Source organism: Mercurialis annua, linkage group LG2, assembly GCF_937616625.2.
Source record: "Mercurialis annua linkage group LG2, ddMerAnnu1.2, whole genome shotgun sequence".
NCBI classification, from domain to species: domain Eukaryota; kingdom Viridiplantae; phylum Streptophyta; class Magnoliopsida; order Malpighiales; family Euphorbiaceae; genus Mercurialis; species Mercurialis annua.
Window position 1 is genome coordinate 15,712,193 of NC_065571.1, and position 72,089 is coordinate 15,784,281.

General features: G+C 31.7%; 2 protein-coding genes, 1 long non-coding RNA gene and 1 other non-coding gene across 7 annotated transcripts; 2 read left to right on the plus strand and 2 right to left on the minus strand.

Annotated features, from left to right (window-relative positions):
* Positions 1–475: 475 nt before the first annotated feature.
* LOC126667259 (protein IQ-DOMAIN 10-like) lies at positions 476–14,202 on the minus strand. Of its 4 annotated transcripts, none has more exons than XM_050360230.2 (6): positions 14,065–14,202; positions 13,150–13,245; positions 12,733–12,852; positions 6,802–7,032; positions 3,311–3,424; positions 476–854 (listed from the first exon to the last, which is right to left on the minus strand). In XM_050360230.2, exons 2-6 carry the CDS (start codon positions 13,222–13,224, stop codon positions 624–626), a joined length of 771 nt encoding a protein of 256 aa, XP_050216187.1. In that variant the 5' UTR covers positions 13,225–13,245; positions 14,065–14,202; the 3' UTR covers positions 476–623. The 4 variants fall into 4 exon arrangements, with proteins under 4 accessions (XP_050216187.1, XP_050216185.1, XP_050216188.1 ...); XM_050360228.2 differs by having other exon boundaries at positions 13,150–13,295; positions 14,065–14,201; XM_050360231.2 differs by having other exon boundaries at positions 12,733–12,840; positions 13,150–13,295; positions 14,065–14,194.
* Positions 14,203–14,373: 171 nt separating this feature from the next.
* On the minus strand, positions 14,374–14,447 carry TRNAI-UAU (transfer RNA isoleucine (anticodon UAU)). The gene has a single exon. It is a non-coding gene; the product is annotated as a tRNA-Ile (tRNA).
* Positions 14,448–30,338: 15,891 nt separating this feature from the next.
* Positions 30,339–34,778, plus strand: LOC126667264 (uncharacterized). The gene is made up of 6 exons (XM_050360237.2): positions 30,339–30,426; positions 31,088–31,593; positions 31,779–31,892; positions 32,859–33,007; positions 33,748–33,946; positions 34,419–34,778. Exons 2-6 carry the CDS (start codon positions 31,141–31,143, stop codon positions 34,587–34,589), a joined length of 1,086 nt encoding a protein of 361 aa, XP_050216194.1. The 5' UTR covers positions 30,339–30,426; positions 31,088–31,140; the 3' UTR covers positions 34,590–34,778.
* A 28,630-nt stretch (positions 34,779–63,408) lies between these two features.
* LOC126667014 (uncharacterized) lies at positions 63,409–65,517 on the plus strand. Its single transcript, XR_007638041.2, has 3 exons — positions 63,409–63,595; positions 64,945–65,019; positions 65,415–65,517. It is a non-coding gene; the product is annotated as an uncharacterized LOC126667014 (long non-coding RNA).
* The last annotated feature ends 6,572 nt before the right edge of the window (positions 65,518–72,089 follow it).

The following is a 72,089-nucleotide window of genomic DNA, read 5'->3' on the forward strand; positions in this document are numbered from 1 at the left end:
CCCCACTATGCCACTACCCGGGATAGTCGGAGAACGTGGCCAAAAATCCATCAGAAATCGTGGCCAATACCCACGATTTCCCAGTAAATAACTAGTCATGGATTCCCAATAAATAGAAGCTCGCTGATGCTTGAGAAGGTAAGCACATCTCATACCCAAATACTTATACACTCATTTACTTACTAGAAAACCCTTTCAGGCAACACATCGCTTTCAGGCAACACCAGTTTGATGTCCTTTGAGCTTACATTGTTATTTGTGCAAGAATTATAGACAAGGCGACCTTGGAAGTTTGCCCGTATCAATGATATTTAGTGCTTAAGTGTATGATTGATTTCTAACAATATCAGAATTTAATCTTTTTTTTATTTAGCTCGGGTGGTCTACTTACTAATAAAATTAGGATTTGGTATTCATAAGACCTTGCATTAAAGAACAACACTCAAACCTATAACACAGCTACCAACAAAATTACTACGATGAATTGAATGTAATTTAGAATAACTAATGGTAACGAAATCAACTCTTATATCAAGTCTGTGTTGCCTTATTTTTACACAATGCATACCAAACCAAAACCATTGTCAAGTGAAGAAAATCACATCACAAAACAATCATATTTGTTAAAGATCGATCGTTGGATCAGATAATTTTTTAGTTTTAGCACTGTTTTTTCCATTTGATGAAGCATGCTTGATTAAGAGTGTCGTTGCTTTCATGTTAGGTTGCTTGGTGTGAACCCGAATTTCCCACGGGCGAGCAGCAACCCAACGCTCCTTCCAGCTCCAACCCCAATTTTCCTTCCCAATACTATAGTAAGCTTGCCCTAGATACTGGGTAGGATTCGCTTTCCACTGCAAGTTATAAATATTTATTGTTATCAAAATATTATTATTGTTACGAAAAAATTTAAAAATTAATGCATTACTAAAAATTATGTTTTTTTTAGTAAATACAAGAATTAATTTGTGATCAGAAGAAGCTAATATTATAGAGAAATTTGCACAAAATACTCTGTTTTTAGATTTATATGTTTTAAATACCTCAATTTTGAAAATTTATATTTTTACTCTCTTTTTGTAATGTTTCTATCTCTACCCCAATTAGAATTTTAACTTATTAGCATTTTTATTTCACTCATGTAAAACACATGTGCACTCTTATTTTATTTTTTTTATCTTTTTCTCTTTCTTCCTTTTCTCTCTCTTCTTTTCTCTTTCTTCTCTTCTCTTCTCCCTCTTTCTTCTTTTTCTTCTTTCCTTTCTCTGCAACTATTTTTTTTACGTTTTTTTTCATTCTAATGAAATTTCTTAACATATTTTATCCAAAAATTCAAGATAAAGAAGAATCTATTATGAAAAATTCGACCTACTTCGTCTCAAGAAATAACGAAGTTTTCCGTCATCGCCGCCATCATTGATCCTTTTTTTCAGAATCTTCTTCTTATTCTTCTTCTTCTTCTTCTTCTTTCTATGGTGTTTTAGTTGTAGTATCGGTTTTTGGTATTTTTTTTGAAAAAAATCATTTTTTTTATTAATGATGTTTTGACATAGTTTTCAAATATTTTTAAATTATTTTTAAAAATTGTTGAAAACTGTTTCTTCAAAACTATTTTATACTGTTTGAAACTGTTTTGTTAAAACTATTTGAAACTGCTATTTTTAGACTGTTTGAAAGTGTTTTTTTAGAAATTGTTTTAGATTGTTTGAAACCTTTGTAAACGGTTGGAAACTGTTATTTTTGAGACTTATTAAAGTGTTTTTAAAAACCGTTCTAAACTGTTTGAAACTTTTATAAATTGTTTGAAACTGTTTTTAGATAAAGGTTGCAAATTGTGTTTTATGAAACTGTTTGAAACCTTTATAAACTGTTTGAAACTATTGTAAACTGTTTGAAGCTGTTTTTTGGAAACTATTTGATATACTTGTAAACTGTTTGAAACCATTGTATAAATTTATTTAAATGATAATAAGTATATCTTTTAAAAATTGTATGAAACTCTTTGAAACTACATTTGAAACTGTATTTGAAATCGTGTTTGAAACAGTTAGAACCCGTTTTTAATAGAACAAATAAATAAAAAATTATCAGTTTTCTTTATTTTTGGAGAAAGTTATAATCGTTGGATTTGAATTCCAAGTGAAATTTGAAGCGATTTGATTACAAATTAAAAATTCGAGCGGATCGGAAAATAAATTTGAAACTAGCAATAAAACTTTAAAAAATAGTAATAAAATTTCATAAATTAATTTCCTAAAATGTTACGAGTTGGAGATTAGATTTGATTTGCTGATTTGTTATTTTTTTTTTAAAATAAACTGAAAAAGATGAAAGAAGAAGAAGAAGGAGAAGAAAAAGAAGAAGAAGACATTGTAAATAAGTGGAGTAATTTTTAGGTATAAAAACAAATAGAACATGGTATAAAACTAATTAGCTGAGACAGATAGGTAGTTAAATCAAGTCGAAATATTGTGGTAGGTAATTGCTACTTTTTTTCTTATTTAGGTATTTCCCTAATTCTCTCAATATTATAGTACATTAATGTCTTATTTTTATCCACTAATTTTTTTGTTTTTAAATTTTTTATTTGAATATAATTAAATTAAAATAGAAAATTACTTAATCAAACTTTCATAATTATTTTCAATTTATACTTAAGATTTGATTATTTGAATATTAAATTTTAACTTTTGTATTTGTTAGAGATTTTGAACATATTGTTTAAAACGTTGCATCACATATCTCAATTTGTAAAATTTGATATCTTAATAAAGTCATAAAATGTGTACTAATACGGCGTTTTTTATGAAGGACAAACTTTTTCTGAAATTTTACAAAAGTACAAATCTTTCAATTTTATCCAATTTGTCCTAAAACGCATGATTTCGTTTCACTTATGTCCAACTACACAATTTTACTTATGTGGCGTTGATGTGTGGTATTGCCACATCAGTGCCACGAAGACGCCACAAAAAAAATCATATAATTGGACATTATTGAAACGAAATTATGTGTTTCAGGACCAATTGGATAAAATTGAAAGATTTGAATTTATGTAAAAAAAGAAAGTTAAAGGTTTGGTTGTTTTTAGTTATTTGGCCTTTTATGAAACAACCCTGCAAAACAGAATTATGTCATGATATGCCAAATCAAAAAAAAAAATGTGTGATGCAACGTTTTACATGATGCGTTTAAGTTGTTAAAAAACAAAAATTTAAGAACTAATATGCAAATAACCCCTAAATAATTTTATCAAAATTTTCTCAACTTTTCATAAGAAATTAAAGCAGATGAATGTGAGTATGCAGACCTGATGAGAGAAGGCATAAGCCATTGCTCGCTCACGCTTAACTGCTGCTTCTTCTCTTTGCTGCATCCGACACATAATTTCTTCCATTGTATCAGAACTCCCATTCCAATCTCCCTGTGTAACAAATCACACTACATAATGCTTTTTTGTTCAATTAATCAACTCATTATGATTTAATTTTGTTTGAGTAATTATAATGTTATTTTAAAAATCGTGCCCAATCGAACTTACAAGGATGCTAAAAATTTCATACGGAATCAAATTCGTCGGTTTCATTTGGTTTTTGCACACCCGTAAATATATGCAAGTTACTCCCTCCAGTACATAATATTTGTCGCATTTGAGAAGTTATTTTGATACATAATATTTGTGACTTTATAATTATACCAAAAGAGCATTAATTGTTATTTTTTCAAATTTATCCCTGATAACAAATATCTTATCAAGACTTAAAAATAGTATAATTAATATAGATAATTTAGTAAAAATACATATAAATTAAGACATATATATTGTTTTTTTAATTCATGTGAAATGGTCAAATATGACTAATATTATGAACCGGGGGGATGGAGTAAGAATTTATTATTTGAATTTGGAAAAAGGGTCATTTATGCCCTTAAAGTTTGATTCGAGGATCAAATAAACATTCAATGATAAAAAAAGGTTCAAATATGCCCAAACGTCTTAAAAAGTGAACAGCTCGGCCCCGATTTTGACTCACAATCGGGGGCTAGTTGTTCACTTTTTAAGATGTTATGGGTATATTTGAACCTTTTTGAATGTTAGGGGCTCACTTGATCTTGTAGACAAATATTAAAAGTATAAATGATCCTTTTCCGTTTAAGTATTATTGAGTTGAATATGTGGAAGATGGAGAAGTCAGTTTATGAAAATAGCATTGAATCTGCAAAATTTTCTGGGGAAAAGAATTAAAAGCATTGCCAGTTAACAATGAGTCATTCCCACATTTCTGATTACGATATGGGCCACTGCTTTTCATTACTGATATTCATTAGTCATTTCCTACTATATCAAAATCGGCCGGAAAATGTGGGGAGGTGCGGGCCGGTTCCAACCTTCTCTGAAACCGGAATTGCCAGTTCCGGTTTAAAATCTGCGGTTCTGATTTCAATCCGTGTTTTTAATAGTTAATGTTTAAATACCTAAATAATGTACATATATGATTAATTACTAATATATATTACTTATTTATTTTAAATATATTCAACCATATAATATATTATTATTTATTTATTGTCTATTATTTAATTAGAGTTAATTTATTAACATAGTCAGCCATAGCTATGATTAGTTGAACAATACTTAATTTATTACTTAATTTTATATATTAATCAAATTTTTTTCTTTCATATTGTATTGCTTGATTAGCTCTAGATTATTACTAACGTCAAGCACTATCTATTTAGACTATATTTAGTTGAATGACATTAATTTATTATTTAATTTTTATATTAGTTTAATATGTTCTATTGTTGGATTAGCTCTAAATTTTTATAAAAGCATATATAATTTAATTTTTCTAGCCGGCCAGTTACGAACTAGTCCAAAACAGTTCAAAGAGTGGTTTAGAGCAGGTTTTAAAATTATTTGAACTGTGAATCGGTGTTTCCCAACTACCAGTTCGTGAACCGTAACAACTTTTTTTTACCATCAAGAGTGACGTCACATTAGGATGTAAATGAACTCAAAATTGACGAGACGTGAATCTTTTGAACAAAGGATCACTTTACCCCCTGAACTTGGCACAAAGTATCAAAAACGTCCAAATTGCGAAAACCGGATCACTTTTACCCTGAACTTGGCAAAACCGGCTCAAAATCCCCCTCGATGCTGACGTGGCACTTAATTGGAGAGTGAGTTTAATAAAAGTCATAATTAACTCTAATTAATTACACTTAAATACTAATTAATTCTAATTAAATTTTAATTAAAATAAATAACATCAGGGATCTTTTTGAATCTTTTCCCCAACAAAAAAAATTTCATTTTTTTTTAATTTCTTCAAACAGATTGGCCGGAAAATTTTCCGGCCAATCTGTTTGAAGGAGAACAGACCCACCGGCGGGTCTGTTCTTCAAAAACAGACCCACCGGCGGGTCTGTTCATGACCCGCCGCCGGTGGGTCTGTTGTTACAGACCCACCAACAGACCCTCCGGTGGGTCTGTTAACAACAGACCCACCGTCGGGTCTGTTAACACAGACTCAACAGTGGGTCTGTTGTTAATAGACCCACCGAAGGGTCTGTAAACAACAGACCCGACGTCGGGTCTGTTGCCGACGTCGGATCTGTTACAAACAGACCCTCCGGTGGGTCTGTTAACAACAGACCCACCAGTGGGTCTGCTTTGAACGACCCACCGCGCGGTGGGTCGTTAACGAGGAGCAGATCTGCTCCTCGTTTTTTCGAGGAGCAGATCTCCTCCTTGCTCCTCAGCCTGAGCAGCAATCCTCAGGCGAGGAGCAGGCGAGGAGGAGCAGCTCCTCCTCGCCGGAGGAAATTTTTAAAAAAAAATTGATTTTTTTTTATTAAAAATATAAATTTTAGGGATTAATTTGGTATATATGTAAAAGTTGGAGGATTAATTTGTAATTTGAAAATAAAAGGATGAAATTGTCCCTTTTTAAAATTGTTAGGTATTAATTTAAAACGTTTAAAAAAAATTAGGACCATTTTAAACTTTTTTCAAGCAAAAACCACCTTAGAAAACCAAAACCACTATTAAAACCGGAGAGTGAGTTACACTCTCTAAGGTGAGAGTGGGGAGGGGGGTTTTTGTACTAAATTTGACAAGTTCAGGGTAAAAGTGATCCCGTTTTGCTAATTTGGACGTTTTTGATACTTTGTGCCAAGTTCGGGGGGTAAAGTGATCCTTTGTTCTGAATCTTTTTGTTGAAAACTACAAATTCGCATTTTTTAATTTTTGTGTTGAGTTGGAAAAGTAAAAAGAATATTCCCTCCGTCTCAAAACAATAGTCCACTTTCTTTTTTTGTCCCAAAACAATAGTCCACTTTCCTTGTAAATTACAATTTAGAGTGTTTATTTTCCATATTACCCTTATTTAAAGTGCATCATTTATTGTTATTAGCCTATAGTCATAACATTTAATAAGTATGATAGAAATATAGAAGATAGATTTGTGAAAAGTTAGAGCATTAATTGTATTTCTTAAACTGTTTAAAAAGAGGAAAGTGGACTATTGTTTTGGGACGGAGTGAGTATTTATTATTCCTTTCGAGCTTATATAAAAGTTAACACTACTTTCTGAAAAATTTAAAATGTCTATTTTTCATGAAATTTTAGTTTTATGTAAATCAAACCCATTTTCTAAGAAATTTTAATTACTTAAACTACGAAAGAGTTATTAAAATTCAGAAGAAAAAAAATAATAATTTTATGAGTGATGATGGTAATATTTTTAAAAAATATATAATGGCAATTAAGTAGGTGGTAGTACTCATGAATACCTCTATCTCTTGAAGCTTGGCCTCAAGTTTTAACTGATTTTGTAATTTCTTTTGCATAATTCGACCTTCTGTGACCATATGATGTCGACGAGCCATAATTTGAGATTGTATGTAACTCCATGAATGTATATGACTCAATGTGCTTGAAGCTTGCTTTTGAGTGTCACTGCTTTGGATCAACACATTAAATCTTACAGCTCCTTTGAAACGACGTCGCACTGACTTTTTTGCCTGAAAAAGTTTATTAAAGTAGAGTACAATGTTGTATCATGAGTCAAAATTCCATGTGTGAACTTTTAAGGCCACTCATAATGATAACAATTTGCAATTATGATTATTTCTCTATTTCAAGAGTGTTATGATGGTGTCCCAACAGCAGGGAAACTAATATCGGTGTCAATAGAATTATAATAATAAGTGTAGATGAACGGAACCGAGCCGAGTTTTGAAGTGTTCATGTTCAGCTCGTTTAGCGAATAAGGTGTTCATGTTCGTTTCATTTAAATTCTATAGTATTCATATTTGGCTCGTATTCAGCTCGTGTTCGTTCGTTTAACTGCTAAACGAACAAGTTCGCGAACGAGCTTGTTAAGTACCAAACGAGCTTGTTCGTGAGCTTGTTCGCTTAATATCTAAAATGCATAAAATTCGCGAGCACAAAACTATGTTAGTTTCTTATATCAGAACTACATACTTTTGACTTACTATATAAAAACTGTAGTTTTGTTAAACATAGGTAAATTTTATAATTATATAAAATATGTATATAAATTAATTTAACTATGAGTCAACTCGTGAACACCTGATTGAGTATAAACGAGGTTTTTTACGAACTCTTATTCAAACTCATTCAGAACTCTTATTCGAGCTCGTTCACGAACCAGTAATCGAGATGTTCGTGAACCTAAACGAGTTGAATTCCACTATATTCATGTTCGGCTCATTTAAAATAACGAACATAAAATCAAACTCGAGCTTGGTTCATTTTGAACACGAACCGAGCTCTTATCGAGCCGAACACTGGGCTGTTCACGAGCATCTCAGTTCGTTTACGCTCCTACTTTTACACAAAACATATATTAAAAAAATAATTAAAATTATATTTAGATGATAGTGTAATAGACTTTGAGAACTAGGTTTAACCTTGTGGCAGGAGTGTTTTGGCTGCAAACTTCCACATACACACCTTATGAGATTCTCTTAATGGGCAATGCGTGGTGGTGTGAAACAGTTAACTACTAACACTTGAGGTTCTAGCAGTAGGTTACCATCTTTGTAAAACAAAATTGATTATAAGGAATTTCGTACTATGCTCAAGTTGCAATTTTGTGATTGAGCTTCGTTTTATTACAAAATGAACAAAATATCATTACACCCCCCTTAACCTGGCACAAAATATCAAAAAAAAACTCAAATTTTCGAAAGTGGATCACTTTGATTCTAAATTTGGCCAAATTATATCAAATCTCTCCTCCCACCCTCGAGAGTGAGACACATTCTACGTTATTAAATAGTAAAAACTTTAAAATGGTCCTTAATATTTTTCTCATTTCTTGAAATAACTCTTAATAATTTTATAATATTAATTTAATCCTCATAATGTTAAAACTTCATATATTATATACATTTTTATTAAAAAAGCCCAGGGGCTCTTTAGTAATTTTCCTTTCTAATTTATCTTCTTCAAACAAGCAACCCTAAATCCTAAACACATTTTATGTCGCCACCATTTCCAATGTTTTTTCCTTTCCAATTTTTTTTCATTACCACTATTCCTCTTCTTCCTCATAAGCAACTCGCTGCGGCTACCCTCATCATTGACGAACCATATGAACGAACCGAAGAATCAATAAAACCAGACGAACGGCTGCTGATCCGAGGTTGGTAAATGAAGAACTGTCGTTGCTAGTCTGTTGATCGAAAAACCATTGTTGCTGCTTCGCTCAATGAAGAACCACCGCTGCTGTTTCACTGAACGGAGAACAAACGACAAGTGTGGTTGTTGCTAGAGAAGGCGACGAATGGTAACAATTAGGGGTGAGCAAGAACCGAACCAAACTGAAAAATCAAACTGAACCGAACTTCGTTGTTTGGTTCAGTTTTTCGGTGAAAACGGTTTGGTTCGGTTTCTACTTTAGGTAAAGTTTGGTGTTCGGTTTAGTTTGAGTGTTTTAAAAACCGAACTGACCGTAAAACCGAACTAACCAAACTTTAATATAATATACATATATACTTATATTTATATTTTTTTTGTCTTTATATCTTAATTATTGTTAATATATGAGTTTTAATTGTTATTAAAACATATATGAAAGTTTATTAGACTCTAATTATTTAATATTTCAATTACTTTTAATATAAAAAAAATATAAAAAATAAAAAATAGTGAAATTCGGTTTTAACCGAACCGTACCAAACCAAAATTTTTGGTTTGGTTCAGTTCGGTTTGTTCACCTCCAAACTAAAAGTTCGGTTCGGTTCGGTTTGGAAATTTTTCAAACCGAAAACCGAAAAAACCGAAAAATTCCAACCGAACCTACTAATGCTCACCCCTAGTGACAACTCACATTTAGAGATGGAGACTATTACTGTTATGTAGGGATGGCGTTGAAGACCGGTATCGTCGTTGCTGCTTGAAGACCGATATTGTGGGTCGAATGGTAGTGGAAGGAGAGAGTTCTTTAACATGTGAGGTTTGTGAGGAAGAGGATGTGAAAGAAGGGTTGTGACGAGGGGATACAATGAAACAAAACCAGAGAGGGAATCTAATGAAACAAAACCACAAAAAATAAATTTAGCGACGAATCTCATTTCTGTAAATCTGTAATTAGCGACAGATTTATCTGACAGACTTATTCTTCGCTAAATTCCACGGATTAGCGAGGAATCTGTCGACAAATAAGGCCCGAAGTTGGCACCAACAATTAGCGACTGATTTGTCACTAATTTGGCGTAAAGAGCGGCGCCAAACTTTTTTACTGAAAAATAGTGATGGATTGTAGTGTATGTCGCTAATTAGCGATAGATTCTAGTGTATGTCGCTAATCAGCGGATTCTAATGCCCGTCACTAACTAGCCACGGATTATTAAATCAATCGCTAATTAGCGACATATTTTAGTATCCGTCGCTAATTAACGACGAATTATAGTTTCTGTCGCTAATTAAAAATGATTCTTTAAAGTAAAAATTATTAAAAAATAAAAGATTATTTTAATATGCGAATTATTTGTTGTTTTTGGTTACAAGTTAAATATAATAGATATAAATACATAATAAGAATTTGGTTTTGTTAAGATGGAGTAAAGTGTGAGAGAACACAAAATTAAACGAGTCATGTGTGGAGCAATTTCAGAATGGGTGACCTGCTAGGAAGGTTACGAAAATCTCGAAAATGACATTTACATAAATATCGAAAATGATATTAAATAACAATTAATATGAATATTATGCTTTAATAGAAAAATATTTTTTAAAATTTAAATGTAAAAATATATTTTTTTAATTCCGTCGCTAATCTATCGCTAATTTTTCATTGCTTATCTGTTTTCTTTATAATCGGCAAATCAATGAAAAATTCAATGACTTAGAGATGATATTTTTCGCCGCTAATTAGACGTTAATTTTTTAGCGACATGGATTTTTGAGAGGACTGTTTCCGTCGCTAAACTTTTTTAGGGACGGGTTTTTGCCATTTTCTATCGCTAAACATTTTCTAGTAATTAGGAAAAATGATAGAAAAAGTCCTTAACTTGTTAATAATTAGAGTTTTGATTAATTAGAATTATTAGGATTTTAATTAAGGTTAATCAGAATTAATTAGGGTTAATTTTTTATATTAGGTAAAAAAGTGATTCAGTTTTGTGGATTTGGACTTATTTGGTATTTCGTGCCAAATCTTACTAGTTCCTAAATACATTCCGACCAGTATCTCTCAAGTTATTTAATTTTGGCAAAAGGTATAAAATATTCTCGTAATTTTTCATAAAAGTACATGTCAGCATTTTTATTTTTTTGGGTATAATTAAGCCCTTTTTATTTTCAAATAGAACAAATAACCCCTTTTGTTCAATTAGAAACACTCGTTAATGGCTGACATGTCTCTCATAATCATATAGGAAAAAAATTCAAAAATAATTTTAATGTTTAAAATATTTACTGAAAATTTGAGGGGGTATCCCAAAAGTAAAGTAAAAGAGTTTATTTGTTCGATTTTAAAACAACAAGAGTTTAATCGTTCAATTGTAAAAACATAAGGGCTTAAATGTGTCCAAAAAAAAATAAAAGGGCCAATTTGTACTTTTTGAAAAAGTCGAGGCTCTTTTATACCTTATGCCTTTAATTTTCGATTTCTAATTTTGAGTGTCCAGTTGGATTTTAAATTTTAAGTTTTGTGATCCAGCCCAATCCAAAACTATCATAATTTTATTATTTTTCAAACGACCACCCTAGAATTTAATTAATTATCTGAATTTATCCAACTTAAAACTATCCAAACCCATATAACCAAATACAAACTAGCTAGTCTAGAATCACTCACTTCTAGGGGGTATAAATGAACCGAGCTGCTCGTGAGCAGTTTGGTGTTCGGATCAATGAGAGTTTGGTTTGTATTCGTTCGTATTCTAAATGAATCGAGGTCGAACTTGATTTTATATTCGTTAATTTAAACGAGCCGGACATGAACACGGTCCTGTTCGGCTCGTTTAGATCACGAACAGATCGATTAGAGCATCTCCAATGGTACTCTCTATTATAAAGAGCATACTTGTAGAAATAGAGAGCATCTTTTAAATAAAGAATAGAATTTTAAATTTTAATTCATTGGACTCTTTAAAATATAATATTTTATTATATTTTTTAATAAAAATTAATTTATTCAGTTATTATATTTGTTTGTTATAATATTATTTTTTATATATTTATGGTGAGAAAATAAAAAAATATTTCTTAAACAATAAAAAAATAATCTATGTATTTAAATTTGAAATTATGTTACATAAATAAGAAATAGAGAGTGAATTTGGCTCGCCACATGTAGAGAGCCAAACTCCCTCTCTATTTAAAATTTGTATTATAAAGAGTCCATTGGACTTTTATTTTAATGCTAAACTCTCTAAAATAAAGAGTTAAACACTTTCAAAGAGTTTGTTGGTGATGCTTTTAGTGATTCGTGAACGATCTCGAATAAGAGTTCGTGAATGAGCTTGATTAAGAGTTCATGAACAAGTTCGTTTAAAAACTCGATTAGGTGTTCACGAACTGATTCATATTATATTAATTGATATAAATATCTTATATAATTCTAAAATTACATAGGTTTAACAAAACAACAGTTTTTATATAATATATCAAAACTACGTAGTTTTGATATAAGAAACTAACATAGTTTATGCTCATGAATTTTATATATTTTAGTCGTAAAGCGAACATGCTCGCGAACGTACTCATTTGGTACTTAACAAGATTGTTAGCGAGCTCATTCGTGAGCTTCTGTGTGAGCTCGTTCACGAGCTTGTTCGTTTAGCAGCTAAACGAACGAACACGAACTGAAAACGAGCCGAATATGAACACTATAAAATTGAAACGAACCGAACATAAACACCCGTTCAAAGTTTGAACGTACATGAACCGAACATGAACATGTTATTCGTCAAACGAGCTAAACATGAACACTCTAAAATTCGGCTCGGCTCGACTCGGCTCAGCTCATTTATATCCCTACTCTTTCCCAACTTTAGTAACATGTAACCTATATCCAAATCGACATGAATCTAATAACACGCAAACCCTAAATGCCACAATAAGCTGCGCACCATGCTTAATTTAGTTCAATTTTATCATTTGCAACATCCATTAGATGTAAGAGAAGCATAATAGATCACAAGATTATTGCATTACAAAACTTATGTAGTGAAATTACATATACCTACCAGATACCTTCGGAAAGCAGTTTGTATACGAATAGCCGCTTTTTGTTCAGCTGATCCATTTGCCTCTCCATCACCACTACCCTCAGCCCCTTTGCTACTTGAATGTACCTGCACTCCCATCTACCAAATTACACCCAATATTGGCATTTTATTTTTATTCTATCTTGCACAAATTTAATGAAATAATCACCATCTTCCTCTAAAATCAGTTTCAAATTTTAATGTTTCTCTTTTCATTTTAAATTAATCACTAAAATTATGTTTAGGTATTAGATAACTGAAACCCTTTACAAGAGAGTTTCGGTTAAATTGAATTAAGATATTAATTATTATCTAAAATGCTGGTAAATAATAGTAATTTTTTTGTAATATTGGGAGATGATGGTAATAATTTTAAATTTAATATCAATAGTGTACCTTAACTTTTTTGGACCTATCTTCCTTGGCTCCACTCATGCAAATTAAGGACCGGAACCAATCTCCTGAACCCATTTGGTATTATAGGTGAAGATTCTGATGTTAAGTGTAGTGAGAAGTTTAATCCCTTAGCTACTTGTTATTTGCTAACAAAGATTTGCCAACAAAAAATTTACAAACACAAACCAATTTCATTACCTCAAATTTGTTTATATGATTAAGCAACTTAAGATATCTAATAATTATAGAAAGAAAAAAAAAGCAACTCTCTAAAATTAGAAAAATTATTACATGCAACCGTTGCGCCATGTCATTCGTGCAACAAGCCAATGATGCGTTAGCCATGTGCAAAAGTGATGATATAAAAAAATTAAATGATAATTAAAAGATTTCCTATCGCAAATGTTCATTGGCTTGTTGTAAATATGACATGGCACAACCAATGCATGGGATAAACACTCCTAAAATTATCAAAATTTAGTATGTAATGTATTTATAAATTAGAGATTACCCAGAAGTTATAAAAATGTGTTAAAAAGGTATTACTTATATCTAATAGCATATTACCATTCATTTTGTTGTTTATCAAATGAATTATATAATTCTTTTAAAATTATTAATAGAAAAAATGTAAAGTGATCATTTCAGAATTTTCATACATACAAAATTCATTAGAACATAAAAAAGAAGAAGAAAACTATAAATAGAATTAACCAATACGACATGACAGAAACTAATACTAAACAAATTTGAAGAATACATTGCACGAAAATTTCTTAAATACTAACTTTGTGCGTTTTGTTTTCATTTTCGGAAATACTTTATGATATATTCCCGTAAAAAAATATTGTTTCGCTATTTTTTTTCCATTTCCGTGCTTGGAATTAAGTTTGAAGATGATGAGAAGAAACGTACCAGAGCAGAGGCAAGATTGATACCATTTTTTGTGATTAGTAATGGGGCATTGTGCTTAGTAAAGATGGGTAATAGTAACACTATGATATGAAGAAGTTGGTGCAAAAATAGAAGTATAGTATAAGAAAGGGTGAAAGGCTGATGAACATAAATGACAAGCCAACTAAACTGAAGCTGTAGTTTCATCTTATTAAAATTCATCAAAAAAAACTACCAGAAATTTCTAGTATGGGTGGATCTGATGGTTAATCTGTTTCTATCATGCTTTTAGAGTAAAAAAAACAAAAAGGTGAAAAAATAATTTGAAAATAGTCCCGGCGGGGCTCGAACCCGCGACCTTCGGCTCATAAGACCAACGCTCTAACCAACTGAGCTACGGGACTGTTTTGTTTCTCTCTATGTACCGCTCATACTTACATGCATTGTAGTAAATAAACATTTGCACTATGTGAGTTGAGAATTTAAAAACAGGGACTTTCCAGTAGAGTAAATTTTAAATTTCTGAAGAATCATAATTTTTTTTAGGCTTAATGCATTAAAAAACTTCGACCTTTCGTCTTCTTTTCAATCCTACCCTGACGTTGAAAAATTATCAATTTTACCCCAATTTGCATTTTTTTCATTTCAATTGTACCATGAAGCATAAAATTGACCTTTATTTATTTAACAAAAGTTCAATAATTTTTTTAAAAAATGGTCAATTTAATTTAAAAATTTAATATAATGCAAAAAAGGTTAATATAGCGAATTTTTGCCAAATTAAAAAAGATCAATTTTATGCTTTAGGGTACAATTAAAATGAAAAAAATGCAAAATAGGGTAAAATTGACAAATTTGTAACGTCGGGATAGAATTGAAGAGGGGACGAAAGGTCAGGATTTTTAAAATATTAAGCCTTTTTTCTATAATAACTAGATTTTAGGTGCCATGTATACATAATTCATCTAATTCGATATTAATTATCTACATCTTGACTGCACTAAAGAAAATTAAATTTGAACTGTACGAAATATATTTTATTTTGTTTGAACGAAAATTTGAAATTTTATTTTTATGTTTTACTAAAAATTGTTAATATAATTTTATGTATTGGCTATTTAATCTATTATATACATCCTTCATTCCATGTTGATAGACTCTATTCGGATTTTATTCGTTTAATTTAGGCTTAATCACCAAAAAATACCAAACCTATACGTTTTGTGTCAATTATAGCCAAACCTTTAAAAATCACCAGATTTAGCCAAAACTTATATGTTCTGTTTCTTTTTTAGCCATTTTTGAATCGAACCGGTTTTTCTGACACCGTGTCGTCCACGTCACCGCCAACTAAGCAATTGGCTGGCATGACAGCTGAAATATTTAAATAAGGTTTGGCTATAACTGACACAAAAAATATAGGTTTGGTATTTTTTCGGTGAATAAACCAAATTTTAAATTCATGCCAATTTTTAAATTTAATAATTAGTAGATTAATTATATCATTTATAAATTTTATATATATTTAAAATTAATTAATATTTCCTATTTAATACTAATTAAAATTAATTTTAATTTCTTATTAAACCTAATTAAATCTAATAAATTTATATTATAATATATTTTAATGAATATGTAATTAAAAAAATGAATTAATGTATTACTTAGGAATTTATATTGATTAAATTTGGGTGAAATGATTTAATGTTCATGATGATTTTGAACTTGGTTTATTATTTTTAATATTGTTGAGATCTTGTTATGACTGGTTTAGGTAATAAATAAATTAGTTATGTGTAAATTAAGGTAATTTTTTGGCTATGTCGAGTAAAATGACATATGCGTTTATGCTTATAAACATTATGATATATATTTATTACACCACAATGAGCTTCACTTTTTTTTTAAAAAAAAATGAAAAAATAATTAAACTCGTCCTATAAATAAACAGTCTATTCAGTGATTATTTTTATGTTTATGTGTGTATAGTTGAATTATGAACACTGTCGTATGTTTGTTGTGTATATTACTCTCAGATTGTTCGTCGGAAGACGAACAATTGGGTCTCAAACGGCGACGGTGTTAAAGAACCAACCACTGGAATTTAAAAAAAATGAATTTTAAGATGAATATGACATTTTTTGTTTTTATTAGAATTTAAATTAATTATATATCCCTCAAATATGTAAAAACAATTATTAGAATTATTTAAATTTAGTAAAAAACAAATTAATTTTTAATTAGCTTAAATAAAAAATTTATTTTTTTTAAATATATATGAGTTCTATTATAACATAATTAATCATTTAATTATTTAATTTTAAAATTAATTTTATTCACTAAAAAATACCAAACCTATGCATTTTGTGTCAGTTATAGCCAAACCTTATTTAAATATTTCAGTTGACATGCCAGCCAATTGCTTAGTTGGCGGTGACGTGGACGACACGGTGTCAGAAAAACCGGTTCGATTCAAAAATGGCTAAAAAAGAAACAGAACATATAAGTTTTGGCTAAATCTGGTGATTTTTAAAGGTTTGGCTATAATTGACACAAAACGTGTAGGTTTGGTATTTTTTGGTGATTAAGCCTTTAATTTATAGGTAGTCAATTATTATTTATACTAGTCATATGCCAGTGCCATTATGGAAAATCAGTAAAATATAATTTTTTTTTTGTTATACTAAAGCCATGTATTAAATTTATTTCATGTAAATTAGTAAAATATTAAAATACAGATTATGAATAATATAAATTATTTTTTTAATCATGCTAACAAAAAATTATTAGGTAAAATTTAATTGAAAAGTAAATTTAATTTTATATAATCCATTAAAAAATTAAAAGTATCTAAAATGAAGCTTTTACTCTATTTAATTCTAGGTAAGACTAATGTTACATTAATATTTTTTTTAATTATAGTGAATTTTAATAACACATGATTAGGTTACTATCGGTAAAGTTATAATTAAAATTAATTTAAACTTCCATTACTTTTAGCTTTGAATTTTTCGTGAAAACCAAACCATGAACTTATTTTATTATACTTATTTAATGAAAAAAAATAAGGGAAGTTTGCAAAAATACCTAAAAAGACTAAAAATATTTGTCAAACTACCTCAAAAAAACTTACCTAAAAAAATTAAATATTTATTTTATACTCCGCAGTTTATTTTTTTACTCCGCAGTTTCAAACAGTTGCAAATAGTTTACAAAAACACAATTTAAAATTGTTTTACAAAACGTTTCAAATACAGTTTCTAATAGACTTTCAAACAGTTTAAAAAATAATTTGAAATTGTTTTATAAACCGTTTCAAAAGCAGTTTCTAATTGGGGTTTAAACAGTTTATAACGGTTTCTTAAAAAATAATTTGAAACCATTTTAAAAACCTGTCTCTTTTACAGTTTCAAAAGGTTTCAAAAAATTGCTAAATTAACATTTTTAAAACCGTTTATAATACAATTTTAAAAAAAAGGAGTACTTTTACAAATTTTTACAGTAAAAAAATAAATTTTCACTTAAAAAAATAAATTTTATGAAAAAAAGGTAAAAAATTAATTTTTCACAAAACGGAGTTTATTTTCAAATATTTTTAGAAAAAGAGTATTTTTTGCAATCTTCCAAAAAAATAAATGTCCCGTTAATTTGTCTTTTTCTTTTTGATAAATGATAGATAGATTAGCACGTCCACAAGATATGGAGGCAAAAAAGGAGCTATGTAGCTGGATTACCAGATAAATGACGTCAATCTCTAGTGGAAAAAATCTAGACTCTTAAAAACATCATTGTTGATGGAGTCTGCCTTCTGATCCGGTGGATTAACCTGCAAAATAAGATAGAAGCTAAACAGACGGTAGTTGTCCAATTTACTCTCCGATGCTAAAGTCGGTACCGAGGTTTGAGCAGCGTTTTGAGTATATGAATATGATTGTGTGTTTAGGCATAGCTTAACCTCTTTATACAATAGCTGAATGTATACCTTGTACACTTGGAATAGGAAAGTGAATCCTATTTAGTAGGGTTTGACCCTGATTAGGAGTGTGATTCCCTATTCAGACGAGAGTCCTATTCATGAATATCTTCCTAAATAGTCTTGTCTTGCTAAGTTGGAACTTATCTTTCTAAGTTGGAGTTTGTATCCGAACAGGAAAGATCTTCCTGGATCTTCGTAGATCTGGTCATTTGGCCGAATCCCAGCATCGACGCGCTTTGTCCGAGTCCTCAGGAGATTCGATCTTGTCTTCGAGGATTGTAGTATTATTCCAGTCGAGGAGAATCTCATGGATTCGGCTGCTGGTTTCGTCTGGTTTAACCTTTTGGGCAGGATTCCGATATCGTCTGATGATGGATCTGTTAGTGATATGCACTAGGTCAATCATGTTTGACCATGTTTTGACTTTATCATTTTATTATTTATTGATTGGCAGTTTTTATCATTTTATATTAATGATTAAAATACTTGAATGGTTAATTCTTTCTAAGGTCATCGAGTATGTGACTTGATAGTAGAACCCTTAGGTTTAATAAAAGAATTATATACCATCTATCCCTAGTCTTAATAGAACATTGAGACTAGTATGATGTTGACTGATGATTATGTTTTACTAATCATGTATATGAGATATTAAGTCAAATCATAGGTGCTATTTGAGAAATAAGGCACTGGATGACCCACTGTGAGAATACTACATAGATCACTGTCATAAGTAATTCTCATTACAGTTCTATTAGTATAATCCTTTGACCTTGAAATCATCATGGATTTCTACATAGCTATTTCATATTTTGATACAGTCTTACATTATCTTTAACAGGATAATGGAATAGATTGTCATTGGATATGAAAGTAACTATGTGAGAAATGTGAGTGACTGAGAAGGAATTTGTCCCTCATTTATTTGAGTAAGATATCTATGGGCCCCTTGAAGAAGATAGACTGAAGTAAATGCATGGCCATGCTAATTGATAAGAAGTTATCATTTTCAGTCTACTTAGAGTCAAGAAACTAATGATTGAATGTTATAAGGATGACATAACTATGCCTTATATTCAATCTGGATATCGAGAGACAAAGGGATTAAAATATTATTGTAAATGGTTAAATCGGATTATCGATATTCATATAACTTGGGTAGTCATAATGTCTTGCTAGAGGCCACTTATGACTTGTGGGCTGAAATAGGGATTTCGAGCCTACTGCCAACGTTATATGAACCTACAGGGTCGCACACTAAGAACAGGCCCAAAACAGTTATGGGTTGTACAAGCCCAATGTGATTAAGTGATTAATTATATATATATATATAATTCGTAATATATATATATATATATTAACAAATATATATATTAATTCGAAATTTAAGGATAAGTGTTTTCCTTAATTTATTATTTTTTGGAAGATAATAAATATAGTAATTAATATATATGGATAATTATCAAAAAAGAAGTTTTTGATAAACATAAACTTGTAGAATTGCAATGAGATTGAAATTCGAATTTGTCTCAAACCCTAGTGTTATTTATCACTATAAATACTCATTAAGCAGTTGGTTTGAGAATCACGAAATTCATTATTCACAAAATCACTAAAATTCGAAATTGCTTGTGAAGCAATAGTGCTAGCACACAAGCACTAGTTTTGGCTAAGGTCTGTTCGTGTGGATACTCGTAGAGGACGCGTTCTTTTGGAGGCGTTTCTGATCCGAGGCCAGGTATCACCAAAGTGAACCACCTCCTTCCTTCCTACATTGCTGTTGAATTCGACATACAAGTAAGTAATTGTTCTGTTTAATTCGAATTACATGGATCTTGGTTTGGGTTTTTAGATAAATTTTTGAAATTCCGCTGCGTTATGAACCAATAAAACCCAACAGGATCTCCTGCGACTCGACTCCATAATACTTAAGATAGGATTTAGTATTCACCAATTACCATCATAAAACAAAGTAAGAGTTGTGATATTGAAATGCATCACACTCTTAAATACAAAGGAAAGTCAAATTCGTGTAATTTGTTGCCTCATCATTAAACATCAACCTATAGCGATTGGACCGGTTAGCCAGTTCATGTTCACTTCTCAGGGTATCTCCAACTCAACTCTAAAAAAGTGTTGGGTCTCACCATTTAGAGTTACCCAACTCCAACTTTTTTTTTCAAAGGATTTTTAGGCCCATAGATATAATTCATTGATCAAGATTGTTACATAAGTAAAGTCATATCACAATGTTTAAAATATGAACTTTCAATTTGTAAATCTAGAAAACACTAACAAACCTATGATACAAGCTAAGTAAATCGAAGAAGCGGCAAATTTAGCCATAGATTCCGCATAAGTTTACCGAACAAAAATTAGACTTCCGTTGGAGCGGGACTTGGATCTACCTTTTACTCCGATAAACCGGCCACACCCGACCCGCTTGATCCTTTAGAGGTTGGGTTTTCCGATCATCTCCGTCAATGAAATTCCAAGAAGATAGATTGATAGTCCTTCAAAAGTTAGATCTACAAGAGAGTACCTTGAAGCCCGAACAATCGCTAAAAAATCTTGAACGATATAAGAAATAAGCCACAAAATCCTACAAAATATATAGAAATTCTTACATAAAAGATAAAAATCCTTACTGGATTGATAGTCTTCATATCGAAGAGGTTTTATTAATATTGAAATTAAAATATGTATTGTTATTCATAGGCGGAGAGGAGGTGATTTCCGATTGGGATCGGAGATCACCTTCTCCCACCCTTCAAGGTATGAAGATGAAGAAGAAGTTTTTAGAGAGAAGAGGGAGCTATTCTTTTTAACCAACTCCAACTTAAGTCTACAGATCCATTTTTTAAAGTTTTAAATAATAAACTTTACATATAGAGTTTCACTATTCATTACTCTATAAAATTAGTTTGTATTTTTTCAATATTATAAATTACTTGTTAAACCCATTAGTTTTAATTGATACAATTATGTCTTACGATAAAATAGTATATTTAAGTATTATAATTTTATATTTTTATTATTATATTTTAACAACTTCTAATCAAATTAAATAATAAAAAATCACATATATAATAAATTAATAATATATAAAATCAACAAAAAAATATTTTAATAAATAATACAAACAATTATAAAAACAACAACAATAATAATAATATTACTAAATATAACAACAACAACAACAATAATAATAGAAATAAAATAAACAAAAATACTACTACTACTATTGCTACCAGTGGCGGAATCAGAAAATTTTTCTAGGGGGGTCGAGATTTCACATAAAAATATAATAGTATAATAAATAATTTTTTTAAATTAAAGTGCTAAATATTAAGTTGATAATAATAAATAATACAAAAAATTAATAAACACTAAGATCATTTTTAGGTGATAAAACATCAGTAATAGTAAACATTCTAATTCAATATATATTATATATGACCTAAAAATATAATTTAACATCATGGTTAAGTGATAAAATAAAATAAATTAATTATTATATAAATGAAAAAAATAAGCCAAAATAGAAAAAAATTATCATACTTTTGATTATTGAGCAAATATAATGATGAGTTTAAGAATTAGTATGAAGTGATTAATTGAGTGAATGGGATTTCAATTTTAGGGTTTGAATTTTATAAAATAAAAAAAAGGGAAAAAAATAAACCTAATTTAGTTTTTTTTTCCGTTTGAAACAGAAATTAGGCTATTCTGTTTCAAGTAACATTTGAAACGATAAGTAGTTTGGCTTTAAGCCGAACGACTTGTCGTTCGGTTTAAAAGCAGATAAAATAAAAAAGGGCCGAACGACATGTGGTTCGGCCCTTTAAATTCATCAAATAATTTCACGAGTTGCAGTGCTGCAACTCGTGAAAGATGGCCAGACCGAAGATGTGACCTACAACAGATCTCCTCCATGCTGCTGCGCCTTCCATGTTGTTGCGGATAGAGGACTGAGAGTGAGAGAGAAGGTTCGAAACTCGAAACGAAGACAAGATCCGGTGGATTAGCACCGGTCCATCATTTTTCTCCGGCGAGGAGGAGGGTCGGCCGACCCTCTTGACCCTCCCGTTTGTTCCGCCACTTTGCTACTACTGCTACTACTGCTGTTGCTGCTACTACTACTGCTACTTATAATAATAATATATATTTCACTATTGTTAAAAGTTATATATTTCTATCTTTAGGATAAATATGTAAAAAAAGTTTTAATTTGAGTTAAATTATTAAAATAATAAAATAATATAGTTTTAAAATATTAATTTAAAGTTAGAAATAAAATTTATGGTTGAAAAAATAAATTATTTAGAGTCAGAAATAGAATTTGTCTTTATAGAGAAATTTTTTAATCTATTTTAATAAAATAAAATATTAAATTTAGAGTGGGTTTTGAATGTCCACAATAAAATCTAGGGACGATGACAAAAGTAACTAAAATTTTAAAAATATTTACAAAAGTACCTGTAAACTTTTTTTATTTACAAAAATACGACTGATTTAAAATTAATTACAAAAGTACCAAAAAATGAAAATTAATTACAAAAGTACGATTTGTATAATGTCGGTATAATTATGGTATAATTTTAGAATATAAAAACTATAAATCAGATAATTTAAAAATAATATTTGGTTTATTATTGGTATAATTTCAGTATATTCTTGGTATATCGATTATAAATTTTTATATATATTTTCTAGTTGATAAAATGTATATTTATTTTATATGTATTTTTCACTATAGTTGGTAATAAACTAAAGAATTTGTATATTATTGGTATAATTTTAGTATATTGTTAGGTTAATATTTAGTATGCGATGTGGTGTAATGTTGATGTAATAATAAAATTTCAGTATATTTTGATGTGTACACTCTTGGTATACTGTTGGTATAATTTTGGTATATTGTAAATTTAATTTTTAGTATACGATTTGATATAATTTTGGTAAATTTTTATTTAATATTAATAAAATCTCAATATATATAATGTTGGTATAATTTTGGTATAATCTTTATATAATGTTGATATAATATTAGTTTATTAGTATACTGACATTATACCCACAGTATACATCGTATGTTTGATATTAGTTTTTATTGTTTTGTACTTTTGTAATTATTATTAATATTTTTATAAATGAAAAAAATGAACATATAATTTTATAATTATTTTCATTTTTTTAGTAAATGGTGTAAATTCCTCTAAAATCTACAACATTAAATGTACATATTAGAATCTTTAGGATCCGTAAGAGCCTAAAAGTGCTTGACAAAGGAATATTGAAAACGTAATTATTAAATTTATGTAAGCGAATCTTATTGGTAGATGCTAATATGGGTAGCCTTATATTTTGTGTATCTAAGAAAATCTTGACAAGAGAGAATCGTGTCATGGTGGCTCCACCCTAGCTGGTAGTGGTTGTGGCCTGTTGGTGGTGGCTGGTTTATTGAAGACACAACTTTTGTTTTCTCATCAGTAAGTTGGAGATGGTTTCTTTTGGTTGATGTGGGTCCAGTTATAAAGATGATGGGTAGTTTGCTATATTTTTTTTCCCATGATCCTCTAATAATTAATACTAAATAAATTAATAATTTTAATAATTAATCAAATTTTAAAGAACTAATTTTAATATTATATTTTATAAAATATTTAATAAATTAATAATTCTAATAATTAATAAAATTTTAATCCACCATATATATTAATTAGTAGAGGGTCGACTGCATTCACATTGAGCTTTTATAGGCAAAAGCATCACTTTATCTCTCAAAGTCGGACCGAAAAATTTTAAACGCTTTAAAAATATATTCCAACTAGAGATTAAAAAACGTTAAAACAATAATAAAAAAATTCACCGGAGAAGACGAACGGGAGGAACTCGTTCATCTAGTCCGGGCTGTTCTTCTACGGGGAAGAACAACGGATCTATTCTTCCCCATGGAAGAACAACATCAATCTGTTGCTGTTCTTCCATGGGCCCATGGAAGAACAGCAACAGTCGGACTGTTCTTCCCCATTAAAAAACAGATATGTTCTTCCTATATTCTGGGAAGAACAGATCCGCTGTTCTACCCATGGAAGAACAGTCCGGAGAAGACGAACGGGTTCGTCCCATTTGTCTTCTCTGGTGAATTTTTTTATTATTGTTTTAATTTTTAATTTTTTAATTTAATTAGGTTTAAATTTAAGTAAGTTTAAATTTAATTAATTTTAAATTGGTTTAATTAAACTTCGATTTATTTAATTGGATTTGAAACGTTTAATTAGAGTTTGAAGTATTTAACTGTGTTTTAATTATTTTAATAAATATTTTAACTTTAAATATTTTTTAATTATTGATATTTAAATGAGGAAGAGGGTGAAAATGGCTAAAAAAATTTATAAATATAAAATTGGTAAGTATTTTAAATATTAAGAATGTTTTTAAACTTTGTCCATACATACTTGACAGAAAAACTGACGGGAGTTAAATTTTTGGTGTGAAGTGAACCATTTTGGACAACGTCAGGGGTTAAAGTGAGCACACTTCAACCTTAAGGTCTTTTTAATTTTTTCGGTTCGGCCTCAGAACTAAAGTGAGCCTTTTGCTTTTAATATAATTAGTTTTTTGTTATGTGTTATCCACGTGATTCGTAATATTATCATTTCAATTTTTTTAATTATAATTTATATTAAATTAATTAAATTTTAATAAAAATAAATATAATATTTTAATTTATTAATTTATTAATTTTTTAAAATAAGTGACATTAATAATATTTATTTATAAATTATTATAATTTTACTTAATGGAACTCCATAAAATCTCATATCGTTAGGAAGAAGGTCATAAACACGCTGACTTATAAATACAAGGCCCAAAGGCCACTCCGGGTACGTATAAATCCAATGCTTGTCCATATACTTTGGTGTACACTTTTACCGACTTTAGCATAAGAGTGGACTCGAGGGCCGAGCCCAAGATCCACATCCCTACGCTGGGACCTACGACATACAGGCACTGCCGATTCTCAAACATTATCTAACCTATTATTTAGCGCCGTCTGTGAGAACGACTCTCATATAAATTTTATCGATGGAAGCAAGAATGAATGATGAAACAGAGAAAATACCCACACCACCAGCGGAATAGCCAGAAACTGTTACTAAGGTTACGAAACCTACAAAAGCAAGCAAGCGGCAATGAGAAGGATAAGTAGTGGTACCTACACGGAGATACAAACGAGGTAAACAAAGTACGAGATTGAGCTGCTTGAGTCAAAGTGCACTTTAGCCATATATATATATATATATATATATATATATATATATATATATATATATTAGTTCATCATCAGAACTTAAAATCTTAACCTTTTAACGTTAAACCATCGGTGTATCATAACGTTTTCGTTTCTCGACCAAATGCGACGGTTTTTGTTGCTAAACGATCCTAGAACGAAGGGCTATCAAGGTAAGCTAGATGTTTTAAGATTCGTTTGGGTTATTTTGATGAGTTTTTAGATTAAACATTAGGTTACGGCGAAACCGTATCACGATTATGTATTTGATTCATTTTTAGCGTTTTTATTACGTTTTTGTATGGATTTAGATGTCATTTTGGTGCCGGATACGTTCGGAAGTATGTTAAGCACGTCAGGATAGGTCCGTGAGGAGTTTTAGGAGCAGCAAGGGATGTTGCCCCGTCCTCACATCGCGCCAAACTCGGACTCCCTTGGTCGTTTTCGACCCCTCTTGATGATCAGAACTTGATTAGACGTTTCCTAAATCGATATGAACCTACGAACTTTGGAAATATGCAATTTGGACTTAGAACATAAACAATGAGATTAGGGTTTTGATATACGGGATGAGACGTTTAGGGTTTAGGTTTAAGTCGCAAACTTAAAGTCGTATAGCGTTAGTATCGAAGAAGGATAAATAACGAAGAAATGAAGTGAGATTAAACGCGATTAGAAATCGACGAGTAATGTTTATATTTATATCTCAAGGCTAGAATGTCTATAGAGTTAGATTCTTACACGAGTTATGTTTGTTTGTCTCCTAGATTTGGCGAGGCAACCAGCTACCGGACAAGGAGCTTGACGGGTGTCGTGCGACCAAAGTTTTTGGAATAACAAGCAGTGAGTTTATAAATATTTACTTTTGATGTATTTAAAATGCATTGCTTTCTAAATACAAATGTGTTACATGACTCGCATAGCATGATTTATTATCAAAATGCTTTGTATGGAGTGCAACATAATTATCTTGAAACCAGTATAGATCCGATGAAACATGCTTTTCTATTGGGCGGCAATAGGACTATGTGATCACTAGTATAATCGAGTGATATACATATATATATATATATATATATTGTGGTGTGTGTGAATTTGATATGAGGTCACCTTGGTTGAATTATCCCGCGGCCTGTATCTAGTGAGTCGCCATGGTTGAACTATCCCGAGACTTCGTTGTATAGTTGGATTAAAGATGGTATGAAGCATAATGGTTGAACTATCCTGATGCCCGACAAGATAGTATGGTTGACACGATGGAATTATCCCGTAACCTACCATCAAGATTAAACATATTAATTTTGATTGTGAGGAAGATTTCAAGGAATCGAGAAATAGGGTTCAATCGGAAGTTATATTTGGATGCATATGAATGAATGATTTATAGCATTGTTTTGTTTTATTGAATGCTCATTAGTAAACTATGAACTCACTCAGTTTCGACTGACCCTGTTGTTTTAAACATTTTCAGGTAAATAATTTTTTTTATGTGACAAACTTCTATCCTTGCTTCAGAAGTCTGTTTAGAAGTATGTACAAGGGAAGTGTGTATCGGTAGTGCTGCAGTAGACTAGTCCGAGATATATACATGTGGTATTTGTCAAACAGTTTTATGTATCTTTATACTCTAACGTTTTGTAAACTTGAATAGTTTTACTGCGCTTTAAACCGTTTTCTTTTGATGTGCGAAACAAGACAATGCTTGATGTGGCATCGCATTGTAAGACCCTAGTTTCTATGGATGGTTTTCAGAAATAGATGTTTGACATCTTATCGTTTTAAAAGCTTTTCTGAAAACGCTTGCATGATTGCTATTTGATTTGTATCACAAAACGTTTATAGTGGTTTTAGGCTTGCTATGGGTTTTGGAGCTACCACTCCCATTCCCTAGCGCCGGTCTCGGCTTGAGATTTCGGGTCGTGACTGTTATGATATGTCAATCTATCCCCACGATTTATGAGGCTTTTGAGACAAATGTTCCAAAATTCCTTTTCAGCGTTGCCACAATTTCCCCTTTATATTTGAGGTCTATGTCCATTCACAGGTTCACCTTTTTCTCCTCATTTAGCTCTAGTTTTTTTATCGTGCCGTTGGGGGCGCTTTCTTTTTCTTCTATATCATGGTTCAGGATTTCTTCGATTGTCATTGTTTCAAATGAATCTTGTATCGACTTGTCGTAGCACTTTTTTACGGAAGCCTGACTTCCTTGAATTGTGATGATTCCCGTTTTCGTGGGTATCTTCATTGTGAGGGCTTTTATGCTTGTTATTGCGTCCGAGACGTGGAGGAACGGTATCCATAATCGCATTCTATGGTAGATCAATGTTTATGCTGCTGAATCGCGTCGGTAATTCTTCATCTTTCCTCTCTCTCCCCAATTTCACATCTAGTATGATTGTTCCCATAAGTCTGTTAGGAGATCCGCCAAATCTCGTTATTAGGATGGCGTTTTTTTGGTTCTGCGATGACTCTTCCGAGACTTTCTTAAGCTTTCCTCGTGATTAAGTTAATGACACTTCCTTCATCAATTAATATCCTTCCATGTTCCAATGTTCGATTACCATAGCTACAACCAGAGAAACGTCATTATGAGCCTGATTGATTCTCCCAAAATCATCGCCGTCAAAGGTCACTGGCGGCAATATTCTAGGTTCTTGCATCTTTTGTTTTTTCTCCGGTGGGTAATGATGCGTGCTAATTTTCTTATTTTTGAGGTTTGATCTGTCAGAAGTCATTCCTTCAATGAGAAATTTGTTTTGGAGTTCAGAAAAAAGCAGCTTCTAGTTTGAAGATTTTGAGCTTTTTCCCATAGATGGCGCCAATTGATGGAGTCTACCTTCTGATCCCGTTTGTAACCTGTAAAACAGGGTAGAAGCTAACCGGACGGTTGTTGTCCGATTGACTTTCTGATGCTTAAGTCAGTTTAGGCTTGAGCAACGTTTTGAGTATATGAATGTAATTGTGTTTTTAGACATACCTCAAACTCTTTATATAGTAGTTGAGAGAATACCTAGTAGACTTCGAAAAGGAAAGTGATTCCTATTTAGTAGAGATTGAGCTTGAATAGGAAAAAGATTCTTTATCCAAGAGAAAATTTTATTCAAGAATATCTTCCTGAATAAGCTTATCTTCCTAACTGGAGTTTGTATCTGAATAGGAAAGATATTCCGTAGTTTGGTCTTTAGGCGACTCCTCAGGCGACGCGCTTTCTCCGATTTTTTGGGATTCCGGCTTATCCTGAGGATTCAGCTGATTCTTCGTTTGATCTTCAGACATGGCGAATCTCCTAGATTCAGCCATCAATATTATCGGATTTTTGTATTTTAAGCGAGAATTGATATTCTCCCGGATGGTATATCTTGTCCGACTCGGTTCTATTATAGTTATGACGGGATTCGATTTCCATCATGTGGTTTGACTTAAAAGATTGAGTTTGATTTTGGTTGAATTATTATGTGGTTTGTCATGTGGTTAGTTGGATTAGAAGTGTTACATACCATCATTTCGCTAAGTTAGCAGTAACGTGGCAGATACATTGATAAAATATCGTTTTGACTCACAAAATTGCTATAAAAGATACTGAATATGCTAAAACGACCTAACCAGCAGAAGTTTATTATTTTATTGTGATCAAGTTTTTGATAAAAGGACGTACCTTTGAATTTGTTGAGTCATTATACCAAATAATTTTTGATGCTCTACCAAACATTTATACTTAATCTTAATTTTTTTTTCTTAAATATAAAGTAAGGAAAAAATTTAATATACATCTTTTTTTTCCATTCGGTTTTCATGGCTTCACCCTGATTAATTCGGATCTGAACCGCATCGCGCACCTGGCATGGTGGGTGAGTTTGCCATCGGGAATTTTCTGCATTTATAAATCTCGAATCTGAGACCTTGTTTAAGCAATAGCAAACCGTTTATCACTTGAACTAACTATATCTTATTAGCAACTAGATTCAAACAATCAACAGTTGAATCAAAAATTATATACTTTAATAGCACAAATTAGCATAATAAACATATAATCTTTATTTTCTTTAATATTCAAAAAAAAAATCTTTAAGATAGAATAAAAAAGTATCCTTAGTACAAATCTATACCTTATGACCAACTTCAAACAATTAGGTATACCATATTACCTTAGATTATTATCAGAATATATTAAACACCCTAAAAACTTATCTGTTATTATAAAAAGAATATTAAACTTTATATCATTACAAAAAGGTCGCTGATTTATACTTTTTATTACAACGGGAGGTTACTACGGCGGATTCGGTCAAATTTTGATACAAAAAGGTCACTAAACTTATCGTGAATTACAAAAAGGTCACTGAGTTATGTTTCTATTTGTAATTCCGGCTTGCCACATAAGTAAAAACGGTGCGTTTTAATGTTAAAATGGTGCGTTTTATACGAGTGACATCTCGTTGTAACAAAATGTATAGTTAAGTGACTTTTTTTATAACAAAATGAAGTTTACTATCTTTTTTGTAATAATAAGTAAGTTCACCGATTCAGAGTGTTTAATATCCACTATTATTGTGTGTGAAACTACAACCAAATAAACTAAATCTACGACGAAATAACACATTGCCGTAATGAGTTTTTGGAGTGACAACCATGCAAGTGTTTAGGGACAATCTAAAGTCCCCACATTGAGGACCAAAAGCTGCAAAGCCAGCAAAACTATACCTAAAATGAAGCAAACAAGCTAAGGGTAGATCACCTTGCTACACTTGGGCTTTACTCCTTTTTCAAATCTCAATTATACTTTTTTTAACATAATCTAGAGAGAATAAATCTGACTTTTATGTGGGACAGAAATCATGAGAGTTGTTATAGGAATCAAATGAGGAAGAGTGGAGCGAGGATTTGGGCTATAAATGAGATACAAATTTTGAACTTCATAATTAAGAAACATAAACAGAAATATAATCATTTCAATTATTTAAAATAAATTTATTTATTTTCAAAAATCAAGTATAGTATATGTAATTAGAAATATAATCTTTTTAATGCTTTAGCAATAGAAAAATCCTGCAAGCTTGCTCCCTGCAGCTCCCATAGTAAGATCCGTTGCGGAAACACAAATTTTATTTAAGTGAGTGTATTTTTCAATGAAATGATATATCGTTCGGCTATTTTATTAGACCGAAAAATATATTGATTGATTTTTTTTATTTTTTAAACTAAACGATATATTTTTAAACTGAACGACACGTTTTATTTTTCTTCTTAGTTTTTTCAAACCAAACGACACGCTGTTCGGTATTTTATTAAATCAAACGGTATTATTGTGTTCTCAGACAAAGTAACAAGTTTGTTGAAGATAACTCGGAAGTCTTATGAGATACTCTCTCTTTCTACATACATGTGCACACTTTCTCTTCAATCTCTTACCTACAAGATTGCCTATGCTCATGGGTTTTGTTTTTCTCCTCCTCTCATATACCGATCTTAACCCCCAAGATTTTTGGTTTGCTTTTCAAAAATTATTGTTCCGTTAGATTTTGATTTCAAATAACATTTCTTGAAAGTTCAAGCAATATTTTTGGTTTGTTTACAAATTATTTCTCCCTCTCTCCAAATCTTTTTTTCTTGGATTCCTTCAAATCTTTCAAAAATGCCAAAAAAACAAGGAGATAAAGATTTTGAGTATCTCTCTCTAAATGTTCAAGATTCCTAACATTTTAACCAAGAAAATGTATACATATAGTAAGCATGAAGGTCACAATTTGATGATTATTTTTAAATTTGTGTAGGTGTTTTAAAATCTTGAAAATCACATGAATTAGTAGATGGGAGATAAAAAATAATGGTTGAAGAAGATGAGGGCATTATTATTAGGTCATCAAAGAAGCAAAAGCAAAAGAAAGTGCCACAAAGAGGACTTGGTGTGGCACAATTAGAGAAGATCAGATTGGAAGAGCAACAACAAAAAAAAGATGTAATTAATTTGGGTCCAAAATATCACTCTTCTAATTCTGATATGTCATCAATATCATCACCAAATTCAATACTTAAGCCTCAAAGTGTTCATATTTTTGACTCAACCACTAGTGTTCCACTGGCTAATTTGGATTGGCAATCAGTTTCTGGTCATGATCATATAATGCCTAAGTTATGGAATCTTGAAAAAGAGGTTAATTATGGGGTGGATCCTGGGTTGGCTTTTAGATCGAGTTTCAATTTGCCTTATGAGTCCAATTCTACGTGGCCTCTACATAATTTGATGCAAAGATCAGAGTATCAACCTCCTACCCAAATGGTATGTCTATATGTTTTTTTTTTACCAGGTGCGTGATGCAGGTCGGATCCGTATTTGTCAGAGCGAAGCCCTGAAAACTGGATGGGCAACCAAAATATATATATAATCTATATATATATATATAGATTTATTTTTATTTTTAATTTAATTTTGTTGGATATGATGATTTATAAAAATGGTTGTAGATAAATGTGTCATCAGCAAGTTCATCAACATCTTCTCTAAATTTGCATATGGAGCTCCCTTCAAACCAAAATTATTGTAGCAATCATACTCCTCTTTGGCCAGAGGAAGACAAGGTAAATTAAACTTGCTTGTAATGTCAGTTTTGCTTTTGCCCTAGAATCAATTTACTATTTCATTAGTTTTAACATGAAAAAAACACTGTTTAAATTATTTTGGCTTAATTACTCAAAAGTACCGTCTCTTTTCGTCTCACCTTCTTAAAAATGCAAAATTTCGGCAAATTTTAATAATTATATTTCAATTGTCAACAAGTATTTTTTTAAAGACCAAATCTTTTTTTATTATTCTCATTTATAGCAAAATCATTCAATTTCGTCAATAGTAGCATACTTTTGGTAAATATGTTGGATTAAAAAATGTTATATTTTATCGGAAATGAAAATAATTTTTTGTCAAAGGAAATATATATATATATATCTTAATTTATTAAAGTGGAAATGTACTTATCGAAATTAGGCCAGAATTGACATTTTTAAAAGCTTAAGCTTCAACTAAAATAACTGGATATTTTTTGGTTATTATACCTATTTGTTTTTATAACAAATTCAAAATTAATTAAATATTTTCAAAAGTAATAGATAACATGAATTAACATATTAAAAAATATGATAAAATTGACAAATAGATCTGAAAAATATTGTGTATGTTTAGTTCAATAATTTTGTGACTATTTTTATAATAATTTAATACATAAATGAAAAAATTCATATATATTTTTAAAATTATGTATCTGAATATTTATGTTTATATAAACTATTTTATTTAAAAATAATAATTATATCTTACTTTTGTTCATGAGGTCTTTTGTCTTTTATTTATATATTGTTGGAATATAATTTACTTAAAAAGTAAAATTATAGTACTAAACTATCTTAATTCTATAATATTGAAGATACATTTGTGCATTTCATCATTGTGGGTGCTATTAATTAATTTTACATTTTTTCAATCACAAGATGAATTAAATATTTTACACATACTTATTTTTTATTGTTGAATTTTGTTAAATTGTAGTACAGATGGTTGGCACGAAAAGGCCATATCCGTTTTATGTAGAAAATCCTGCATTTCATTGCAAATTCCCTACTGTTGTAAACCCTATTGGCAGATCAGATGAGTCAACTTCATTTGGCCATGCAACCACTTTCAATCTCATTCCTTATTTCAGGTTTACCTTTATCATTTTATATTTTTACGATATAATTTTAAGTAGACTCAGTTTACCACGTCATCCATAGACTACGTCTATCACATAACGACACATCATTAAAATAATGGCTATCTTGTAATATTACTATTCAAATGTATAAATAAGTAATAAATGAATTTACAAGATTACCATTATTTTAATGACGTGTTATTATGTTATATATAAACTTAGTCCATAGATGATGTGTTGGACTGAATCTACCTAATAATTCTTCTCTTCTTTCTTCACAATATATGTTTTTTTTTTTTTTCAAAATCACAATATATGTTTATCGTGCAAGTTTGTGCATTAGCATTTATCAATTAATAAATACACTTCAATTTATTAAAGGAAAGTATATGTTACTTAAATTATTTTACGAGTTTTTCTCCAATCTTGAAATAATATATCATGTAAATAATTTGTATCAATCCGATCATTTATCTTTTTCTTTATTGTTTGCATATAATCAATACATATATAATAAATTAATTCACCAAACCGACTAATTCTTCAATTTTATGAATACCAACAAATTCGTATTCATGATATTCTATCAATTATGTCATAGTTTTAAATATATTAGTTCATTTTGTCTTAAAAAAATACTAACACATTTGAAATGATAACAAATTAGTTAAATCTGTGGGAAAAGAAAACTCATAAATCTATATTTTAATTGCTCATTATTTATGACTGTATTTTTCTTTTCTTCTCAGAGAATGCAACTCATACTCTGATTCAGTGGTAGAGCCCAATTCCAAGAAAAACAGCATAAAAGAAAATTGGGATTCCAATGGAGATTTTCTAACACTAGCCCCACCACTTACAACTACCTTGTCTTCCCCAAATTCTAAGTTGAAGAGACCTTCTGCTTACCAAAATGAAACATTTGATTTTAATTCACTACCTTATCAAGTGAGATTAAACCACACTATTTCATTGATTTAAATATTTTAATTATAAGCTAAATCTATTTTAAGGTTTCTAAATTATACATTTTTGGTCATTAGATTCCTTAACTTCTATTTGACTTATTCGGGTTTTTAAACTTTCATTTTTTGGTTCATCAGGTACTTCAATTTTTATTTGTCTTTCTCAAATCTCTAATTGTTTATTTTTTAGTTCATTGGATCCTTAAATGGATCTTCGTTTAAGGATCTAATGAATCAAAAAATAAAAATTTAAGGACTTGAGAAAGTCAAATAGAAATTGAGAAACCTGATGAATCAAAAAATAAAAATTTAAAAGTTTGAGAAAGTCAAATAAAAGTTGAAGAACTTGATAAATAAAAAAAAATGAAGTTTAAAAATTTTAAAATCGATTTAGCTTTAATTATATAACATCATAAAAACATATTAGTTACATGTTTTTATTTAATTTTTGAAAGGGAAATGTCAAAGATTTGATGGTTGAGGCACAAGCAAATGTACCAGATCAACTGCAGCCTTACTTCAGCTTTCTGCCACCAGCAATTATTCAAATTGGCCACCAGCTTTCTGCCACCAGCCTTAAAATTGGTGAAGTAGGAGAAAATGTTGATCTCAGTTTGAAGTTGTAAAATCACTTTTATAGTAACTTTTTTTTTTCTGTATTTATTTTTGTAATAATTTTTTCATTTTTTTTTCTATTAATTCTCTATGCTCTATCTTTTGTGACTGCAAATAAAGAGAGCATAGAGATTACTTGTCCTTTTCTAGTGATATTTTTTGGGTACAATATTATATTTAAATAGAAGTCTTTATAATAACTATTGTATGGAAAAAAAATTATTGTTTAGATTTTGAGAAATTTCGTATTTTAGCTTCTAATTATCCGCTATAAAAAAGAAGTGTATTTTAGCTTCTAATTATCCGCTATAAAAAATAGATGAAATATTTTTTATATCTACAATTTTGACTATGTCATTAATTTTTTTTTTTTTTTGACAAAACAAAAAAAAATAAAGTAATTTAAATATCTTGATTTGTTAAATTTACAATTTGAACCAATATATCAAATTCACAATTTAAATTTATTTTTCAAGCACATAATAATCATCTTAAATCCAAATAACTCATTGCAACTATTCTAAAACATAACGATCTTATTAGAGCTGACCCTATTAAATGGGTAGCGAGTAAGAGCAAAAAATGAGAAGCAATGTGAATCAAATGGAAAGTGTAGAAGATGAATGGAATTTGACGGTGGAGGAGTTTCAATGGGTAGTTGTGGTGACAAAAAGGGTAGGTGGAGAATCTGTGGAAGAGATCATGTGAAAATCTCATTCATTTGAGAAAATCAAGGAATCATCAAGTATTGATATTTTGAGTTTTAAAAAAGTTAATAATAATGAAAAGTTAGGATATTAAACTCTGAGTCAGTGAACTTACCTATTAATAAAAAAAGGGTTATTAAACTTTATTTTGAAAAGGCAACCAAGTTATAGCTTCTGTTACGAAAAGGTTTATATTGTTATAAATTGAACTTCTCGTAAATTACAAATAGACCACTAAATTATACCTTCTATTACAAAAAGGATACTTAATTATGTACCTTCTTGTAATTCTGGCTTGCCACGTCAGCAAAAACGACGTCGTTTTACATGAGTGAACCCCTTTGTAAGAAAAGGTATAACTCAATGACCTTTTTATAACAAGATAAATTTTAGTACCTGATGGATATGGACCAGACACAACGACATAGCCAGCATAACCTGACCCACAAACTAGACTCAATACTATTTATATCCCACACTCAGTGAATAGACTATGTCGGGACAATCCTGAAATGAGCCCTATTCATTAATAGATAGAAGCGAATCAATAGAATCCTGATAACAAATGGATCAATATCAAGCTTATCTGATCTCACCAAGGCGATCACTGAGACGAATCAAAAAAAGAGTATTCAACTATAACTCAAAATAACTAACAATATAAAGAAGACCCTAGGTCAGAATAAGGTATGTTATATTCACTTTTCTACTGTTATCAATCAAGCTCCATCAAGAATTTGACTTAGGTATCGAAAGGTGTTCGAGCCAACACTGGTTCGAATCCTTCCAACCTGTTTTATCTTGTGAGATTGGAGTTCAGATCATACCGGCCACCTCAAGAATCATTATTTGGCGCCGTCTATGGAAACGATTATTTGTTTATGAGATAAAAATTCAATTTTAGTTTCGTGGTCAGAATGAATAACAGAGAAGAGACACTTCCACTGGCACCAGGAGTGGTCGTGATAACCGAAGGATTACCCACGAGTACTGGCCCGATCTTTCCACTTATCTCAATCAATGGAGGAATCAGAGGGATCGCACCAGTAACGAGCGCGGCGGTACCAGCAATCAGCGGAGTAGCATGCGACATCACACCACCATAAATTCTCAGAGGTATTAATGGATGGAATCTTCCGGGACGAACAGCTTCACCATGGGGATACTACACGCCCCAGTACCAAACGTCCATGGCGTATCAACAACTAGGAGGAGGATGACATCCAGGATACTACTCGTGGACTCATCCTAGTTATCAAGGCTACTAGAGGCCTATCCATCCAATCCCTTTTCCCTCCTTAGACACAAACGGAACAATAACATCCACCACACAAGTGCCTTCATATGTACCTGAAGGAACACTACCGCCGCTCGATAATGAAGCGGTAATGAAAAGTATTCATGATTTCAAGATCATTTAGCGGGACTGGCTAGGAGTCAGTTGAACAGAGGGGAACTGTAGACATCTTTTTTTCGGACAGGTAAAAAGTGATAAGGGACTAAAGCATCCAATGATGATTTCCAAAGAAATTCGTCCGGGTGACGAGCTATTGGTTTGCTTGCTGGAATTCACACTGGCGCAATCATTGACAACTATGAACTTGAAGGATTAAAACGTAATTAGCCGTAAGTAGCCCATAAAAATCCAAAGAGATCGTTGACTAAGTCTAGAAATCGAACTAATTACAATATTTTAGAAGTTTATAGGCAAATTTACACTACTAGAAAACAGAGAATTACCGACGGAAATTTTTTGATTTAACGACGGATTTTAGTCGTTTACCAACGGAAAATTTAATTTACCGACGGATTTCAGCCTTTAGCGACGGAAAAATCCGTTGGTAAAATGCAGTTTTCTAGTAGTGTTACAAGTTTTACGGATTAAAATTGACCATAATCAAACCCATATAGCCCTAGGAAATTTTTAAACACTTTCGGGTTCAAAATTGACTTTAAGGCATGTTTTTCTTACCATCCAGTTTTAGTTCGGGATTCATCCCTTTTAAAGTAGTTTTTCCTAATCCTTACTCTATTATTAATTATTAATCAACATTAGTCATTAATTAAAAAGACATAACAGTAATTCAATTTAAAGCTAACCCTAGGTCACACTAACCATTATAAATACAACTACCAATCAGCTTAGCAAGGGCTCAGACCGAAAATTCAATTAAAAATTAAATACGCAAACTCTAGGTAGAGACCCTAATTTTGCCGCACCCTCTCATACATTGTCACGACCCAAATTATTGAGCCGTGACCGACGCTAGGGAATGGGAGTGGTACTCCGAAACCCGTAGCAAGCCTAAAACTATTAATAATTTTTCGCAAATAAAAACATAATATCATATATAAAATGTTTTCAGAAAACTCTTTTAGGTAATACAATTATAGATAGTAAAATATTATATCATAGTTTACATTTAAAATAAACTGTTTGAAATCAATTCACAAATCGTATATTAACACCTACGGACTACTGCAGCTTTAATGAATTCCTATATTGTGCAAGCCAATTGACTTCTGGCACAAAGAGAATGGTATATCTGATTCGACTCCAGTCACCTGAAAGACATCAAAAGTGAGGGGTTAGTATTTGGGAAAATGCTGAGTGAGTTTGCAAATTATTAATGGTATTATCAAAATATAGCATCATATGCTTAATACGTATGTAAATTCATGATATAAGCAAACAATAACTATTCTTAATTTCAAAGTGTGAGTCCAACTCACTAGATACGGGGATTCCAGGTTACACCGTAACCGAGTGCTCACTCATATCGAATCTCAAAGTGTGAGTCCAACTCACTGGTGGGTCCAACCCACTGGTCGATCCAACCCACTAGATACAAGGCTCAGATTACACTGTAACCGTTTGCTCACTCGTATCGCATTCGAATCATATCACACAGAAATACATTAAATCTTAATAACAAAGTCAGACACTCTAGACTGACTCAATACTAGTGATCACACAACCTATTGACACTCAATAGGTAATTGTTTCTTCGCATCGCATACTAGATTCATGTATTCAAAGTAATGAATAAAACATCATTCATATAAGCGGATCAATCAAACATAGTAATATCTTATACGAGTAAGTTATATAGATGCGATGTGTTTGATAATATTTTCGTAATATAAGAAATTAGCTTTTATAAATAATACGCAAAAATAAATGCAACTCGCCTGGATCGCAAATAATCCAAAATAATAATAACTAAAATGTCGATCCTCGTCGAACTTCCTTGGCTCGCCAAGTCCGTAGCTCGATATTTCGTCGTATCTAATATAGAATTCTATCGTTAGAATTTCTAATAATAAATTTTATTTTAATTAACTTTGGTATTAATCAAAATCATATTTGATTAACCAAAACAATTTACTTCAAATAACTTGACATTTTAAGTTAACTTTAACTTGTTCTAAAATTGCTTTTCCAGCCCACTTCGGCTATCAAAAACGTTCATTTAAAATTTCCCGTTTACCAAACACATTTTGCATTCCTGTAGTCCATAATATCGTAAACAACTTTCCTTTAGACTCGAACTTCATTCGACATCTCTAAGGTCTCCAAAATATTGCTCAAAGTTAGCTTATGAAAATGTCCTATTTATTTCATGTTTTTCGACCAACTTTGAGCTATTAAAATTATTACTTAGAGTCATCCAAACTCTAAATAAAAATTATGTTCCTAAAGTTTGGAATGCCGCCTACAATATTCCTTTAGACTTTAATTTGCAAATAGCGCTGGAAAGTGTCGGAAATGGGTCTTGAAGTTGGTATCTCAAATCTGAGTATGAAAGCTGTAAAAACAGCTTATCATCACTGCTGTTTTGAGCTGTGAAACAGGGCACGTAAATTGGTAGAAATCCAAAACAATTTTGACATTCTTATCCTCCGTAATTCCCCTACAACTTCCGTGAAGACTTCGACTTATTTCGACTTATAGTTTGCTCAGAATAAAAATCCAAAGTTTACCCCTTGATAAGTTTTATTCATTTTCTACAAAATTCTGATTTTTCGCAAAACTTTAAGCTTAAACAATTTTTAATTTATCTTAACAGCACCACGATTAATTTGTTCCAGATTAATCTATGCAACTGCTTCTTTATATTCTACTCATTCCCGAATAAAATTTATTACGGTTCGAGGTCCGTTTTTAAGCTCAAAACAGCCCTCATGGCTTGATATTTTCATTTCCAGATTTTTACTAACTTTTTCACTACTTTCATCAATTAAAACCAACACTTTACAAACTTGCAAAACGTAAACAAAATTGATATTCGTATTCTCTATAACCTCATCTGCATATTTCATTCAGACTCGACCTAAAACCGACATATCCTTTATCATCAAATTTTGCCTCAAAGGCAGCCCCTTAATCTGTCAAATTCTGGAATTTTATTTCCAGATTTTTCACTCAACTTTAGACATTCATAACAGTCATCATACTCAACCAAAATTCAAATCAAAACATCCTAACATCATCTATGTAACAACATCTATCCATTCCCTAACAAACCGAGCATAAAACGTCATGATTTTGGGTCCATTTCTAGGGGTGAAACAGCCCTCATGGCTGTCCAGAATTGCACCAAAATTGCTGCATCTTGCAGCAGTTGCAGCATATTGCTGCTGCACTTATGCAGCAGCTCGCTGCTTGGTACAGCAGCAATTTTGATGCTGTCCCGAATCCCCCACGCTCACCCCGGCATGCTAGCCTCAGCACCCATACAAAACTAAACCTTAAACTCCCTAAAAATCCATTAATAACAATTCAAAACTTAACTTCAAACATTAATATTCAAGCAGAAATTTTTCAGACTTTAACCTCAACAAACACCATCAAAAACACAACCAAATCCATAACAAAAGAGGTTACCTTGTTCGTGTGTATGTTAGTTTTCTAACCGAGCTTGAATCATCGAAAACGGTTGTCAATTGTTGAGTTTTCCTTGCCGTCGTGGAGTATGTGTAAGGTTGACGGTGATGGTGTTGATGCTTCGGTGGAGTGAAGGAGAAGAAGGCTTGGGGTTTTTATTTTTATTTGGTCTTGATCTTTTAATCATGCTAGAGAAATCTTAAAAAGGTGGAGATATGATGTGCCCTTTTTTATTGGTTTTGTGGGAAATAAGCTCATATAAATGCTTAGATTTGGCACCTCTTCCCACTCAATCTTTCAACTTTTGATTTTTCAAATTAAATCCCAAAATGTTATCGTAATTAAACGGAACTTTGACGATTATTCTTTATTGATAAAAAATGGACTTCATCCTATTGTTTATTTATTCGGACCCAATATTTTATTTATATTCTTTTCCTTTTCCGATAATTAGAATTCCGTTTAATAAAATGCTTTCGTCCAAAATTAATAAGATTTACTCTTCGGCCCTTAATTTTATTTTACACACTTTATCGTAAAATTTATTAACTCGGGACTTACCATTTATTTTATTTTCATTTATTCATTTTTCTTTAGTCCCGTTAAATTCCAATTTATCAAATAATAATTTCATTTAAATTATTATTTTACGATAATTTTAATAGACTCACTTTGGTCTATTTTCTTATTTCCCGAACTCAATTCCGATAACCCCAATTAAATTCTCACACTTATGCCTTCTCAATTAAATTCTCACACTTATGCCTCGTGGCACCTTACTTGGCGCTTCTAAAAGTACGGGATATTACACACATACAGACACACACACACACACCAAAAATCGGTCAACTTTAGTCCTTTAACAAAGTTAGAACGTTCTAATCAGTCAATTACAAGTTGTACGCGCAGATTCGAAGCTCGATTCCGCATACAATTTGCAGTAAATGAGGCAAGGACTCAGAACAATATTTATGAGGACCCTCATAAACTTTTTATCACTTTTATGCCATATTTATTGCAATTGCTGAATTTTTGTGATTAGGATGCATACTAGTCTATTCCATTGGTTTTTGTCATAAATTGCCATAATTGCCAAATTATGTGTTCTTGATAAAAATTGTTATGCAAACTGAAAAAAGCATGATAATAGGCAGTTTTTAGGTGTTTAGTATGCCATGTCCAGATTTATATTGATTGTAGAGCTTAGAATGCATGCTAGGGTGTTTTATGCTTAGTTACCTCAAATTGATTCTTGCTTAAATTGCTAAAAAAATATGTTGTTTAAGCGTCTTTATTCAAGTTTAAACACTTTAAATCAATCCCAATATGTGTTATTTGCATTCCTTGCGCTTTTTATGTTTTTTTTTTAGTGTTTTTGCATGAAAACCCGAGTCAAAATGACGAGTTGTTGCCACTGCTGTTGATGCCGCCGCCGGCATACAATACCGGCGTTGGCACTGTGTGTGGCTTCATTCTCATGTTCTTCGCCCAATTTGTAATCTGTCCAGCCAACTGGGCCCTAAAGCCTAGATCTAGCGCGACCAGCAACTTCCAGACCCGATTCTGAGCCCATCTGAACTTGGAGTCGACCCCAGTTTGAACCACCGGATTCATACTCGTGAGACGTACAACTTCTGTATTCTGTCCGAGAACTAGTTCAGACCACATCGACGGTCAAAACGCATAGAATGGCAGACACTCCGGTCTATAAAGTTTAAAAGTATCTCTAACCTTATATGTATATCCAGCTCCCCTTCTATATGTTTATATTGTTTAAACGCTTTCCAAAAGCATGATCCAATCAAGAATTAACAAGTTAAAGGACTAACCATGTTAATTAGTTAAATCAAATAAATACTAGCAAATCATATAGAAATCTTAGGACTGCCATGAAAAAGTAGTTAAAGGCTGTAGAGGCATTCAAGATGATTAATAATAAAATCAATCAAATCTAGAAACTCATTTTTAGGCTTTGTGCATTTAATCAATCCAGACCAGCCAATTTTTTGCTACTTGTTAGAAACCTCTAAGGCTAGATAAATGCATACGAGTATTTTCTACTTCCCAGAATCTAGTCATATGAGTGTCTAAATTGGGTCCCTTTACTACTTTCATCTGTGTTTAAATTCCCGCAATTTATACTGTGAACTGCATGAATGTTGATATGAGATAAAACGAATACATCCAGTAAAAGCAAACGTAACTGATAAGCCAAGTACAAGAGTTTCGGTAGAATGTCCACGAACCCAGTTTTTAGTCCGGCGTACGATAATCTCACCCATAAACGAGTGAGGTTATCATGTCGGTATAAAAGGCACTCCTAGCTAAGCTAGGTGGCGACTCTACATTTCCTTAAAGCCTAGTCTGGCATAGAGTCCTGCCATAAGCCTGGGCGAGCGGCCCCCGAACCCCGCTCTGCTCATAGTGGTGACTCCACTAGGGATGAAAATCAATTGTGTTTAAAACATTAAAACATAAAAACGTTTTCAAGTTTGTTTTCAAAAATTGTTGTCATGGACATAACCGCACGACTTGCGACTTATCAGTCATTTTATTTTACCGGATGCATTCCCACCTGTTGCATAGCATTGGAAATTTCTCTTCTCACATATTCTCTAGGAGTCCTTATCCAGCACCGATACTCATAGCTGCTCTCACGCTCTAGCATTGCACTCCAACGTCCAAAATGTCTTATACGAAGTATTATCACTCACAGTCCAGTACCTTGTTTGTTTGCACTCATGATTTAGGAGACTCATAAAATGTAATATCAGTCTGTGGGAGCCTTAAACCGGTTAATACCAAAAACCCATGACTCGAGCCACATGCATTCAAGCTTAGATGCTATCCTTTTAGGAACATACCCAATATAATAATTGTATTTGAGGCATGTTGTCAATATAATGATTCTAAATCCAAGATTTCAAAATACTACTATTTCAATCTCAGTCTTAGGTCAAACCTAACAACATTTTCAGTTTCCAAAAAATCATATTTTCAAAAATATCGTGTTAGGCCGTACCTAAAAGTACTAGATATGATCAAGTGAAATTCTTTTTCTTGATTGAACCTCTAATAACCAGTCTAGTGAAAACTCCTTTCACTAGATCCAGCAGCCAAACTATTTTCTTTCCCAAATTTCAGAACGGGTCGCTAAATCCACCTTTACATGTTTACACTCCTTCCAAAAAGGGACGAATAAATCATTACATTGACAAAATGCTGTTTATATGCTTTAGAACTGCTAGAAGAGAGCTTGTAGGTGTACGACGACTGTAGCATCCAGAATGCTAAAGTCCAGACAAGAACTCCAAGGAATAAACCTCGCCCAGAACATGTGTGGGAGGAATAAGGTTGGAAGGAACAATTTGTCTCCATGATATCAACTATTCTACTTGCTATTTGCTACTTGCTACGTGCTAAATGTTCAAACTGGCCCTGCACTACATGCATATGCATCTTACGCATCTCATGGATCCATCATCATAGAAGTCATGTTGTAAGGATTATTTTAAGTTTTGTGGTTTGGTTCGTGGTTCAGTTTGATTCTAGGTTCATTTTAAGAATTCTTTCATTTGTGGCTCAACCAAATGGTTGAACCACGTGTGTTTGACTCAGGTCTCAAATTGAGACCTGAATTACACGATGTGTCTCGTTCGAGACCATGCGGTATCGAACGACACTCGTGTAAAATTTGTTGGTCCCGTTCGAGACAAACAGGATCTCGAACGAGACCCTATGAAATTTGCTGCTGGTCTCGTTCGAGACCAGCAAGGTCTAGAACGAGACCTCAGTTAAATTTAGCTGGTCTCGTTCGAGACAAGCATCGAACCTTGAAGCCTCGTTTTGGCTCGTGTTTCCTTTGTTGATACTTTACGATTCTACCCTATATATACCTAATTTTCTTAACCAAATTCATTCCCCACATATCCCTCAACGTCTAGCCGTTTTTACTACTCTGAATCTCTGAGATTTTCTTGTGCCATTAATCAATCAAGTTGGTGTTAATCGGTAAGTATTCAATCTTGAATTTTCAGTTTTGGCTTATAAATGGTACCTCCGTAATTTGATTCGTTCCCCTTCGTTTTTAGATCGAATACAGTTCTGTTTCGTCCCAAAGATTATAGACTCATTCCTCTATAAGTTCCAATCTTGATTTCGTTGAACGGTACGTAAACAATCCCGTTTCAATCACCGTCGTTTTACCGTTTTCATCGTTAATCATTACCTTTGCTTAGATTGTCAATGCCGATGTTCTCGAGCCATGATGTTGGTTACTTTTATGATAATTAGCATCCTTGATTATTGGGTTAGCTGAATTGTTTGAGTTGTATTGTTCCATGGTGTTAATTCGTCGTACGGTTTATCGTCGCTTTGATTTTGGTTCACTGGCGTTTACTTGTTTTTAATGCTACTGTTTTCTGGGTTTTAATAGATGATTAGGATTGTTGATTATTCATGAATAATGTTGTTGTAGTATGAATTAGGGTTGTATCTTGTTTTGGTTGCTATGATAGGGTTAAGACTTGTTGCTCGTGAAAGTTTGGTTTTGGTGGGAATCTTATTTGCTTTAAATTGAAAGAGATGGCCAAATGAACATTATGATTATTAAATTGTTTTGGCTAAATCAAATGAATCCCTCTAGTTATTTAACTATTGATTTTGTTTTGATAATAACTTTCGAATCTCGCTGTGATTTATTAATTGGTGAATTGTAAACGATAAGTCTTTTGCAACTTAAGTAATATAATTACTCGGGTAATTATATTTTTTTTCAAATATCAAATTGGCTAAATTACAGTTTAGCCCTTGAACGTTTTTTTAACTTATTTGATTAAGTTGCTGGTAAGTAACTCGGGTTACTTGAAATTGAAGTTATTGAGTTCTGCTTTAACGGTTTATTATTTTACTAAATTATTTTATAAATATAAACTCGGGTTTATATTTGATAAACGTTTTGAGTCGGGTTAGACTTGGGTCACCCGACAATTGAGGTTAGCTTGGTAGTTATCGGTAACTCGATTAACCCACTATTTGGAAATTAATTATTATTTGAAGATTATTAAATAATATTTATGAAATGGATTTTAAAGCAAGAACTCAATAGACTTGTATTAATTGAGCGTTATTACTTATTGGGTATTGTGTTTGCTCTAGATTGTTTTACCGTGATTTATTGTTTGTGCTAAGTCCTATGTGGTGTCTAGTACTCTCTAGAGTTAGGGTCTATTTTAATCATTATTTTATTTGTCTAGACTCATCTATTGTTCGTGCTTCAGAGGCGAACCAGGGTTAGTTTTAGTAACTAGACGTCTTTATTTTATTCTAGTTGTTTGTCGGATTGGTCCGACTGGATATATTGCTTTGGCATGTTTATACTGTTTACTCTGGTTTGCTTTTATGCCATTTTGAAGACTCGTAGATTCTCGAGCATTTATAATATTATTGTGAATATTGTGAACTGCTAGAACTAGGTTGAAGTCTCGGTTGCCCCCGAGCATTGGTTTCTTGCAGTTCTATGTGTTTGTATGTTAACCGAAAGGCTTGCTACAGGTTTTGGTACTACATTACCCATATCCTAGCGCCGGTCACGATTTATGAAAATGGGTCGTGACACATGTACTCCCCTTATGAATGCAGACATTAAGGAAGCTCATCTGAATGCTCTCTGATTAGCACCTCCAGATCACCAGATCAAGCCGTATAGTTGATATGTCATGCCCGAATGAAGCCAGTTTAAACCAGCTAAAGGATGATGTTATTGTCTCAGTTAAGAGCCAGATAGATGATATGAATTAGTGGTTCATGGATTATATGACTTCTCAAAATAAACTAAGAACCAGCCGAATGAACGAGCCAATAGTAAAGGAAAATAACGTCGCCAAAGACCGACGAAGACGCTAGAGAGAACTTGTCCGACTTGGGGCTGAGCCCACGGATCAACCCGCTAACGATCAGAAATGGCTTACTAGTATCTTAAGCGAAGGACAACAACAAAAAGAAATAAGAGATGGAGACATTAAAATGGAAGAAGGGCGAAGGCATAATCTACCATTCCTGAAGAGCCTGTCTATAACTGAATTAGAAAAACTGGGCAAATTCCGCTTAAAAACCCTCAGGTCCATATTCCATTTCAAAGAAAATTAATAATTCCTTCATGTTGCTTCTAATTTTTGGGACCCAAAGACTCATGTGTTAAGATTTCATAATGACGAGATCCGCCCACTTCTCAAATAATTTGAGGCAATCCTTGGAGGAGACGGGTATGTCACTCAAGAGATCTCTTTGCCCACCACAGGCTACCCGGCGGTAAGAGGACTTGTCCCTTGGTTCTCACTTCCACCTCGTAAGATAGCAATTCGTCTTCCATCCACCATAGTCATGGCTGAAGAAATGGATTGGATAAACAGCAGTTGGGTTAGGATAACCGACTTCTCTCTCTACGCACAGTTCTTACTCTGATCGATAAAGGGGCATGCTGGTATCATAATGGAGCAAGTAGAAGGAGGGGCTAATCCTCATTCGGTGATCTTAGACGAAACACTGATTGAGTTAGAAAAATTCAGAACTACTCAGAGACTTTCTAGAAGTCCTCTCCTCCTATAAATCTGGTTGCATGAGAGATTACGAATGGTCTCTCCGCCTGCCAATCCCATGTTGTACCTACCAAAGAGCTTACTAAGCCATCGTATAGTTATAAAGAAACTAGACATTTGGAACATATGGTTCGAGACGACTTGTGAAACCAAAATCCGTTGGAGATGTCCTAGGTGGAAAATCATCCACATCATCACGAAGGTCTATGCAGGATGTGTCCCTCTACCAGGATTGCGCGCAGTGTCATGCTATGAACCGGCCCAACTATGTTGACACTACGGAATGAAGCAGGAAATTGTGGAATTTCCATCTCCTTTCTCCGAAGTACCGATGTGCAAAAGTTCCTAGACAAGCTCGTAACCTGTTGGCCAAGAAGACGAATAGAAAGGAACATGAACACCAACCGAAGTGACACTGCAAGCGAATACTACAAAGTTTGGGTCAACTTGCACACAAATGATGCATCAACTCTACTAAAACGCAAACGGGCTAGGGAATTGACGGACACCCAAATTGAGAGGGAATGACACGAACACCAGAAGCAAGCAAACTCGGTCTTTTACAGACTCGATGATCCTCAACGTCCATGATACCGCCAGCGAGACATAAGTGGTAGCTCCACCCATGTTTGGAGCATTTTGGGATCTATTCTGCTAGACTATCCAGTTATGTAATAGCTTATTAGCTTTAGTTTTTATTTTTGCATCCGATAAAATTTTGTTCGAACGATTTATTTATTTGATTTCTATAAATTCCAGAGTCAATGATGAATTCCAAATTTGCTCATTCATATGATGTCTTACCTAATGGGCATGTTATTTTCAATTGTTTCAGGATGCATATACAATAAAATCCAACTATTTTACCAGTCCATTTAATAACCGGGTTTCGACCCACTGGCTAAAAAAGACTTGGCCATAAAAAGTTTTACAGGGGGGGTGTCCCACCAAAACGGTCTGTCTAGCCCGGATAGGACATTACCAACAAAATCTACAGCCCAGATGCCGCCCAGCAGCCTATCTTGGAGCGGGGCAGTCTAAGTTGTGAGCCGCATCACTCACTAGAAGTCCTCCCCAGATCATCGGTTACGATCTAGTAAAACATTCACATAAAAAGTAGTCAATTACAAAAGTCCGCAAGGACTAATTGCTAACAGGGGTACGGCCGCTTGAAACTGGAAATATTTTAATTGTACCAATTATTGAACCTGTAATCCTAATAAAAGAACTATTTCGTCAAGTCACAATCACTTGGTCTTTTTTTTAAATTTTATGTTTTAAACAAAATTTTAACTTGCCAACAAATATTTCAACTTAATAAAAATTTAAAATTCCAATTGGTATAGGGTATGTAACACAAAAACTAGCCTTCTTAATTACATACTAGTTCTGAGTAATGGGAGGCTAATGTAAAAAAATATAAAAATAATTATTTAAATTATAAATAAATTTATCAATTTAAAATTAAATTGTATGGTTTCACAATCCTATTTTTTTGATTTATGATTTTAATTTTCATATTTTTCTTTTAATTGTTTTTAAATGGTTTCCTTTAATATCTCTTGTTTAGCAATTTTTTTCGTTTATCAAACATACTCATGAATGAATTATCAATCCAATAACAACCCTTTCTTAAAACTTAAAGTTGAATGATATTAATTAACAATGAAGAATGGAAAATAAAAAATTAACCAAAAAAATTCCTCATCATTTGTATTACCATCAATTATAATTTTAATTAGCTTCTCAAAAAATTATAAATCTCGGTAGTTTCTCTTAAAATTTTAAAATTATCTACTTTTATATCTCAAAATTAACTATTGAAATATTTAATTTTATTTTATTTGAATAATAAATTTGGTGCATTTGAATATTTTTAGGCAAGTTGCATTGAACAATGATTGTTATAGAAAAATTACAATTAGTAATTCAAACATGTTTTGGTCTCAATGCACTTTAACCATATTTTTTTAGATAGGCATCCACTTGTACATTCTCAAATTGAGATGCTAAAATTTTACAATTTTAATTTAAAATGAAGGTTTGTCCCAAGGCTCCTTGAATCTGAAGATAGGACCTCTTCCATGTGAAAAGAGCTTCCTCCAAATATTAAATATGTAGTGGACTTTCGTTGTGATTTTGAGGATGCGTTGAGATTTGTTAGGATCTCCATTTTTCAGTACATTAGATATAAACTGTTTTTCGTGTCCATAAAATCCTTTTAGTTATTTTTTTTGAGAGATTTGGCCCTAACTTTTCATATAACTAACTAACCTATACTATTTTAAAATTTTATAAACATTAATTAAGAACCGTTCAACCGCGTTTTTTGTATAAATTTTTAGTCGAAAGCCTGATATACCTTTTTAGGTACCTTAGCTATGTTAGATATTTAACACGAAAATACTCATTCCTTTTCTTGCAAATTACCACATTTTTAACTTTTATTTTCATCCCAAAGACGCTCTAGGTGCATTTGCTTCATTTCCATTTTTTTCTATCATTTGTAGCGTCATAAGTTGATTCTCTTGGATAACTTGTAGCCTTTGACAGTTTTTCTTTCGGTAATTTAGATTTGTCATTGTCAAATCCACCATGTTTTCCAGATTGACAAACCAACTTGCACTGTTTCTCGCAAACTACAGGATTATTAGACCTGATGCGGCTCACACATTGTGAATGACAATCTTTGTAGCAAGCATTATCTATATCATTACGACTAAACTTCCATTGCCATTTCCAAGACTCTCCAATCTCTATACATATAAACATCGCAAATAGGGTGATTATAATTTTTCTTGTGATTGTTGCTTCCATTTATTATTAACATACGTGTAGAGAGCTATATATTGTATGTTGGGTGTTGTCCTTTTTACTTTTTGTATTTTGAACAGAATGAGAAATATTTAAAAATTACATTCACTTAAAGAGTCGTACATGTTTTGTTCTTAAATAGTTTGAGAGATATCAATCTATTTGTTATGGTTTTCGTTGGCTATTGTTACATTTTTGGCATGAAGGTAAGTTAGGATTAAACAATTGATATATTTTAGTTAATTAGTGATATGCACCATTATGTATTTGGATAAGCCCAGTTTGTTGTCAAATTTTCAACTAAAAAAAAGTTGAAAATCTTAAACAATATTCATTAACGAAGTTGCTATTGTTTTTTACTTATTACAAAATAATTTTTAAAGTTATTGTTCTAAAAATAAAAATATTAAGTTAATTTAGTTTGTTTCTTATTCATAAGTAGTTATTTTTTTTGTTAATTTGAGAAATCTTTATGTTTTTTCATACTTGACATTTGTTTACCATATTTAGAATATTTTACATACATATATGTTCTAAGCTAAAAAATGTAAAACAAACAATAAATGAGATAAATTAACGTTACTTAACAGTTAAATAAGTAGCTAATGTAGTGTTATCATGCATAAATAACAAAATAAAACTAAAAACTAAAACTAAAACATAAAATGACTATATCTTAAAAAGTGGTAGAATTAGATTTTGGTGAAAATAAAAAAATTATAGTTAAAAGAATTAAAAGTATTACTTATAAAAAATAAACTATATCACCAAAATCACTTGATCTATATTTTTGTTCAATTTTTATTTTCTAAACAAAGTTTTAGTTCACCAATTAATATATCAACTTAAAAGTAATTTAAATTGTATATTATTAATTTAATGACATATTAAATATTTCTCACTAATAAAGATTCATCAGTAATCTATCACTAATAAGTAGGGGTGGGCATGGACCGGTTAACCGGTCCACAAGAGTAATATGTAAACCGGTCCATAGTAATTCGGTTTTTAAAATTAAAAACCTAAACCTCAAATTTTAAACGGTTAACCATTAAATCGGTTAACCATTTAAAACGGTTCGGTTTTTCGGTTTTGCGGTTTTTAACCATGAAACCATTAAAAAAATTAGATATAAAAAAGATAAAATTTATAGATAAAATTTTAAATATAGTCTAATAATTAAACTTTAATTTTCATTCTATTTAATTATTAAAATATAAATTTTATTTATTCCTATTTCAATTAGGTATATAAATATTTTATTAAGAAAAATAAAGTTCTTTATATATATATATATATATATATATATACTCCTAAAATAAAAATATATTGATAAATAAAATATTTTTTTGTTTAGAATTTTTATATGTGTAGATGTAAAATATATTTTATTTGAATACTTAAAAACATATGTGTGTATATATATATATATATATATATATATATATATATATATATATATATATATATATATATATATATATATATATATATATATATATATATATATATATATATATATATATATATATATAATCTATAAAAAAATATATATTATTTATAAACCGGTTAACCGATTAACCGCGGTTTTTAAAATTCCAAAACCTAAACCATTAACCATAAAAATTAAAAATCAAAACCTAAACCTAAACTCTTGGACCGGTTAACCATATTTTCTGATTCGGTTTTACGGTTTCGGTTCGGTTTTACGATTTGACCGGGTTTTTTGCCCACCCCTACTAATAAGTGACGAATTTATTAGTTACTAATTTCAATCTGTCATAAATTTATCACTAATTAGTGACATGACGTAATTGTATAAATTTATCCATCACACTTTTAATCCATCACTAATTAGTGACAGATTTGTGACGGTAAATGCCGTCACTAATTTAGTGGCGGATTATTAAATGTTGAACAATGGATTTTGTGACGAAATTTTCCATCGCAAATTTGTCACGAATTTCATTTCCAGTCATAAATTCTTTCTGGCGCCCAAAATTGTGACAGACAAAAATCAGTCAAAAATCAGCCAAAGCGGCAGTTTGTGATGGATTTGTGGCGGACGTTTCCGTCACAAAGAGCAGGTTTTCTTGTAGTACTAATAAAAAAAACTATTTCGTCAAGTCACAATCACTTGGTCTAATTGTTTTTCAAATTTTATGTTTCAAAAAAAAATTAACTCACCAACAAATATTTCGACTTAATAAAAATTAAAATTCTAATTGTTATAGGGTATTTAACACCAAAACTAGCCTTCTTAATTACATACTAGTCCTGAGTAATGGGTGGGCTAATGTAAAAAAACGTAAAAAGTAATTGTTTAAATTACAAATAAATTTATCAATTTAAAATTTAATTGTATGGTTTCACAATTCTATTTTTTTATTTATGATTTTAATTTTCATATTTATTTTTAAATTTATTTATATTTGCCTCTATATTCTTTTAAAATGTTCTTTTTTAATATCTCTTGTTTAGCAATTTTTTCTCCTTTATTAAACGTACTGATGAACGAATTATCAATCCAATAACAAAACTATCTTAAAACTTAAAGTTGAATGACACTAATTAACAATGAAGAATGAAAAACAAAAAAATTAACCAAAAAACAATTCCTCATCATTTGTATTACCATCAACCATAATTTTAATTAGCTTCTTAAGAAATTATAAATCTCGGTAGTTTCTCTTAAAATTTTAAAATTATCTACTTTTATATCTCAAAGTTAATTATTGAAATATTTAATTTTATTTTGATTGAATAATAAATTTGGTGCATTTGAATATTTTTAAGCAAATTGCATTGAATAATGGTTGTTACAGAAAAATTACAATTAGTAATTCAAACATGTTTTGGTCTCAATGCACTTTAACCATATTTTTTTAAGATAATTATCCACTTATACATTTTCAAATTGAGATGCTAAAATTTTACAATTTTAATGTAAAATTAAGGTTTGTCCCAAGGCTCCTTAAATTTGAAGCTTGGACCTTTTCTATGTGGAAAGAGCTTCCTCCAAATATTAAATATGCAGTGGACTTTTGTTGTAATTTTGAGGATGCATTGAGATTTGTTGGGATCTCCATTTTCCAGTACATTAGACATGGATTGTCTTTCGTGTCCATAAAATCCATTTAGTCATTTATTGAGAGATTTGGCCTAAACTTTTCATATAACTAACTAACTTATACAATTTTATAAATATTAATTAAAAACCGTTCAATCGCGCTTCTTGTATAAATATTCAATCAAAAGCCTGATATATTTTTTCAGGTATTTTAGCTCTGTTAGATATCTAACCCGAACATACTCATTCCTTTTTTTGCAGATGACCACCTTTTTAACTTTTATTTTTGTCCCAATGACGCTCTAGGTGCATTTGCTTGATTTCCATCTTTTTTTCTATCATTTGTAGTGTCAGAAGTTAATTTTCTTGGATAACTTGTAGCCTTTGAAAGTTTTCTTTTCGGTAATTTAGATTTGTCATTGTCAAATCCACTATGTTTCCCTGATTGACAAACCAATTTGCATTGTGTCTCGCAAACTACAGGATTGTTAGACATGATGCGGCTCACACATTGTGAATGACAATCTTTGTAGCAAGCATTATCTATATCATTACGACTAAACTTCCATTGCCATTTCCAAGACTCTCCAACCTCAATACATATAAACATCACAAATAGGGTGATTATAATTTTTCTTGCGATTGTTGCTTCCATTTATTTTTAACGTACGTGTTGAGAGCTATATATTGTATGTTGGGTGTTGTCCTTCTTACTTTTTGTATTTTGAACAGAAGAATAAACTATTTAAAAATTATTTTCACTTAAGGAGTCATACATGTTTTGTTCTTAAATAGTTTAAGAGATATCAATCTATTTGTTATAGTTTTTGTTGGCTATTATTACATTTTTGACATGGAGGCAAGTTAGGATTAAACAATTAATTTATTTTAGTTAATTATTAATATGCACCAGTATGTATTTGGATAAATCCAGTTTGTTGTCAAATTGTCAACTAAAAATAAAGTCAAAAATCTTAAACAATATTCATTAACAAAGTTGTTATTGTTTTTTTACTTATTATAAAATAATTGTTTAATTTATTGTTTTAAAAATAAAAATATAAAATTAATTTAATTTGTTTCTTATTCATAAGTAGTTATTTTTTTGTTAATTTGAAAAATCTTTATATTTTTTCATACTTGACCTTTGTTTATTATATTTATAGTATTTTTTATATATATATATATATATATATATATATTCTAAGCTAAAAAAATATAAAACAAAAAACAAATGGATTGTTACATAAATTAACGTTACTTAACAGTTAAATAAGTAGCTAATGTAGTGTTATCATGCATAAATAACAAAATAAAACTAAAATATAAAATGACTATATCTTAAGAAGTTGTAGAATTAGGTTTTAGTGAAAATTAAAAAAATATAGTTAAAAAAATTAAAGGTATTACTTATAAAAAAAAAACTATTTCACCAATTCACAATCACTTGATCTAAATTTTTGTTCAAATTTTGTTCTCTAAACAAAATTTTAGTTCGCCAATTAATATTTCAACTTAAAAATAATTTAAAATTGTGTATAATTAATTTATTGATAGATTAAATATCTCTCACTAATAAAGATTCGTTAGTAATCTATCACTAATAAGTAACAAATTTATTCGTCACTAATTTCAATCTGTCACAAATTTGTCACTAATTAGTGACGGATTTGTATAGATTTATCCATTACGCTTTTAATCCATCACTAATTAGTGACGGATTTGTGACGGAAAATTAGTGACAGATTATTCAATCTTGACCAATGGATTTTGTGACGGAACTTTCTGTCACAAAGTGTTTGTGGTGCCCAAAATTGTTACAGACAAAAATCAGTCAAAAATCAGCCAAAAATAGCAGTTTGTGATGGATTTGTGGCGGACGTTTCCGTTACAAAGAGTAGGTTTTCTTGTAGTACTAATAAAAAAACTATTCCGTCAAGTCACAATCACTTGATCTAATTGTTTTTCAAATTTTATGTTCCAAAAAATAAATTAACTCGCCAACAAATATTTCGATTTAATAAAAATTTAAAATTCTAATTGTTATAGGATATTTAACACCAAAACTAGCCTTCTTAATTACAGATAGTCCTGAGTAATGAGTGAGCTAATATAAAAAAATATAAAAAGTAATATTTAAATTACAAATAAATTTATCAATTTAAAATAATTGTATGGTTTCACAATCCTATTTTTTTATTTATGATTTTAATTTTCATATTTATTTTTAAATTTATTTGTATTTGCCTCTATATTTTTTTAAATGGTTTTTTTTTAATATCTCTTGTTTAGCAATTTTTTCTCCTTTATCAAACGTACTGATGAACGAATTATCAATCCAATAATAACCCTATCTTAAAACTTAAAGTTGAATGACATTAATTAACAATGAAGAATGAAAAACAAAAAAATTAACCGAAAAATAAATTCCTCATCATTTGTATTGCCATCAACCATAATTTTAATTAGCTTTTTAAGAAATTATAAATCTCGGTGGTTTCTCTTAAAATTTGAAATTTATCTACTTTTATTTCTCAAAGTTAATTATTGAAATATTTAATTTTATTTTGATTGAATAATAAATTTGGTGCATTTAAATATTTTTAAGCAACTTGCATTGAACTATGATTGTTACAGAAAAATTACAATTAGTGATTCAAACATGTTTTGGTCTCGATACATTTTAACCATATTTTTTTAAGATAGACAACCATTTATACATTTTAAAATTGAGATGTTAAAATTTTACAATTTTAATCTAAAATGAAGGTTTGCCCCAAGGCTCTTTAAATTTGAAGCTTGGACCTCTTCTATGTGGAAAGAGCTTCCTCCAAATATTAAATATACAATGGACTTTGGTTGTAATTTTGAGGATTCATTGAGATTTGTTAGGATCTCCATTTTCCAGTACATTAAACATGGACTGTCTTTCGTGTCCATAAAATCCATTTAGTCATTTATTGAGAGATTTGGCCTTAACTTTTCATATAACTACTAACCTATACAATTTTATAAATATTAATTAAAAATCGTACAACCGCGCTTCTTGTATAAATATGTAATCAAAAGCCTGATATATTTTTTCAGGTATTTTTGCTCTGTTAGATATTTGACCCGAACATACTCATTCCTTTTTTTTGCAGATTACCACCTTTTTAACTTTTATTTTCGTCCCAATGACGTTCTAGGTGCATTTGCTTGATTTCCATCTTTTTTTCTATCATTTGTAGTGTCAGAAGTGAATTTTCTTGGATAACTTGTAGCCTTTGAAAGTTTTCTTTTCGGTAATTTAGATTTGTCATTGTCAAATCCACTATGTTTCCCTGATTGACAAACCAATTTGCATTGTGTCTCGCAAACTACAGGATTGTTAGACATGATGCGGCTCACACATTGTGAATGACAATCTTTGTAACAAGCGTTATCTATATCATTACGACTAAACTTCCATTGCCATTTCCAAGACTCTCCAACCTCTATACATATAAACATCACAAATAGGGTGATTATAATTTTTCTTGCGATTGTTGCTTCCATTTATTTTTAACGTACGTGTCGAGAGTTTTATATTGTATGTTGGGTGTTGTCCTTCTTACTTTTTATATTTTGAACAGGATGAGAAAATATTTAAAAATTATGTTCACTTAAGGAGTCGTACATGTTTTGTTCTTAAATAGTTTGAGAGATATCAATCTATTTGTTATGATTTTTGTTGGCTATTGTTACATTTTTGGCATGGAGACAAGTTTGGATTAAACAATTAATTTATTTTAGTTAATTATTGATATACACCATTATGCATTTGGATAAATCCAGTTTGTTGTCAAATTTTTAACTAAAAATAAAGTCAAAAATCTTAAACAATATTCATTAACGAAGTTGTTATTGTTTTTTTACTTATTATAAAATAATTGTTCAATTTATTGTTTTAAAAATAAAAATATAAAGTTAATTTAATTTGTTTCTTATTCATAAGTAGTTATTTTTTTGTTAATTTGAAAAATCTTTATGTTTTCTCATACTTGACCTTTGTATATATATATATATATATATATATATATATATATATATATATATATATATATATATATATATATATATATGTGTGTATATATGTGTATATACACATATATATATATATATATATCTAAAAAATATAAAACAAAACAACAAATGAATTGTTACATAAATTAACATTATTTAGGAGCCGTTTGGTTCGCCAAAAAAAGAGAGAATGAGAATGGAAATGAAAATACTCCCATTGTTTGTGTTTATTTTGTCAAAGTGTATTAGGGAATGGGAATGTGATTACCTTTTCAATGGGAATCACCCATTCTCCCCTACCCCATGGGAATGCACTTTGGAAACGGGAATCAAACTTTAACAAAATATTTTAATAATAAATAATCAATATATAATTATTAAAAAATTATTTTAAAATATTTATTTTAAAAAATATACTTAAAATAATAAAAAATAATTTTATTTTTTTAAAATAATTTTTTAATTTCTTAAAAAGAAATTAAAAAAAATTTGAAAAAATTTAAAAATTTTAAAAAAAAATTAAAATCTTTTTAAAATCTTTTTTATATAAAAAATATTTTTAATAAATAATAAATAATTATTTTTATTAAATTTTATCCATTTCCATTCCCACACTCATTTTGAAACAAACAAAAAATGAAAATAATCATTCCCATTCTCATTCCTTCTTATTCCCATTCCCATTCTGATTTCCAACTTTGAACCAAACGGCCCCTTATTAGCTAATGTAGTTTTACCATGCATAAATAATAAAATAAAACTAAAACATAAAATGACTATATCTTAATAAGTGGTAGAATTAGATTTTGGTGAAAATAAAAAAATTATAGTTAAAAGAATTATACGTATTACTTATAAAAAAGAAACTATATCACCAAGTCACAATCACTTAATCTATATTTTTGTTCAAATTTTTATTTTCTAAATAAAGTTTTAGTTCACCAATTAATATATCAACTTAAAAATAATTTAAATTATATATAATTAATTTAGTGATAGATTAAATATCTATCACCAATAAAGATTCATCAGTAATTAATCTATCACTAATAAGTGACAAATTTATTCGTTACTAATTTCAATCTGTCACAAATTTATCACTAATTAGTGATGTGACGGAATTGTATAGATTTATCCATCACGCTTTTAATCCATCACTAATTAGTGACAGATTTGTGACGGAAATGCCGTCACTAATTTAGTGGCAGATTATTAAATGTTGATCAATGGATTTTATGACGGAATTTTCCGTCATAAATTTGCGACGGATTTCATTTCCCGTCATAAATTGTTTGTGGCGCCCAAAATTGTGACGGACAAAAATCTGTCACAAATCAGCCAAAAATGGCAGTTTGTGATGGATTTGTGACGGATGTTTCCGTCGCAAAAAACAGATTTTCTAGTATTACTAATAAAAAACTATTTCGTCAAGTCACAATCACTTGGTCTAATTCTTTTAAAAAAAATTATGTTTTAAACAAAATTTTAACTCGCCAACAAATATTTCAACTTAATAAAAAATTAAAATTCTAATTGTTATAGAGTATTTAACACCAAAACTAGCCTTTTTAATTACAGACTAGTTCTGAGTAATGCGTGGGATAATATAAAAAATACAAAAATTAATTATTGAAATTACAAATAAATTTATCAATTTAAAAGTAAATTGTATGGTTTCATAATCCTATTTTTTTGATTTATGAATTTAATTTTCATATTTTTCTTTTAATTTTTTTTATATTTGCCTCTTTATTTTTTTTAAATGGTTTTCTATAATATCTCTTGTTTAGCATTTTTTTTTTCTCGTTTTTCAAACATACTCATGAACGAATTATCAATATAATAACAAACCTCTTTTAAAATTTAAAGTTGAATAACATTAATTAACAATGAATAATGAAAAACAAAAAACAAAAAACAAAAAAATTAACTCAAAAAAATTCCTCATCATTTGTATTACCATCATCAACCATAATTAGCTTCTTAAGAAATTATAAATCTCGCTAGTTTTCCTTAAAATTTGAAAATTATCTATTTTTATATCTCAAAATAAATTATTGAAATATTTAATTTTGTTTTGATTGAATAATAAATTTGGTGCATTTGAATATTTTTAAACAAGTTGCATTGAACAATGATTGTTACAGAAAAATTACAGTTAGTAAATTAAACATGTTTTGATCTCAACGCACTTTAACCGTATTTTTTTAGATAGGCATCATCCACTTGTACATTTTTAAATTGAGATGCTAAAATTTTACAATTTTAATCTAAAATGAAGGTTTGCCCCAAAACTCCTTAAATTTGAAGATTGGACCTCTTCTATGTGGAAAAAACTTGCTCCAAATATTAAAAATACAGTGGACTTTCGTTTTGATTTTGAGGATGCTTTAAGATTTGTTAGGATTTCCATTTTCCAGTACATTAGACATGGACTGTCTTTCGTATACATAAAATCCTTTTAGTCATTTTGAGAGATTTGGCCTTATCTTTTCATATAACTAACCTATATTATTTTATAATTTTATAAACATTATTAAGAATTTGTTCAACCGTGTTTTTTGTATAAATTTTTTGTCAAAAGCCTGATATAATTTTTTAGGTATTTTAACTTCTGTTAGATATTTAACCTGAACATACTCATTCCTTTTCTTGCAGATTACAATTTTTTAACTTTTATTTTTGTCCCAATGATGATCTAGGTGTATTTGCTTCATTTTCATCTTTTTTCTATCATTTGTAGTGTCAGAAGTTGATTCTCTTGAATAACTTGTAGCCTTTGACAGATTCCCTTTCGGTAATTTAGATTTGTCATTGTCAAATCCACCATGTTTTCCAGATTGACAAACCAACTTGCATTGTTTCTCGCAAACTATAGGATTGTTAGACCTTATGTGGTTCACACATTGTGAATGACAATCTTTGTAACAAGCATTATCTACATCGTTATGACTAAACTTCCATTGCCATTTCCAAGACTCTCCAACCTCTATACATATAAACAATACGAATATGGTGATTATAATTTTTCTTGCGATTGTTGTTTCCATTTATTATTAACGTACATGTCGAAAGTTTTATATTGTATGTTGGGTGTTCTCCTTCTTACTTTTTGTATTTTGAACAGAATGAGAAAATATTTAAAATTATTTTCACTTAAGGAGTCGTACATGTTTTGCTCTTAAATAGTTTGAGAGATATCAATCTATTTGTTATGGTTTCTGTTGGCTACTGTTACATTTTTGGCATGGAGACAAGTTAGGATTAAACAATTAATTTATTTTAGTTAATTAGTGATATGCATCATTATATATTTGGATAAACCAAGTTTGTTGTTAAATTTTCCATTAAAAATAAAGTCGAAAATCTTAAACAATATTCATTAACGAAGTTGTTATTGTTTTTTACTTATTACAAAATAATTTATTAAATTATTATTTTAAACATAAATATATTAAGTTAATTTAGTTTGTTTCTTATTCATAACTAGTTATTTTTTTGTTAATTTGAAATACTATATGTTTTTTTATACTTAACATTTGTTTACCATATTTAGAATATTTTACATATATATGTTATAAGCTAAAAAATATAAAACAAACAATAAATTGATTATCACATAAATTAACGTTACTTCACAGTTAAATAAGTAGCTAATGTAGTTGTATCATGAATAAATAACAAAATAAAACTAAAAAATAAAATTAAAATATAAAATGATTATATCTTAAAAAGTGGTAGATTAGATTTTGGTGAAAATAAAAAAAATTATTATTAAAAAAAGTATAATTATTACTTAGGCATAATCACTCAAAAACCCCTCACCTTTAAACTTTTTTTCAATTTCACCCCGACGTTGAAAATTTGTCAATTTTACCCATTAAATTTTCCGTTTTCAATTGTACCCCAATATTTTAATTTTTGTTAATTTTTTTACTTAAATGATGAAATCATTCAATTAATTAAGTCTAAACATGAAATTAAATTATTTTTTATTCAAAAAAGTACAAATAAGTCCTTTATTTTTAAAAACTAACTAAAAACCATAATCAAATTAACACTAATTTAAATTCTTAATTAATTTAACTAAATTTAAATAAATTTTAAAAATATACAATTAATATATGTGAGACATGTAGAATGTTTTAAACAAATTTCCAAACGCAAAAGACGTTAATTTAATTTTTCAGGGTACAATTGACACACAAAAATGCAAAATCGGGTAAAATTGACAAATTTTCAACGTCATGGTATGATTGAAAAGGGGTTAAAAGGTCGGGGTTTTTTAAGACATTAGGCTTATTACTTATAACAAAATACTTTTATTCTAAGTCACAACCACTTGATCTAATTCAAATTTTATTTTCTAAACAAAGTTTTAGTTCGCCAATTAATATTTCAACTTAAAAATAATTTAAAATTGTATGTAATTGTCACGACCCAAAATCGAGGACCGAGACCGGTGCTAGAGAACACGAGTGGTTATTCCGGAACCCGTATCAAGCCTAAAAACGAGTAAAACGTTTTTGCAAATCAAATATATAATCATGCATAAAACGTTTTCGGAAAAACATTGTAAAACAATTGTCACGACTCGATTTCCATTCGAAACTCGAGCCGAGACTGGCGCTTGAGAATGAGAGTGATTGCTCCGAAACCCGTAGCAAGCCTTAAAAACCTTTACAATTTTTTTGCATTTAAAACATAAAAAGGTTCGCAACCTCGTTGCGGAAACACTTTAAAACCTTTTCTTAAAACGCGTTCACAAACCAGAGCGTAAACATCATTCTCTTATGACGTACCTACTCTGTTTCCAATACAATGCTAAAATGCTATTATCAAAGACCAGTGTACCTCATTAAATGACTGGTCAAAGCATTTTAGATATCACACAGCTTTTAAAACATATATCTTATACAGTAGTTCAAATCAGAGTTTATTAAAATAGTTTGAACTACTGTAAACAGAAAGACAGACTTCCCGGTACCTAACTACTTGCAGCTCTATAGATACAGACGACGACCTCCGGAATTATTGTGGAAGTCCAACCTCGTACTTCATAACCTGAAAGGTGAAGAATGGGGAAGGTCAGAAATATAAATATTTCTGAGTGAGTTTACACATTTACAGTTGAATATTCAAATCGCATACATATAAAACATTTGTTTATATAAAATATTACCAATTACTTGATCCAGATGAAACCCTACAAGTTACACAATTATATGGGTCTCAACCTACACAACATGGGCCTTAGATCGTGAGCTGAATCACTGCCGTCTAAGTCGGGTGTCTGGACCGTAACCGTGAAACTTCCATCACAATGTTACCTGTGACCGTAACCGTTTCGTCGTCTTCAGACTGTTAAGTCAGGGTCGCTAGCACTTCCAACGCTCAATGACTTAACGGACCTCTATGTCCGACACAGTCTCGTATCTATCGTACTACTGGTGATCACACAGTGCTATTGACAACCAATAGGAAGCTTGTTCCAATTGGATCTTTCATTTTCAACTATACTAGTGCGATTTTTTTTTAAAACAGTTCAAATATAAATATTCAAAAGTAAAGAACCACAAAGTAAACTCACAGAACCCGCTCTTAAAACGTATGCTCCTGATAGTTCACTAGTCAAACACCTCGGTGTCTTGACTCAGCGGATTGACACTCGTTGCATCTAGACATAATCAAAACGCCGCACACATATCATGTATAGACAATATAAACCAAAACATAACTTATAATGTTTGAACTAATCCCAACTTAGGATATCTCGTTCAAACTCAATTACCATTCTCGGTACAAAGTCATAATCCATTAGCATTAATCCATTGATTAATGTATGGTTTAATTAAAACGTCACAGGGTTTTATTAAACCGAACACCTCTTACTATTCAAAAACAGTTTAACCTTATTAACCTCCTAGTTCACTTTTCGAAGTCTGTTTAAGTTATTTTCGGATTACATAAACATGTCAGACCAAGTCAGGTTGAAAAACCCTAAAATCCCCCCCCCCCATCGATCACAGGCTGTGCGGTTGCACAGCCTCCTGCTGCGTCCGCACGGGCGCATAGCAAATTGTTGTTGTGCGCCCGCACAGCAATGTTGTGCGCCCGCACAGCACGCTGGGCGTGCAGCAGCCCTGGGAATCTCGATTCTATAATACCCCGTGTTTTCAAACTTAATTTGTCAGTTTGGTTATCGTTATAAATTGGTTGTTTTCTTGCATTCGTTATTATTTTGCATTTCAACATTTTTCTTGTTATGTTTCGAACTTGATTTTGAATGGTTATATGTTAGAAGTAACACTTGTGATACCTTGGTAGTGTCTTTTTGAGTGTCTTATATGTATCCCATGATCTCGTATGTGTTTGATGTTGATTCAATTTATTTTCGGGTATCTATCAAAACAGTATTCACATGTTTTCCAGAACTGCCCTGTTTTAGTAAAACGTTGATATCTCCCAATTGAAATGTTGGATCAGGCCCATTTTTGAATATGTTGTTCACAAGAGTATTTTCTAGCATGAGTACAATTTTCACGTTGTTTGGATGCTTCTAACTCTCAAAATGATAACTAAATCGTGGTTTTTATCAAAACCCATGTAAAGCCCGCATAAGTCTATAAGTAGACGCATATTTTCATGTGAGCAGCCCCCTTTTCTTTTCCACAAACCCTAAAACGAATATCTTCATATAAAAAACACATTTCCTTTGTTCTAACAAGCCCGGATGCGATTCATTACGCTAAGAACTTGATTTTTCATCATACTCGCAAGATCTACGCGATTTCTACGTTGTGTTCTTCGCTGGTGGCTTGTGGATCCAATTGATTTCGGTCCAGCCCTTTGAACCTTGGGTTAATACATCAATTATAATCTTGTTCATCATTCTTAGGTAATGTGTTTACTCCTAATTGATTTATGGATTCGTTGTTGTGTGATTTTGCCTATAAATGCATAATATAGGATTTTGATGGATTGAATCGTTGTTATTGATATGCTATGTTTAAGCTACTGATCTTATATGATTAAATGATGGGTTATACATATATGATCTGATGTTATAAGTTTTGGAAAGTGTTTGGCATGATTCAATAACGAATTGGTGTAATTAAACAATGAATAGGCGATTTCTAGACTTGTGCGTATTGGATTCGTTTAATGAATTACTTAAATGGTTGAATCCAAATTGATTGATAATTAAGTGTTCTTATATCAATAGCTACTGATATAAAAAGTTTTTATTTGTAAATGAGAATTGAAATTGGTTTGTGTTGTAAAATCTCAGCGATTTGCGAAATTGACAATTCTATGAAAGTTAAACGCTACGATTGCAAAATGGTTTTCAAATGCTATATCTACTGATCTAATATTTTCTATATGATATTTTGATGTTTTCAAATCATTAGTAACATATTTTGGTTCATCAATTGTTGGTTTTGAATCGTTTGGCTAGTTTAGGCAATTTTCGGCAAAATTGCCAAATTTGATTATTTGAGTGCTTTGGCTTAATTTTGATTTTGATCAAATTTTTAATGGCTGGAAATACATTTTTATAAACTATTTTGGACATTTATAAAATGATAGTTTACCTTGGGTCGTTTTAAAAATCAGTGGTTGTTACGGTATATAAGTTATAGTGAATTTTACAAAGGTGATATGACTATCTAAGTTAATATTTTAGATTTGAGTTTAAATCTTTAACAGGTGTTTAAATCCTATTAATTGTATTTAAAGTGGCATTTTTAAGTGATTTATACCTTGGGTAAAACTTGCCAAGTGTTGGCAAGCTATATGATTTATTGCTTTTACGGTTGGCATTGTTAAGCTATGGATTGAGTTCTTATTTTCAAATGACTTTGGTTTTATTTAAGGATTGGTTTTAAACTCTGGTTTTCACTTTGGCTTATGGTTGGGTCGTGTTAGACTTGTGTCGCCCGACATGTTGTGTTGAGCTATACTGCAGTTAAGGCTAACACACTACTCTGGGAAACTCTTTGGTTTAAAAGAACTATTTAAGTTATGAAAAGGACTTCGGTTTTGTTTTTATGGATACGAACTCATCTAAGCTAATTTGCCTAAATTGTTTAAAGTGAATGATATGAATTCTTTGGTTTGTTTGGTACATAGATGTTTACCTTACTTGGGTTATACTTTGGTTGTGTTCAAGATGTTAGTCCTATGTGGTGTCTAGTATTCTTAGAGTTAGGGGTTGTATGGATTTTAACTTATACATTGTTTTAGACCCGTCGACTGCTCGTGCTTCGGAGTCTACGCAGGGTTAGCTGTTTGCCAAGATTTCACGTGGATAAGCAAGCAGTGAGTTTGTAGTGCTATTTACCGCTTTATTAAGTACTGCATCTTATTTTAGTATTATAAATGTCTTTGAACTGTTTTAAGCGATTATGGATCTGTATTGAAACGAGCTACTCGATAGGCTTGTATCGAGACTGTGTGCACCGGTAAGTACTCTGGGATCGGCAGACTAAAGTCTTGCTTACGCTGGTGTATGACGAGGATATGTTCCCGTCCACTCTGGGTTTATCAGTATGCTATGTCATACTTACGCTGGGATCATTTCAATAATGTTTTCCATAATTATATTATATCAGTATAAAAGGTTTTGATTTAAGGGTTTTAAACTTAATAAATGTAAATAGTATTGCGAACTCATCTCAGTACATCTGACCCCGTTGTTTTCCCAAATTTTCCAGGTTTATGATTTGAAAGCTGGTCCACTCCGATTCTTGATTCTTGGAGGTTTTTATGTCAATAAAACTAGTCTGTTGTTTTAAACTCTTAGACCGCAGTAGAACTAGTATAGTGTTTGATTATTATACTTTGGTTTGTCGTAGTGGTATGACTTTTATATTATTATACTTTGGCATGTTACATTGGATTATTATATTTGAGGCATTGATTCACAGTTTCGGATTATTATCGAGTTATGATATTAGAACTGTTGTATAAACTGTTAGACTTAGGTTGGAGTCTCGGTTGCCGCCGAGCAGTGGTTTTCTTGCAGGTTTATTTGTATATAAGGTTATCTGCGAGGCTTGCTATGGGTTTTGGTACGACCATACCCTAGCGCCGGTCGCGATCCATGAAATTGGGTCGTGACAGATTCCCTGGCTGTTCTTGTAGTAACCCATAAATTTTTATGATATTAGATCGTGCCACGTTTCCTAATTTACAAAAATTAGGTCAAGTAGGTCGGAAATGGAATTTGAATTGAGAATTATAGTCGGAATAAGTTTATTAAGTTGATCGCGGAATGATATTTTATTTGGTAATTATTATTCGTTAGAGTGGATATTAGCGGGACTAAGAAAAGGCTAAGAAAATTAAAATTAAATAAAATGTAGGTCCCGAGCTAACAATTTTTATGCCGTTGTCCGTAAAATTATTTTAAGAAATTATCGGTAAAGTTTCGTGTAATTACGAGACTGTTTTAAAATTGCACTCAAACGTTATTTAAGAAATTGAGTTAAAGTACGAGATTGAACTGCTTGAACCAAGTGGTACTTTAACCAATATATAATCATCTTCGTCAACTTCATTTTGAAGTTACAGAACCCAAAACCTTAACTTTTCATCGTTAAACTTTGGCAACATATAGGTTTTTCGTTTCTCGTCCGAATTTGACGGTTTTTGTTGCAAAATGATCCTAAATCAAAGGGCTATCAAGGTGAGCCAATTGTTTTAAGGTTTGTTTAGTTTAATTTGATGGGATTTTGATATAAACATTAGGTTGCGGCGAAACCGTACCGTTATCGCGTATTCGATTCATTTTAAGTGTTTTTATTAGGTTTTTGATTGTTTGAAGTGTTGTTTGGTTGATGAGTATGTGAAAGGAGGTCGGAAACACGTCGGGAACACTTCGATATCGTGATTAGAGTCGGAAACCACGTCCTCACGACGTGAGGGGACCTCTCACGGCGTGAGGAAGGCTTGGCAAGGCATGACAAGCCTGTTTCAAAGCGGGAATAGCGTCTCGAGACCCGACGCGAAGTGTCTCAACTTGATTTTGACCTACGGACTCCGGAAACGGGAAATTTGGACTTAGAACATGAAATTTATAATTAGGGTTTTGATATACGGAGTTAGACTTATAGGTTTAGGGTTTAAGTCGTAAACCTAAAGCAGTATAGAGTTAGTATCGAAGATCGATAAATAAAGATAGAACGAAATGAGACTAAAAGCGATTAGGACTCGACGCATTACGTATAAGTTAGGGAAGCGATGTGACGATATTGCACCTAAACTATTACGGTGCTAAAACAGAGAGGATTTTACGTACCGAATTCAGTTTTGAAACTTTGGGATCGAAGAGGATTGACTTAACTACTGCCACAAACTAACGGAACTCGATTCCATGCTAAAACGAAGAAGAGCAGATCAAAATACAAAAGCAATACTAATGAATACATAAGCAGAAATGAACGATGAACTCTTACCGATTTGCAGCAAAACGAGAGGGTTAAGATGTATGATTTTCAGAGATTTCGATGAAGGATGTGGCGGCTAGGGTTTGCTGGATGAGAGTGTAAAGAATTGGGGTTAAAAACGGTTTTAAATACTAAAGAAAAAATAAAAAAGGAAATCATCACAGCATAAAATACGAGCTGCTGTTTTCATATTTGCTTAAAGGGAGACATGTCCATTGCATGGCTGAATTAAAACAATTTCATGGGCCAACACTTGCATGGACTTACTCTTGCATGGGCTAACACTTGCATGGACTTAATATGAACTTAAGTAATTTATGGGCCAAACCGACTCAACCCAAATTGAACGCGAAACGAACCACGACCGAAACAACGAACGACTCAATAATTACCGAAAGCTCAATGGAAAAAGCCAGAACAAATACGGGATATTCCATTCTCCCTTACTTATTTAAAATTCATCCTTGAATTTAACACGATAACACAGATAGCTCAAGTAAACGAATAACACACATACGAATCATAAAAATTATATAAGGCAATCTATCATACCTCTAGAAAAAAGAAAAGGATAGTGATTCCTCATCTCAGATTCGGCCTCCCAAGTGCACTCTTCAAAAGAATGGTTCCGCCAAAGGACTTTGACCATCAGAATCTCCTTATTTCGCAACTTACGCACCTACGTATCAACAATCTCAACAGGCTGCTCCTCGTAAGACAACTCATGGTCAATCTCGACACTCTGCGGTACAATCACGTGAGAAGGATCGGAAATACACTTCCGCAACATGGAAATGTAAAACACTGGGTGAACCAACGACATATCTGGCGGCAAAGCCAACTTATAATCCACCGCTCCAATACGCTCGATGATCTCATACGGACCCACATATCTTGGTTCTAACTTCCCCTTAACACCAAAATGAACCGCGCCTTTCATGGGCGAAACCCGAAGGAACACAAAGTCACCAACCTCAAACTCAATGTCCTTACGCTTAGGATCAGCGTAACTCTTATGCCGACTAAAAGCAGTCTTCAACCTCCGTTTGATCAACGGTACCTTCTCCGTGGTAATCTGAATAATCTCAGCACCAGACAACTTACGTTCGCCAACCTCCTCCCAACAGATTGGAGATCGACACTTGAGACCATACAAAGCCTCGTAAGGTGTCATCTTAATACTCGCATGATAATTGTTATTGTAGAAAAAATCAATCAACAACAAATGAGTATCCCAGCTATCCTGAAAGTTCAGAACACACATACTGAGCATATCCTCCGACGTCTGAAATCCAACCAAGAACCCAAAGATTCATGCAATGCCTTCCAAAACCGAGAAGTGAAAACTGAACCTCTGTATGAAACAATTGAAACTGGTACACCATGCAAACTGACAAGCATGTCGATGTACAACTGAGCCAATCTCAAAGCAGAATACGAAACCTTGATCGGAAGGAAATGAGCCGACTTAGTCGTACGGTCGACTATCACCAATCGAATCGTACCCCTACCGAGTACGTGGTAAACCAACTACAAAATCCATAGCGATCCGCTCCCACTTCCACTGAGGAATAAGTAGTGGTTATAAATAGCCAAATGGTCTCATATGTTCCAACTTAACCTTCTGACAAGTCAAAGACTTAGACACAAACTCCGCAACATCTTTTTTCATTCCGCTCCACCAATAAGTACCCTTGAGATCATGGTACATCTTAGTAGAACTCGGATGAACACTATAACCAGACTTGTGTGCTTCCTCCAGAATCTAGTCCCTCAAACCATATGAATCTAGAACACACAATCTCGAACCATGCCTCAGAACTCCATCCACAGACACCAACTCAGAATTACCATCCTGCTAAACCTCATCCATGATCCGTTTCAATTGTGGATCCTCAGCTTATAAAGCTTTGATCCTATCAATCAAAACAGGTTGCACTTGCAACTGTGCCAATAAACTGCCTCTTGGAGAAACCCGAAAACGGAATCCTAAAGAAAATAAACTATGCAACTCGCGAACCATGGGTCTACGCCCAACCTCAGAAATATGAGCTAAACTGCCCAAAGACTTGCGACTCAGAGCATCGGCTACCACGTTAGCCTTGCCTAGATGATACTGAATGGTACAATCATAGTCCTTTAGTAACTCTAACCATCTTCGATGTCTCAGATTCAACTCATGCTGATCAAAGATGTACTTCAGACTCTTATGGTCAGTAAATACCTCACAAGTCGCACCATACAAATAATGCCTCCAAATTTTCAAAGCAAAAACCACAACCGCCAACTCCAGATCATGAGTAGGATAATTCACCTCATCTTTCTTCAGCTGACGAGAAGCATAGGCAATCATCCGACCATGTTGCATCAAAATGCAACCCACACCAATCTGTGAAGCATCACAATGCATGGTAAAGCCCTCAATGCCGGAAAAGCTAAAACAGGAGTTGTAGTCAAAATCTTCTTGAGCTTCATAAAGCTCGCCTCACACTTATTTGACCACTCAAACCTAACACCCTTCTACGTCAGCTTCATCAATGGTGCAGATATCCGAGAAAAATCCTGCACAAAACGACGGTAGTAGCCAGCCAACCTGAGAAAACTCATGATCTTAGTAACTGATCTAGGCCTCTGCCAATCCATAACTGCCTGAATCTTCTTCGGATCAATCTTGATCCCATCCTTCGACACCATGTGCCCTGAGAAGGTAACTTGATCCAACCAGAACTCCCACTTTGATAACTTAGTATACAACTGATGCTCACGCAAAGTCTGTATTATAGTCCTAAGTGGAAAGCATGCTCCTCCTCACTCCGAGAATAAATCAGAATGTCATCAATGAAGATGATAACAAACTGATCCAAACACGGCATGAAAACCTAGTTCATCATGTCCATAAATGTTGATGGTGCATTAGTCAGCCCAAAAGACATAACCAGAAACTCAAAGTGCCCATAACGCGTACGAAAAGCAGTCTTAGGCACATCGACATCCCGAATCTGAAGCTAATGATACCCAGACCTCAAATCAATCTTAGAGAAACATTTTTCACCTTGCAACTGATCAAACAAGTCATCAATGTGAGGAAGAGGATATTTGTTCTTGACTTGACCTTGTTCAACTGTCTGTAATCAATATACAGCCGAAAGGAACCATCCTTCTTCTTAAAAAAACAAAAAAGGAGCACCCCATGGAGAAATACTCGGCCTGATAAAACCACTATCCAAAAACTCTTACAATTGTTCCTTCAACTCTTTCAGCTCAGCAGGAACCATTCGATACGGCGGTATCGAAATAGGAGTCGTACCAGGAACAACATCGATACAGAACTCGATATCACGATCATGTGGTAATCCAGGTAACTCCTCTGTAAACACATCAGTGAACTCATTCATTATCGAAACACTATGCACATCACTATTGTCTGCCTTAACATCATGAACCACAGCTAAGAAACTCTAGCAACCCTTGCCTAACATCCTCTTTGCCTTGAAGGGGGGAATCAGATTCTTAGGCGCCTCTGCCTTCTCCCCTTGGAAAGAAAAAGGCAAGTCACCCTGAATCTGAAACACAAACAACTTCTCTCGGTAGATGATCAAAGCATAATGGCATGAAAGCCAGTCCATCTCCAAAATCACATCAAAAGAAAGCACGTCAAGCAAAATCAAATCAGCAGGAAACTCTCTACTATGGATAATCACAGAGCATGATGGATAGACAACATCCACCACTACACCATCAGACATGGGTGTAGATACAGACAACGGCTCAAATAAACGAGAGGGTGTCACACCCAACTTCTCAACAAAACAAGCAGACACAAAAGAATGGGTTGCACCCGCATCAAACAACACTAAAGCATCGGCAGAAGATATCAGAATAATACCTTGCACCGCGGCATTGGATGTACGAGCATCCTGAGGAGTCAAAGCAAAAACTCTAGCTTGACCCTGACCCTGCTCTTGCAAAGACTAACCAGTACCATAACTGCTAGTACCTCGACCACCATTACCACGGCCACCAAAATCTCGTCCTCCTAAACCACGGCCTCGCTAGCCACCAAAAGAAGTGGTGGGTTGAAAATACCCCACCGAATGAGAAAATACAGGTCTTTGCTGCTGATGAAATGGTTGCGCCACACTCGCAGTAGACATCTGCTGCCCCAAAATCGGGCATTGCTTGGAGAAATGACCCTGCTGGCCACAAGAGAAACAACCGCCCAGAGCAAACTGGCATTGCCAAAAGTGTCTGTGCCTGCATTTTTGACAAAAAGGAACGCTAGAGCCTACGCTATTATCGCGTCCGGCACCATGACTGTTTCCACTACTCCCAAAACTGTAAGAATACGGCCGATACCCTTTTCTATCATTGCTCTTCTTACTCTTGAACTGGGAAGGTCTCGAATAATAGCTGCCGCTACCACTCTATTGCCCGACACTAGGAGTGACACTAGTTCCCTTCTTGTTCTGAGAAGGATTAGACATAACTCCAAACTGTAGCAAGAAACTCTCCAATCGGCGTGCATTATCCACCACGCTGGTGAAATCCCTGTGAGTCTCAGTCACCAAACTCACAAACTGAGGACCTAAGCCCTTCACATACCTATCATTCACCCTCATCTGATCTATCAGTAAATCTGGGGCAAACGACTCATCCTAACGTACTCTGTCGTGTACTCCTGTACCGACCTGTTGCCTCTAGCAAGAGTAAGCAACATATCCCTGTGACCTTCTGTCACTAAAAATGGCAAGAAAAACTCTCTGAACTGTGCCACAAAGTCTGCTCATGTTGTTGTAACCATCACAGGATGAATAACCCTGCGAAACTAGTCTTTGGCAGGATCCTTCAAAGACATCTCAACTAGTACGATCATCTGTCTCTCTAAAGCATGTAAGCGTCGAGCATTCTGTTCAACTTCATCTAAAAAATCCAAGGCATCTC

Coding starts and splice junctions, on each gene's coding strand:
- LOC126667259 (XM_050360230.2), bottom strand. CDS start 13,224: ATGGGTTCAGGAGATTGGTTCCGGTCCTTAATTTGCATGAGTGGAGCC. Junction 7,033..12,732: donor CTGCTTTCCGAAGGTATCTG/GTAGGTATATGT, acceptor AAACTTTTTCAG/GCAAAAAAGTCAGTGCGACG. Junction 3,425..6,801: donor CCAAGCTTCAAGAGATAGAG/GTATTCATGAGT, acceptor TTTGTTACACAG/GGAGATTGGAATGGGAGTTC.
- LOC126667264 (XM_050360237.2), top strand. CDS start 31,141: ATGGTTGAAGAAGATGAGGGCATTATTATTAGGTCATCAAAGAAGCAA. Junction 31,893..32,858: donor TTTGGCCAGAGGAAGACAAG/GTAAATTAAACT, acceptor ATTGTAGTACAG/ATGGTTGGCACGAAAAGGCC. Junction 33,947..34,418: donor TTAATTCACTACCTTATCAA/GTGAGATTAAAC, acceptor AATTTTTGAAAG/GGAAATGTCAAAGATTTGAT.